Source organism: Canis lupus, chromosome 17, assembly GCF_011100685.1.
Source record: "Canis lupus familiaris isolate Mischka breed German Shepherd chromosome 17, alternate assembly UU_Cfam_GSD_1.0, whole genome shotgun sequence".
In the NCBI taxonomy this organism is placed as follows: domain Eukaryota; kingdom Metazoa; phylum Chordata; class Mammalia; order Carnivora; family Canidae; genus Canis; species Canis lupus.
In genome coordinates, this window is record NC_049238.1 from 26,163,034 (window position 1) to 26,213,969 (window position 50,936).

At 44.3% G+C, this 50,936-nt stretch overlaps 1 protein-coding gene across 1 annotated transcript; it reads left to right on the plus strand.

Annotated features, from left to right (window-relative positions):
* Positions 1 to 1,413: 1,413 nt before the first annotated feature.
* Positions 1,414 to 48,264, plus strand: LOC119877191 (latent-transforming growth factor beta-binding protein 1-like). The gene is made up of 3 exons (XM_038562401.1): positions 1,414 to 1,518; positions 2,611 to 2,681; positions 47,963 to 48,264. Exon 3 carries the CDS (start codon positions 47,995 to 47,997, stop codon positions 48,262 to 48,264), a length of 270 nt encoding a protein of 89 aa, XP_038418329.1. The 5' UTR covers positions 1,414 to 1,518; positions 2,611 to 2,681; positions 47,963 to 47,994.
* Positions 48,265 to 50,936: the final 2,672 nt, after the last annotated feature.

Genomic DNA, 50,936 nt, shown 5'->3' on the forward strand with positions numbered 1-50,936 from the left:
TTTTTTTGGTTTGTTTTTGTTTGTTCGTTTTTTTGGAATACTAAATGGCTCGGGGTTGTCACGGATCCTAAAGTCTGTATGCCTATCCCGGAGGCCTTTTCTCCAAAAGCAAGGCTGCTCTGGGGGTCAACTCTGGCCTGGGCTTTCCCGGTCCAGGCGGGCGCCCCCTGCTGCCCACCCTGCACTCCCGTCCGCGCCAAGCTAGGAGCGAGCCGGGTACCAGAGGCTGCAGCCCGAGACGCAGCCCCGCGGGGCTTTCAGCCTCAGGGGGAACCATCTAGACGCCCTGCGGTGGGCAGCTCGGCATCCGGAGCAGGCGCGGCTGGGGCCCGGTCTGGTATCTTAATCCAACACCTAGCGTCGTACCCGAACAAACACGGATAAGAAAAGGCCCTTCCAAACGGTATCGAGCGAAGCCCGTGGGGCTCCTGGGAGCGGAGGGCGGGCAGCGGCTCTCGCCGAGCCCTTTCCCTTGGTGCCTCCCGGGACGCGGGGCCGGGGGCCGGGGACCTGCGCCTCGCCGCCCCGCAGGGACCATCTATGTGGATGTGGAGGGTGGCGGCGCGTCCTCGGGCTCATCTCACGCTTTCCCCAATTAGGACTTACTGCCTGACGTCACGTCTGCCGGAGATTGGCTGTTCAGACCTGACCCTCGGCTCCACGGCGAGAGCAACTTTTTAAAGAGTTTGCAGCCGGGGCTGCCTCCGAGCGTCCCGCGCGCCCACGCCCGCCCTCGCCCGCCCTCGCCCGCCCTCGCCCGCTCTGCCCCGCGCCCCGCGCCCCCGACCTCACCTTGCACCGCCCGCTCCCCCGCCCCGCCCCGCCCCTCCCCTCCGCTCCCCACCCCCGCCCGCCCCCTCCTCCCCGCCGCTTTCGGCTGGGGTCTGGGGCCGCTCGGCCGCCCGCACCACTTCCTCTCCTGCGACCCGGGCCGCCTCGTCCCGCCTCCGCGCGCTCGGGCAGCCGCACCGGGCGAGCCGCACGGCCGGGGGCGGGCGCCGGGGGCGCCGCTCGGCCCGCGATGGCGGGGCCCTGGCTCAGGTGGGGGCTGCTGCTCTGGGCAGGGCTGCTCGCGTCGTCGGCCCACGGCCGGGTGCGGAGGATCACGTACGTGGTGCGCCCGGGCCCCGGGCTGGCGGCGGCCGCCTTGCCCCTCGGGCCCCCGCCCCCGCGCCCGCGCCCGCGCCCGCGGACCTTCAACGTCGCGCTCGACGCCAGGTACAGCCGCGCCTCCCCGGGGGCGCCCTCGGAGCGGACGCGCCGCACCAGCCCGCCCGGCGGCGCCGCCCTGCAGGGGCTCCGGCCGCCCCCGCCGCCGCCCCCGCCGCAGGAGCCGCCGCGCGAGCCGGCGCGGCCCGGGGCCCCCGGCGGGCAGCGCGCCCCCCGGCCCGGCGGTGCCCCGGCGGCCGCCCCGCGCGCCCAGCAGGGCCGGCAAGCCGTGCGCGCAGCAGCGCAGCCCGAGAGCCGGGGCGGCGGGGGCTCGCGGCCGCAGGGTCCGCAGAAGCCGCAGCTGCAGGGGTAAGCGCACCCCCGCCCCCGCGCGCAGCCCCCCGCGGGCTCGGGGCCCCTCGGAGCCGGGCGGCGGGCGCCCCCCTCCCCTCCCCCCCCCCTCCCCGCGCCGCGCCGGGCCGGGCCGGGCCGGGAGCGCCGGGTGCGGGCCGCCGGGGGCCGCAGGACGAGCCCCAGCGCATTGTCTCTCCGCTGCGGGTAAACACAAAAGGCATTTCTGCCTGGGGCGTAACCTCCTGAGCGCGACCCCAGCCGCTCCTAGCAGATGGGCGGACGCATGAAGTCACTGCAGCTCACTCCCTCAGCATCAATTAAACTCTGCAACTCGGTCATAATTTTTTTTTTTTTTCCCTAGCTAGTGGGGGAGGAAAAAAAAAAAAAAGTTTTGGGAGGGCTGGCTGTAGCGATCAGCCCGTGGTCGGTGCCCTAGAACCTCTCAGCATCCCAGAGACGCTGGGCTGGAGCTTCCGTGCACCTGCGGGGGCTGCTTCCCCGGGGCGGGGGCCCGGGCCGGGGGCCAGGGGCCGGGGGCCGGGGGCCGGGGGGCGTCTCCGCTTTGGCAGAAGTTTCGGTTGGGAAGCTCCTGTCGCTGGGCGCTCAGAAACATCCTTCCTGCCCTCCTCCCCATCCATCCCAGGTTGCGGGCAGGGGGGCGAATAACTTGTTTCGTTGCCTCTTTGGTTCTTTTCTTCATGCATGGTTCCAGGCACTGTGATCTCACCCGTTTGGACACTTCTGTCCCAAACTCTGATTCGGTTTAAACGGTGGGTGAGATAACGTGCAGAGGACACTAGGCTCCACCTGGGGCGCGTGGGTGGGGGGGGGGGTCGTTACGAAAATCACTTCTGTGGACCTGCTTCTTCCCTCCTGTGTAGCTCTAGGTTATGCAGGCGTTTTGGTTCTCCGGGCTTTCCCCCGTACCTGGTCTTTATCCTTCTACCCGGGCAGCTTCGGCTCGGGCATCCTCTGTATGGCTTGGCACTCTCTGGAAGCCAGAGGAATGTGGAAGCGGGAGCCTGGCTTTGCAGGGACCCTCAGAAATTGGGCTTTCCGGGACAGAAGGTTGCTACTGCTGGACTCAGAGGTCTTGCTTTGTTTTAGGGTTAATGTCTGTGGAGGCCAGTGCTGCCATGGCTGGAGTAAGGCCCCCGGCTCCCAGAGGTGCACCAAACGTAAGTTTCCATGTTCACTGTGGCCCTGCACGGTGGGCAATAGTGGGACTGTCCACATGGGGGAGGGGGGCTTCACGGGAGTCCCATGAAGGGGCTAATGCTGTCCTGGGGAAATTAATGTCTGCAATGCAGTGTATCCCGTTATCGACAGCCTTCATTACCAGCCGTGGAGGGTTGGGTCACAGTGATGATGGTATCAGGACAGCAATTTATTGTACAGAACCGTGCCATGCATTCAGGGGTTTCCCTGCCCCCAACCCAGTATGAGCCATTGTCACACCTGGAGAAACTTCCCATTGGAGAATGTACCCTATGCCAAACCAGTACAGTGAACTCAAACACAGATATTGACAAATGCAAAACTTTTAAGTTGATGGCGGGAGGGGAATGGGTAGTAGGTGGCCCTGTCCTGAAATAAAATATCAGCAGTTTTTAAAGCTTTCTGAACACAGCCACAAGAATCCTCCATCCTTGGGGCCTGATTATTTCCCAGGAGGTGAGCACTTCATGTTCTTCAAAACTTACAAGTGGGGTTTCCTTCAGTGCTTCTCCAATTCGTACACATCTTAGCAGCATTTTAGAAGAATGTGTTATTGGGACATAAAGGTTTGAGAACACCAGAAAACTTTTCCCCGATTATTGTAAAGTGAAGGATTTAGTTAAAACGTGTTTTGAGGCTCCTCTGGACAAGTTGACTTTGTCGCTAATTGGAAATTAAAAAAATCTTTCACTCAAAGTTCAGCATTCTTAGGTCTTCTTTGCGTGGAGCTTGAGCCATAAATATCGTGAATCAGAATCCAAAATTGAGGTGTTTATTGGTATTCAGCATACTAAGTCACACATTTAGCAATTTGTCTTGTATGTAGTTTGGGTTTTTAAATACTGATTTAATATTTTAAATATATTTAAAATATAGTTTGGATTTTAAAATAATGGCAAAAATTTCTAGTACAGTCATTCTGGTGAACTACTTGTTAAAAAAAAAAAAAACCTTCACTCCTTGAAAGAAACAGGAGGGCTTTAGCATAGTGGCCTGGGTTTTGTAGAAAGGAGTGTCTGGATGGGTTATGATTTAACTGTGGTCAAGGAGTAATGGCAGATACGAATTCACTGTCAGCCTCCTGATTATGGAACTCAAACCACTAGATCAGAAATGCTTAGGGTTGTAGGCATTTAGACTGTCATAATTTTTCACTTCTTCTTAGATTATACTTGACAATAGTGGACCAGCATTTTCCTGAATTTATGATGAAATCAGGTCAAATTACACACCCTTTCCCCTTCAGTATCTCCTGCTCAAAACCTGCCATGCTGTAGTTTCCCTAGAACATGGAGCTAACCCACCCATAAAGGCACCATTGCAGTGGGATGCCGCTGTGTGAAGGCTGGAGATACAGAGCAGGGTGTTAGAGACAGTGGGTGGGTTCTCTTCTTTGATGCCTGTTAGAATGCATCAAGACTTGGAGACATTTACTTGGCAAATGGTGCAGTTGAGTGCCTTCTCTGAAAAAGGCTGTCTGAAGATTTGAGGATCCAAAGATGTTTCAGAAGACCCAAAGATGCCTTAGAAAGGAGAGCAGCTGGATCTTGAGGCACCACTTCATGGGTTCCTGCTTCTCCAGGCGAGGAAGTCAAGGGTATAGTGGTGCCTAGGTTTGACCAGGTTTGTCCTTTGGTGATCCAGAAAGAGAGAAGCTGCAGAAGGCTCTGGGGGAACAGGCACTTGCAGGGTCTCAGAGGAAGTTGCTACACTGATTTAGTCTCACAATACCTACAAGAAATATCTCTCGCCTTTGGTTCACGTTCTCTTTCTGATTCCTAGAAGTTAGCCCTTGGACAGCACAGGGTCTAAGCCATGCAACATCACTTGCTTTTTTGATGATTTTTAGCATTCAGAAAATTGGCCTTCCTCTGCTGCCCAATCTGACAAATTAATTCAGGCCCAAGTGGTAGAAACTTACAACCCAACTCCTTTCAGGCATAATTTTAAAAGTGATGCTGGGGTAGGCCAGTGCCCAACCTAAAGTAATATAGTTACTAGGTAGTCATGTTTCAATGGGAGACTTGTTTTGTATATGTGGGAGAGCCAGAGAGATGAAGGAGCGTCTGCTTTTGGATGGGATGACGGGGTTATAACTCATGCTGTGAAACTTGTGTCCACGGCCCAGCAGTGTGCTACTAGAAGAGCCCTTGGCCCTGAGTTCAGATCCCGGAGCCTTTGCTAGCTGTGTGGCCTTGAGGAATTCACTCAACCTTTCTGACCCTGTATCTTCTCATCCAGAAATGATTGTGATAAACCTCGCTCCCTTTGTTGGATCATTCCAGGTATCAAGATGAAAAAGAAAGGGTATAAAAAAGCCTTGATGAGACCAGAAAGATTCCTAGTTTATTATTGGATCAAGCCAAGCAAATCCCGACTCATTTCTTTATTACTTGGTTTTCTTTTCTTTCCTATGCGTGTCTCCCCAGCTGGTGTCATCATCGTCTTCTTTTTAAGTAATATTGATATGGATCGCTTTTTGTATTATAGCTTTGAAGTAGTTTAGGGTTGGGGGATGGGGTAATGGGGAGATGATGGTCAAGGGGTACAAAGTTTCATCACACAAGATGAGTAAGTTCTGGGGATCAAATGTACAGCAGTGTGACTATAGTTAACAATGTGAGGTTGTCTACTTGAAATTTGCTCAGAGAATAGATCTTAAAGTGTTCTACTCCCTAAACAATGTTAACTATATAAGGTGATAGGTATGTTAATTAGCTTGATTGTGGTGATTATTTCACAGTGTATGTGTATATCAAAACATCATATATCGTAAATATATACAATTTTTATTTGTCAATTATTCCTTAATAGAGATTATTGGGGTGGGGGGGAGAGGCAGAGAATAAATGAAAAGGCCAGTCACTCCCATGCTGTCTTGGCTTCGATTTCCAAGAAAAAAGAAAGCAGTTTGTTCTGAATGATTCATTTTAGTAGAACTTTAAAATGACTAAATATTAGACTATTTGTGTGTCTCTAGTTCTTTTTGGATAAAGCTTGCTGTTCAGAGGTAGAAATACTCTCCTAAAGTATATGTAAATTAAATTGAAAAAATCCTGACACCGTTTTTGTGACGGTAACTGTGTCAGTAAGTACCAGTGAACTTTGGATTGTAAAAGAAATTGATTTTAAATTGGTGTCTCGGGATCCCTGGGTGGCGCAGCGGTTTGGCGCCTGCCTTTGGCCCAGGGCGCGATCCTGGAGACCCCGGATCGAATCCCACATCGGGCATCCCGGTGCATGGAGCCTGCTTATCCCTCTGCCTGTGTCTCTGCCTCTCTCTCTCTCTCTATCATAAATAAGTGAAAATTGAAAAAAAAAAAAAAACTAAAAAAAAAAAAAAAAGAAATTGGTGTCTCATTTCCTTATTTTGCTGAATTGAACAATTGCGCTTGGGTATGCTTTTTTATACTTAATACAAAACCTCGGAAGTTCCCTCCTTCCTAGTCATCATAAAATGTGAATGCGCATTTAAACGTACCACCCAGGGTGCCTCCTAATTGTCATTCTATTTTGAGGATAATTGAAAGGGGTTAGCTGAATAATTTCAGTTTATATAGGTCCTGTCCAATTGATGCAAAAAATGTTTCTGTGAGAGATGGGTCGTATTTATGTTGTTCCATTTGCTTACTTCAGTGAAGAAAAATAAGATGCTCTTGGAGCCAGACTCTGTTGTTTTTAGTGAAACTTAATTTAAATATTGTGCCACAGGCAAATGCTTCTGAAGACTAAAGATTAAGGGAGCCTTGCATTGCAGATCAGATGGGAAACAGGCAGGCACAGACCCACACCGTGGCGGGGAATGTGTGTGTGTCTCCACAGAGGTGGTCTTAGGCGCTCCAGTCATCTAGTCTCTGTAGGGATGCCCAGTTGCATGCTAATGCTGCTCTACTAGACATCCTTTGTGTGTGGATCTCTAGAAGCTAAGAGGTTAGTGCGAGATATGTCATTTTAGCTATTAATACTGAGGGACTGTTGATGGCAATCATCTGTTTTGGGCAAAAGTGATGGCACCGCATTTTTTTCTCTTTCCAAAGACGAGACATTTATAGGAGAGTCTTTGTAGCTTTGAGACTTTGTCTTCCACTTGGGGCATTAAATCCCTAATGTGCCCCATTTGTGCCTTTCTTCATTTTTGCCTGTTTTTCCTCTGTCCATACTGAATCTGCGCCTTATTGGTTCTTCGCTCTGTGTCCACACTGCCCACCCCCTCTGCTGCCCCCGCCCCCCCCCCGCCCCTGTGGGGTAAGTGCAGCCTAGAGAGAGACACAGCCAGTGGGCTCAGCTTGAAAGAGGAGGCTGGATTGGGAGCAGATGACATAAAAGAGTAAAGGCGAGATGAGGGTGAGGCCAGGTTGGCAGAGTGAGGAGGACGGAAGAGGAGAGATGGCAGGTAAGAGTCCTGCGCGGGTGCCTGGCACATTGCAGGCTCTCCATAAATGCATGGATGGTTCTTTCATTTATTTAACGGATATCTGTTTAGCTTTTACCATGTGCCAGGTTCTATGAATAGAGGAGAAATGCAGCCAGCTGTAGGGAGTACAGGGTCTGTTTTTACTCACTTAACTCATGGCACATCAAATGACTTGTTCTCTCCTTAGCAAGAAACAGAAAAATCGATATTCCATTGCTTTTCCATTGGCATTCAGCCCACACTGCTTTGGAAAAAAAAACAACCCCAAAACACTACCACCAAACGTAGAAATGTTCCGTAATTAGATGCAGAGGAGACAGCTACATATATACCCTTGGTGTTCACGGATGCAGTAGATGGCATCATCCAGGAGGGAGTGATGTGGCTGGAGTTCAGATGACCAAGAGGACTTTTCAGGCTGTCTCCCTTCCCTTTTGGCTAGCCAAGCTTGGGAGTCAGGCCCAGAATGATTACACATTTTTCGTATGCCTGCTATGGCCATTGACAGCTGCTTTGCCAATAGATCTGCAGTGAGGTTTACCATGGCAGCTGCTGGGAGCAGGGGTGGAAGGGTCGGCTGGAAAATCTTGTCATGTGGCACAGACAGCCTGGCAAAGGGAGAGGGACCTGGAGGTCAAGTTCACACTGGGTCAAATATGTGTTCTCAACACTAGTTAAAACAAACATTGAGAAACCATAAATTCTCTGTTGTGATAGTACTTAAACCTTCATTGTGCAGCCCTCCTCCGGCCCATGGCCTGGCCTGGACACACCGCCTGCTCCTGCCTGGCCTGGTTTATTGAAGTGCTTCTCTGCCCGGTGAACCCTTGGCCCTTAGGAAGCCTGACTTGTTGAAAGGACCTTTGGCAGCCTCGAGAGTTTGCTGTCTCTGACGCTGTTATTTGTTGTCTTGGATATTCCAAACATACTCAAACATGTTTGGGAGCTCGAACTGAATTTTCCTGAAATGCAGATTTTGTTTCCAAGTCCTTCCTAGTGATTAACAGGGGGAGTTGGAGTGCTGGGGCTGTGTCGCCACTCCAGTGCTGACCAGGATCGGAGCCTACGCGGAAGAGCTGCTGAGCGATGAGGACAACCTGCATAGTGCTTTCTTGCAGGCGGGGAGCATTTTCTTGATCTTCACACACTCTGCGGGTGGGAGAGGCAGGCATGATTTACTACGTGTTTTACAGGCCGGGGGTGAGGGGGCACTGCTTGGACACCCCCCCCCCCCCCCCCCCCCCCCCCCCCCCCCCCCCCCCCCCCCCCCCCCCCCCCCCCCCCCCCCCCAGATCTTGCGGTTCCTGATCCCTTGTTCTTTCTACGGGTCTGGGATGCCTGGACATCGGTGCTGTGACCCCTCCTGACAGCCTGCAGAGGGATTGGCTTGTACTGCCTCAAGTCACTTTGCTCGGGCTGCCATAACAAGGTACATGAACTGGTGGCTTAGAACAACAGAACTTTCTTGTCACAGAGTTCTGGAGACTGGAATTCCAAAATCAAGTTGTGGATAGGGTTGGTTCCTTCAGGGGCTATGAGGGAAGGTCTGTTCCAGACCTCTCTCCTTGACTTCTAGAAGGCCTACTTCTCCCGGTGTCCCTTTATATCATGGTCCTTCTGTCTTTGTGTCAAATTCCCCCTTTTTGTCAGGGCACCCAGCCTCCCCTAATGACCTCATTTAAACTGGATTACCTCTGTAAAGACTCAGACTCCAAGTGGGGTCCAAATAAGGTCGTGTACTCAGGTACTGGGTCAAGACTCCAACACATTTTTTGGGTGGGAGGGTTGGGAGGATATACTCAACTCATAAAGTAAGGCTGAAGATGCTGGGCACATGGGCTTGAGAGGGGGGCTTCTCAAGAGTTGGGCCACCCCTACCTAGGGACTTGGGGTATCCTTAGCAATGACCCAAAGATGCAAGGATGGGTGGGCAGAAGTGGAGTTGGGCCTCTCCCATGCATCTGTGACTGTGGATCTCTCTAGTCTTCTTAATGCAGGAGCTCTGGCTGTGCCAGGGAGTGGGAGAGGTAAGGAACTGGCCACTGTTGATTTTGTTTATGACTGGCCATTCTATGTGGTCTTTTTTAAAAGATTCTAGATCTGGGTGCCTGGATGGCACAGTGGTTAAGTGTCCTACTCTTGATTCTGGCTCAAGTCATGGTCTCAGGGTGCTTAGATCAAGCCCGTGTTGGGTTCCATGCTCAGTGTGGAGTCTGCTTGAGATTCTGTCTCTTTCTCCCTCTGCCTCTCCTGCTCTTTCAAATAAATAAATAGATTTTTGTTTTGTTTTTTAAAGATTCTATTTATTCATGAGAGACACAGAAGACAGAGACACAGACAGAGGGAGAAGCAGGCTCCATGCAGGGAGCCCGACGTGGGACTCGATCCTGGAACTCTGGGATTATGCTCTGAACTGAAGGCAGATGCTCAACTGCTGAGCCACCCAGGGATCCCAATAAATAGATCTTTAAAAAAACGTTAGTGAAAAAATTCAAGATTGATGGCTCCTAAATGTCAATGTGCAACTCATCCCAAGAGGAATTTGTTAAACTGCTTTATTGAATCAACATCTCTTGGGTTTTTAACAAGCACCGCAAATGATGCTGATGAAGGAAGTCCAGATTTTGAGAAGCAGTTGTCCAGAAGGAACCCTCTTCTGGGCATTATTTGTGATTCTTTGTGTAGGACTTTAAAGACCAAGCCCAGCACTTAACAATTTAGAAATTTCTCAAGGCAAAAGCCCTCTGAATATTGGTTTAGGTCAATTTTGAATAGTACATACAGAGTCTGCTGCATATGGGGTTATTTCATCCAGTTTTTTTCATTAGTTAGTTGGAAGTTTGATAAATATATATACATTGTTATAAGAGTTGGAAATATGCAAACTTGTAAATAGTAGGTGTACTTAAAGTGTTTCTAAAAAAGGTTTAAAACACATTGGAACTCATTGGGTGTTTTTTCCCCAATTGAAATTGAAAATATTCAATTTTTATTAATAAAATATTTTAAATACATAAAAACATAGAAAATGCATCCAGTAGCTAGTCATCAGGGTCATATTTTTAAAGACTCCATGATGTGATATTTAAACACAATGATTTATAGATAAGGAAGAGACTATGGTCTTATCTTGTTCTAAATGCATGTTTTACTAATGTTTCCTATCTTGTTAGTAGAGAGAAAAAAGTATATGAAAGTAACACAAATTAGGTGTTTCGGTACTTATGGAAAAACACATCAGAGCTGAAAGTATTTGTATATGCTCATGTGTACCAATTAATTTGCTTTACTTATTAAGGATTGAACATTTCATGTAGGCACAGTGCCTTGGTAGCCAGGAATCTGTGTGCCTAACACAGTGTGGCTGCAAGAAGGAAATGCTGCCTGTTACTGGTCTCCCCTGTGCCTTTCTTGCCTTCCTCTTCTTTCTCCCCTTAGTGGCTCTATATTTTCTTGTCCTAAGCTAGAAGGCAGTGTAGGTCAGTGGTTAGAAGTTCAGTCTTTGGGGGCACCTGGATGGCTCAGTCGGATGAGCATCTGACTCTTGATTTTGGCTCAGGTCATGATCTCAGGGTCATGGGATTGAGCCCATGTTGGGTTCCACACTGAGTGGGGAGCCTGCTAAAATTCTCGCTCTCCCTCTCCCTTTGCTTCTTTCCCCCATCCCTCTCTTAAAAAAAAAAAAAGTTCATTCTTTGGAGGATACAGGGCTCCTGTCTGGATGTTAACACCTCCTCACTGTGAGACTGGGGAGATGAGGGGGGGACGGCTAGGTTACAGATACAATAATGGTCTGACTCACCATTCAGAAGCTTGTTGGGGAACCACATGAAGTAATATATAAAAAGTGCATGCAGAACAGGACTCCTGTCCAACCGTATTCAAGTTCTCAGGGGCTTCCATTCTGCTTAGGCCTGCCCCCTCCTGAGCGCCCCAGCCTTTTACACACCCCTGTCTCTGTTTTTCAGGTCCCCTGGTGAACACCATGGCTCCCTCCTCCCCTCTCCCAGAGCACTGTGATTTCACTCTTTCTTGACTTTGGGTGTAGGTGGACCTGGCGTGGGAGAGGCATCTCTCTCCCCATCCGTGTGGAGCAGGATTTACTCTGTGTTGTGTTAAGCACCCAGGCTCCCTTCTTTGCCACAGTACAGATGCTAGCCGAATTGAATAGAGATGAACTGAACCAGCATCTCTGATGTTGTGTTGAAAATACTGTCCTCTAAATGCTATCTAGAGAATTCTCCTTCCTTTCTTTGTGTACTCTCACCTTTTTAGCAATCCTTTCCATTTGGTGTTCTTTCCCCTCGTGCTTATCCTTGCCCTACAGACACTGCTTATTATGACAGCTTTTCAAGGGCACACCACCTTATTCTGTTTCCTTCAGCTTTCTTTCTGAAGGCTGCCCTGGCATGGCCCAAACTTTAAGACAACTTTTCCTTTCTCCCTGCCAATTTTAGAATCTTTCTGTTCAACATCATCTGATAGAGATTTGGGACCAAGTAAAATGAATGTTGTATGATTTTCCCTGTAATCTTAGATCCCTGAATACTGCTCTTGGCCAGCTTCTCTATTCCCTGTGGCTCTTTCACTGCACCGCATTTGAGTAATATTGTTGGCACAGACGTAAGTAAACAGTTTGCGAAATGTCGTGTTTTGTAAATTAGGAGATGGATGGGCTGGTTTTTGAATACGCACTGTTGGTTCTGCTGGACCGGAGGAAAAGATGAGTTTGGTTGGTGGGTGGGAAGATGAATTTGACGAAGGTGTTGCTCATCTGGAATTGACGTGGTCCACTTTACTGAACTAATGGGATCCGTTCTTCATAGGGGAGAAATAGATGCTGGCTGTATTTTGGTGATGAATTAAGAGAGAACCTTTACAGAGGAGATAGTTGTGCAGAGGTGAGAACAGCTAGTACAAAGGCCCTGGTAGGGAATATATCTGGCCCAGTGTAGGGACCTAGAAGTGGGTTTGCTGGGTTGTCACAGTGAGGGCCAGAGTGATCTGGAGCTAGATCTGGATCCCTATTAGGTCTTGTAGGCTGCGTAAGGCCATAAATAACACAGGGGACTTGTAAATGCAAGTGGATTTTACTGTTAAGAAATAAAACACAAGACAGGATCTGATTTTTTTACAGCACTTCTTTGAAGGTATGGACAAAGAATGCTTTAAATTGAAAGCTCATTTTTTTTTACTGATGCTATTTTTTTTAATTGATGACAAAAACTGCATATAGAACAGTGAAGTACCCAAAGCCAGCAACACAAATTATTATCATAGCCTGACCACCTGCATTGTGCCCAGATCACCAGACTGGCCCTATGCTAATGGCAGCCTCAGGCCTCTGCTGAGCTCTGACAGACAAAAGGTGACACTTTCACCAGAGCCACTGGCCAACATTTAGGATGAAAGTTTGAGGGTTTAAAAAAAAAAATAAAGTCTCTGGTCACTGCTATGTTAAAAGGAAATTAGTGGGGATCTGCATATGGTTCTAAATAAAAAATAAGATGTTATATCCTTTAAGAACAAAAGCTAAGAATCCCAATCTAGCCACCATGGAAAATTCAGAGAGCAGTTAGGATGTGTTAGATGCAGAATATAAAATTTTTGGAATACACTTGAATGCTGTTCTGAGGTTTTCTACATTACAGGACTCCCCCACCCATCTAAATTTCACAAATTGTGAGGCAAACCTGAGGTCGGTGCAAAGGCTACCTCTGCTGGGCCTTTTGGGTGGTCACTCACTGTCCCTGGGCAATTTTATTCTGTTTCTAAATGGGGTTCATAGCACCCGTTGGCTACACACCCCCCGTTTTGTAGAAAATAGCAAGTAAAATGGGGTTTGTGAAAATGTTTCACAAAAGAGCTCTGAAAACATGTGGTGATATTAATAAGGCTTTTCTGGCTATTTGTGAAAAGTTTTCAGTTTGTGAATTTTTTTTTCTATCGTGTTGGTATATTTTCTTGTCTGGAAAAATAGAAGTCTTAACGTATTACAGTGGGTGTTTGAGGATTACAGGTCTGTGTCTCATGTTTTTATGTTGATGGTGCCATTTACTGAAGGTTTATGGTCTCTGGGGAATAGGCTGGAAGTTGGTTTGAAAATAAACAAAAATACCTAACTCCCCACTTTTATGCCCCCCTTCCCATCGTCAAGTGACTTGCTGTGTCTTCCTTAAAGTAGAGGGTAAGGAAAGACAAGAATCCTTTCAAGAGAGCTGTTTCTTTCTTTCTTTACTGTGATAGTGAATGGTTATGTTAAGTTAGTCCAAAACTTCTTAGTAATTGGAGGTGAAATAATACAGACGATAAGTAAATTAAAGGCAGGGACCCTGTTTTTGTTTTACTTTTTATCCATTAGGAAGTTGGACTACATAGCAGTTCTGTGTGCACAATAGACCCTCAGTAAGGTTTCTTGATTAATAAGCATTACAAGTCACATTTGTTTCTGAGGGCAAGACCAGCTGAAATTCATTTAAATCAGTGGCTACTGAGATTATATTATTAAGCATGAGAGAATGTATATTACAGCAAATCTTCCTGCGTAACCATTTTTTTTTTTTTTTTTTTTTTTTTTTGCGTAACCATTTTTAATGCTGAGTTTTAAGCCTTCAAGGCTCTTTCTTTGGTAAAATTGCCCCATTCTGTCCAAAAGTATAGACTGCTTGACTGGCACTTCACAAACCTAGTGGTTCTCAAAGTATGGTCCCTAAATCAGGGGCAGCAGCAGCATTTGGGGACTTGCTGGAAATGCAGATTCTCAGTCCCTGTCTTAGACCTGCTGAATCAGAAACTAGGCATGGGGCCCAGCACTCTGTGTGTGTTTTAAAGATTTTATTTATTTCAGACAGAAGAGAACAAGAGAGAACGTGATTGGGGGTAAGGGACAGAGGGAGAGGGAGAAGGAGAAGCAGACCCCCACTGGGCAGGAAGCCTGACAACTCAGGGCCGGATCCCAGGACCTCGAGATCATGACCCCAGCACTCTGTTTTAATGGGCCTTCTAGGCAGTGCTGTCGCAGCTGTGGTTTGAGGACCACTGCTCTAGCTACACCCAGCTCCTCCTCTTTTTCATCATGTGTAGACAGAGGAGGGGTTCAGGGAAATTGGTTCCCTTTGGTTCCAGGCCTTGGGGACTAGAAGCTTGTCTTTTCCTCCTTCCCGGGCATGGAGCAGTTCCCTAGTCTCAGGTGGGCCACCTGGTAATCTGAGCCACACACGTCACCACACATTCTATTTGCACGCTCACGGAGGGGCCCTGGGCAGCCATTTTGCCATTCGGGGAATGTGAGTTTTGTACCTTCAGGACTTTCTAGTTCTCTTCTGTTCTTTAATATGGAAAATGCTTAAATCATACTTCTTCGTATTCTTCCTAGCTGCGTGTAGCAAGGTATGCTGCTTGGCTCCCTTGTGCATTGTAGTCCCCCATGGGATGGATAGCAGAAGCAGGTTGTGGCCCCCCTCCCACCAGCCTTACCAAACTGGAACCCTCAGGGGTGACCCCGTGACCCTGGTTTTCATAAGCGCTGAGCAGCTGAGCCACACTGAGGCCTGAGGATGCCAGGTTTAAAGTGAGTATACCGGAATGAAAGATGTTAAGGGCCAGGAAGGGAGGAGAAAGGTATTACAAAATTAATAAAAGTAACAGGAGTGAATGTGACATTTTGTTTTGGAGGAAGGTGCCATTACTGGTTTCCAAAATACTTCAGAAGTGAAATGAAGACCAAGCTCTTGTCCAGAACATGCCCTCAGCATTGGCAGGGACAAAGCTTTCTCATATGAGGATGAGGAAGTTGAGACGGAGAAGGGATGAGGCGGTGTTGCTTGGCCATTCCTTGGGGTCCTGCTGATTCAGGCCTGCACGTTGCTGAAGGAATGCATCAGATGTTTGGAAACAGCCCAGTGAAGAATTTCAGCAATGATCTACACTTTTATTAGATGTATTTTTAGGAAAGGAATTGCCTGTTATGAGACTGGGAACCTTTGTAGAAAGAGCTGAAGAAGGAGTTGCTTTGCTTGTCCTGTGAAATAGGGAGTCCCTCCCCCCCCCCCCCCCCATTATGTATCTCCTTTCTGCAAAATAAATGAATGCAAAGATACTTTACCTGGATATTGAAGAAAAATTAGGTCTAAAAATATCTATTTTCTTTCCAAGTAGAAAGATTTGGGGGGCAGGGCAAGGCTTCTAGTTAAATTATCAGTTTTTGTGGTAATAGTTCTACTTGGTTAAAAGTAAATATTTTATTTTCTTTTCCCAGTGTGAGCAAATTTTCTACATGTTACTTTTGATAATACACCCAAATGTTTATCCTGTAGACAAGGCCACAATCTTAGAAAATAGTATTCAGATTTTTGAAAAAAACAAATTTGAGGAATTGCTGGATTTTAAAAATCTTTAGTTCTTTTTTTTTTTTTAAAAGATTTTATTTATTAACTTATTTGAGGGAGTGAGAGAGAGAGCATGAGCAAGGGGAGAAGCAGGGGGAGGAGCAGAGAGGGAGGAGCAGACTCCCCACTGAGTAGGGAGCCCAACATGGGGCTCGATCCCAGGACTCTGGGATCATGACCTGAATTGAAGGCAGCCGCTTAACTAACCGAGCCACCCAGGCACTCCTAAAAATCCTTAATTCTCACACTTTTGGTCTCTGTGTGGATAATCTCTTTTTTGTTTTAAACAACTGCTAATGTTTCTATAACTGATTTATCTCTCTCTATATGTCCTTTGAAGTCTATTTCTTACCTCTGCCTCAACCTTTCATTTCAACTCACTAATTTTGTCTGAAGTGCCTGCTTTGTAGAAGGCAGTGTGCCAGGGGCTAAGAATACAGTGAGGACACTGCTCTGTGGAGCTCACAGCCAGTGGAAGGCCAGGATGACCACAGCCCTAGGACTATGGCAGATGCACCTCTGTATAATTGCCTCCCCTCGAGTGTGGGCAGAACCTATAACTTGCTTCTAGTCAGTAGAATTTGGCAAAGGTGATGGGATGTCACCTCCTTGGTTATGTTATGTTATATAGGACTCCTTTTTGGCTGACTGGAGTGAGAGACTTCTTGCTGGCTTGGAAAAAGTAAGCTGACTTGTGCTTGTGGCTTGCCTGTAGAGAGAGCCACGTGGCAGGAAACTGCAGGCAGTGTCTCACTGGTAGGCAGGATGAAGCTGGAGCCCTCAATCCTCCAGCCACAAGGAGATGAATTCTTCCAACAACCTAGATGATCTTGGAAGTAGAGTCTTACTCAGTTGAGCCTCAGATGAGACTGCAGCCCAGCCGACACCTTGATTGTAACCCCTTGAGACCCTGAAGCAAAGGACTCACTTATTCTGTGCCCAGACTACCGTCTCCTAGAATCTGAGATAATAAATGTGTATTGTTTTAGGCCATGAAGATGGTGATTACTTCTTAGTAAGAGGAAACTAATACAAGGAAGAATGTATAGGTTCCAGAAGAGTGTCTCAGACTGGAGCCTCATCCATCCAGCCAATAAGCACCTAATGAACCGATTCTATGTGCTAGCCCCTTTCCCAGCCCTGGAAATACAAAATATGAACAAAACGTGGTTGTATCTTCAGGTAGCTCCCAGTTTGAAGTAGTTGGGTTTCAAGGGACGGACATTGCTCTCCCTTGGGGAAAAATTAGAGTAGGAATTGTTTGAAATGGGTTTTGAGGATAGAGGAAATCTCGTGGGAAGGCCATTCAGGTAATGGGTGGTGCTGATGTTATAGTGTGGTTAGAAAAGATGCTCTTCAGTTACAGTTTGAAGGGCTTGGATTTGCTTTAACCACAAGTCTTTATTGAGGATAGAAGAATACCATTGTAGTAGAATAATAAGGTACAGTCATGGGTTAAAGTGGTGAGCTCTTATGGCCAAAGTAGACAACATTAACTTTTAAGAACAATAAAATTACTAATCATAAAGGCTCTGAGGCATCCTCTGATTATTCTTCCCCTTAATTGAAGTCCTAAATTGAATCATTGGATCATAAAGCCAGATTGTAAACATAGTCCTGAATAATTTTCTTCTAAGACATTTGTTTTATGGTGTTTTCTCATATTAAGGATCTGAGGGTAATGAATGTTGTATTTTTAACCTTTAGTTGAGGGTGCTCAAGGGAGGTCCATCAGGGACCCTCAGCAAGGATGCCATTTACAGCAAGTACCTAACCATGTTACAGGGTGGTGTCAGTGACAGGGTGGCCCCACACATAGCCATGAGGTCCTAAACATGGCAGTCCAAAGGGAACTGGTGTGCATCTTGTGTCCTGTGTACCTGGACAGACATAGTACTGTCTGCTTCTGTGCTGCTGCTGCTAACGATCATCTCACTGTGCTGATATACTACAAGTGGTTTTGGTCAAGTCTCTTGTTTTGTCACTTTCTCCTTTCATCTCTCCTGACATTTCTCATCGCTCAGCTTGGTAGTAGAAAACATGGCTTTGAAGGGCCATCTGATGTTGTGATCATGTGGAATCTTCTCTTGATGGTTTTTTTGGAACAAGAGAGCAGACTCTGGCACGTGGCTCAGCTTCACCTGTCGCTGTGGGCCTGACCTGTGGAAATGTGGGGCCAGAATGGGAGGACAGAAGGGTCTTCTTCTGTGGGCATGTTGTCATGTTTTCGGAGCCTTCCATTTTGTAGGAGGGTGGTAAGGGCCAGTGACTTCCCAGGCTCTGTGGACTTGGATGGCCTCTCTTTACAGAAAGGGCTTTAAAAGAGTCTGCCTAGTATTCCATAGGGTTTGATAATAATGTGTAAGGCACATCTTAAACTTACTTGAAAGAAATGTAAATATTGACTATAATTAGTCATGTATTTTGGAGAAGGTATCTCACTTTAATGTTGCTAAACTGCATTGATATAGTATTAATATTAAAAACAAAGCTGTTGGGGATCCCTGGGTGGCTCAGCGGTTTAGTGCCTGCCTTTGGCCCAGGGTGTGATCCTGGAGACCCAGGATCAAGTCCCCCATCAAGCTCCCTGCATGGAGTCTGCTTCTCTCTCTGCCTGTGTCTTTGCCTTTCTCTCTTTCTGTGTCTCTCATGAATAAATAAATCTTTAAAAAAGTAAAAAAATAAAAACAAAGCTGTTTTCAGCTGGACCTCAGAGTAGCCCTGCTTTTCTACAAATGGTGTCCCCAAAGGATCTTTATAAATTGGTGGTTTGAGTGCGGGTCTTCCATTCCCAGGTGACACAGGGCCTTGTACTGAAGCCTGGATATGCCTCACAAGGCTGACTTCTTCATGGATTACTTCAAGTAATCCTCGCAACAAGCTAATGATGAGCTACCATTTGGCACCTCGATTCTATAGATGAGAACACAGGTTTAGAAGGGTTAAATTCTTGCAGCAGGTCTCAAAGCCAGATCCAGCTCCTCTTCATCTCTGCATTCCAGTGCTTCACCGGGAGGAATTCAGTCTAAAGACCAAGGATGGTGCTCAGCCTAGTTTAGAGGCAACCTACCTAGAGATGTTTCTATGGGAAGTACGCTTCAGGTTTTCCCTGGGATTATAGGGTTACATGTCCTTCCATCCTCATGGAGTGGAGCAAGACTTCTTTCTTTTAAGCATACATGTGTAGTTGTCCCCAGAAACATGAAGAACTTTTGTAGGAGCTGGCATTCTTGTTCGTGGTCTAATGCCCCAGGGAACCCCTCTTTCTCTCTTAGGTTCCAGGCCCCCGTGGGGTGGCAGGGGTCCTGCAGATGGGTCGGGAGATATTGTGGGGTAGACACAGGGACACTCAGGGGTGAGTGGTGCACTGTATCACCCTCCAGGGACACTTCTTGTTTCTTCTCTGGAAATCTCAGGGAAAACCTAGGTGTTCTCTTTTCCAGCCCTCCCATACCTACCTTCTGATTGGTTTCTTTTCTCCTCCTCACACCTTTAAGCTCCTCCACCTGTTTCTGAAGGAAGGCCACAGCTAATTTAAGGCTTTCTGAGGGTGTTTTCTACTATTAGTTGCAGGTGCAAAAAGGTTTTTTTTTTTTTTTTTTAATCTCCTCTGCCTAGTACATGGTAGGCACTCAAGAAATACTTTTTAAATTAATTAATGAGTGAATCTTAGCCATCTTTCTGACCCTGTTGGGCTAATCAGGTGAGTTTTGTAAACAGGGACAATGGAGTCAATTAATTCATCTGTATTTCTGAGGGAAATCCAGACTCTCAGCAGCCAGGGCAGAGGATCAGCTGAGGCTTTTAGGATGGTGTTGGAGAGGCAACAGGTTGACTGGAGGCTAGTGTAGAGGCAGCCCGAGCCGAGTGGTGTGGTGGGTGTCTGTAGGATGTGACAGGAGACATGGTAGATAGGAGATCATTGAGGCAGGACCCTATGGCTCTAAGTGAAAGATACACAGAGTGGCTAAAGGGAAAGAGGCTGTTTATTGCCAAATAGCTGGACATCCTAAGATTTATACTGGCTTCAGGCCTCCCTGGATTCAGGGTTCGAATCATCAAATCAGGACCAAAGCAGCTACATCGTTTACAGGGCCCAGTGCGAAATGGAAATGTGGGAACCTTTGTTTTTTTTTAAAAAAAAAATAGCATTAGGTTAAGTGTTACTTATTGCAGGTTTCCAAGCAATAATAATAATAATAACCAAGTTTAAGTCCTGTATTTTACCGTTTGGGAGCTTCTGTATTGATCTGATAGTTATTGTGCTCACCAATACTCTGTTCATATGCAGCCGGCAGAGGTCGGGCCAGTTAACTCACAGTCTCTTTTGTCTATTGGGTGTGATGATCTCTGAGCATTCTGTGGGACCAGACTGCTTCTAGAGCTCAAATTTTCAAATTTAATTTTCAAATTTTAACACAGGGATCAATATTTCTATCACATCATATGGGACAAAGTGTAGGGTACATAAAAATACATTTTTTTTTTAGTGTGGTTTTAGTTTTGGGAACCTTTCAATAAAGTTCTAATAGAGTTCCATTTAAAAAATGTCACTTAGAAACAGATGGAGTGAGTTTCCCAAAGCTTAATACCATTGGGCTGGAGTGATCTTCTCCTTTACTATTTACTTACATGTTTACATGTGGGTCATTAACCACATTTTCATGGATTTGGATGCTTCTCATTTTTTTTTTTTTTATTAAAGATTTTATTTGTGAGAGGGAGAGAGAGGGGGAGCAGATGAGCATGGGGAGGGAGAAGCTGACTCCCTGCTGAGCAGGGAGCCTGATGTGGGGTTGATCCCAGGACCCTGAGATCATCACTTGAACCAAAGGCAGACGCTTAACTGAATGAACCACCCAGGCACCCCGGATGCTTTGCTTTTCTTTGCTTTTCTTTTCTTTTCCTTTCTTTTCCTTTTTTTTCTTTTCTTTTCTTTTCTTTTCTTTTCTTTTCTTTTCTTTTCTTTTCTTTTTTCTTTTTTCCCTTTCCTTTCCTTTCCTTTCCTTTCCTTTCCTTTCCTTTCCTTTCCTTTCCTTTCCTTTCCTTTCCTTTCTTTTCTTTTCTTTCTTTTCTTTTCTTTTCTTTTCTTTTTAAATATTTATTCATGAGAGACACAGAGAGAGAGAGGCAGAAGCACAGGCAGAGGGAAGAAGTAGGCTCCATGCAGGGAGCCTGATGTGGGACTCAATTCTCGGACTCCAGGATTACGCCCTGAGCCAAAGGCAGATGCTCAACCTCTGAGCCACCCAGGCATCCCCCGTGGATGCTTTTCTTTTCTTTTTTTTTTTTTTTTTAAGATTTTATTTATTTATTCATGAGACAGAGAGAGAGGCAGAGACACAAGCAGAGAGAGAAGCAGGCTCCATGCAGGGAGCCCGATGTGGGACTCGATCCCTGGTCTCCAGGATCCCGCCCTGGACCGAAAGCAGGCACTAAACCGCTGAGCCACCCGGGCTGCCCCCTGGATGCTTTTCATACAGGTTTCTTGAACACCCTTTTTGAGAACTGTTTTATAAACTGTTACATAAATGGAGGTGTGTTGGGAGCGATCCACAGGTTACCTGGTCTGATTCATAGCACAGCATTGCAGAGCAGTTGTGTGGGTCAAGTTGTGTTTCCTTAGTAAAGGTTATGACTCATTTTGGTGTTAGGGTCCTACCTGTCTGTGCAGCATTTTCATGTGCAGGGGGACACAAATTAAGCTTTTGGGTCACACATCCAGATGCATGTAAGGAAGCCAGTGGCCATGGAACTGTGGAAGGCTGTTGGGTGCTGTCCTTTCTCTCAAGAAGCGGTGGCCTTTGTTCATTCTTCACAGCAGACAGTTCATCCCTCACAGAGAGACAGTTTATTTTCAGAGATTATAATAGCTACTCCCCCTGGCTCAAAGTGGGATTACTCAGTTAATAAAGATAGCCGTAGCAGATTTTTGAAAGTGTGATGACAAAATTTTGACTCGGGAAGAAGAAAATGTTTATTTTCTTTTGCTTGAAATTGTTACTCATTTCACTTCTTATCTCCTATCGTAGAACTTGTTGCTGAAAGTTACAAAAGATGACCTCATATTAGCGTCTCTTTAAACATTTGTCCCCATCAGTACCTGCAACCACAGAGAATTTGAGCCCATACATTTTCTAGATGGACCTTGGGTGTCCAGAATTGCAGGAATCATACCTTTGGGTTTGTTGCACAGCATCATTATTACTTGCAGACAAACCTTTATGATTCTAATGACCTAAATAATCTTTCGTGACTTACAGTTGTGTTACTTAACTGCATTAGTTTGCAAAGCAGTAGCCACCTGAACTGTCTACATATTAAGCTGGTTTTTGGTGGATCTGGAAAATGTTTTAAAATCGCACGTAAAAGGAAAATGAGAAAAACAAGGGTTTGGGATCAGAGGATGAACTCATTGGCTTCTTTGACTTTTCATTGTTGCACAACTCCAGGGTTAAGTGACATTGATGCTTGGCTGAGTGACATGGGGTAAGGTTTCAGTTGTTACAACATGACAGTACGTGCTCGTCATCTTCAGTGGGCGTCCTGACAATGGGAAGGGGGTGGCTTAGACTCCTATTTGGAAATGATCTAGGAAGTCAGACATCTAATTCAGCTGCCCCATCCCCGTTCTAACCCAGGAATCTTCCAGGCACTTTTAGCACTGACCACTTAACTCATACTTGAATCCTCCTAGAGACAAGAACCTTACTCCTTATGACCACCTCTTTTACTTTACAGACAACTTTTTTTTTAATATTTTATTTATTTATTTAGGATAGTCACACAGAGAGAGAGAGAGAGAGGCAGAGACACAGGCAGAGGGAGAAGCAGGCTCCATGCACCGGGAGCCCGACGTGGGATTCGATCCCGGGTCTCCAGGATCGCGCCCTGGGCCAAAGGCAGGCGCCAAACCGCTGTGCCACCCAGGGATCCCACTTTACAGACAACTTTAACTGTGAAAAATAAAATTGATTTTCTGGAGCTGAAACATGCTTCCTTATAACTTCCATTCATTTGCTAGCTTTTACTTGTAGATGATAAAAAGAGTCCCACATGGATAGGAATTCTTCAAAATATTGGAAGAGGTAAGATAATTACATATGGTTTATGACTCTTGAATATTCTCAGTTTGCTTCTCCTTGATGGCATCTTAAAACATCTCCATAAAGCAAATATTTGCTGAGTACCAGCTGTATGGGAAGCACTATCCTCAATGGGTGCTAGGGTGGCAGACCTCTGTGGGGACACAAAGACAATGGGTCCTGCCATTGAAGAGTATGCTACAGTGTGAAATGGATCAGAAAAGCCCATGGATCGATAAGAGAGAAGCCAAGTGCCACTGGGGTTCAAAGGAGAGAGATTGATCCTAAACTCAGCTCTGTTAGAAAAGTGCCAGTGCAGGATCCAGAGGGAACGGAGATAGGTGCAGGGTGTTTTTGAAGGCTGAGTCTGGGAGTAGGGCATTCCAGGCAGAGAGACCAGTGTGAACCAAAGTCCAGGGGTGCGAACCATAAGTTGTGTCCAGGAGTGGGGGAGTGTTTTTGTTTGCTCAGACAGTAGGATGCTTGGAGAGGAAGGGAAGGTGACTGGGTGAAGGTGGTAGGTTGAGCCAAGGGCTGGGAAAAGCTGGATTCCCCACCTCACTTGTTCATCCAGCAGCACCATGATTCCATCGCAAGAGCACAGGCGTGGATTCGAGTCCAGGTATTGTCCTGACTGTGGATCCCAAAATGGAGATCTGTGTCCATTGTAAGGGGGATCATACAAAATGTAAGTGAAGAATTCAGTACCCTGCCTGGTACGTAGCAGAGTCTTGGTAAACAGGAGCTGTTAGGATTTCTGAATTTGACAGGCTTTGAGAAGCTGGGGGGTGACATGGACAGAGCTGCAGTGGGGTGCAGGGTGGTTGCAGGGGAAAACCACTTCAGAGGCAGTGCCCCAGGTTAGGAAGGAAGGTGTAAATGAGCAGAGAGGAGGCACCGACATGGATTAAGGAGGAAGAGTCAGATTTCATGTGTTGGGCAGGGGAAAGAGGGGAGAGAAGTCGCTTCGGGTTTTCACGAGGGAAGGACGGTGGGCCAGAAGGCAGTGTTGGGCGTGGGGCCTGCTGCGGTGGAGAGGGAGGCTGAACGTGAGGGGTGAGCGGCGGTGGGGAGACTCCGTCCAGGCTGGCACCCGGGGAGCCAGAACCTCAAAGGGGCTCATTTAAAAAAGCAGAGGAAGGAATGAATTCAAGAGACCCAGTGAAAGCAAAATTGGCGGAGACAGTCTGACAGATGATTCCTGGTGTCTTAAGAGTTCTCAGGGAAAACCCAATACAATCATCACATTGTTTTTACTCACACACACACACTCACACACACACTCACACACAAGTTCAATCCAAACACCATCTATTATTTAGGTCTGTTAGTTTCCTCAGAAAAACCCTTCAGGAAATCCTCTGCTCTCCCAGAGAATGTGTCTATATTTAGAAGACTTTTAGAGAAAGCCTATTGTTACATTTTCGTTTATGGGCTAAGCACCAAGAGACTGTAGAAATGTAAATTACACACGGCAGTGGGTAGAAAGCTGCCTTTTTTGTGCTATTGAAGCCCATGAAGCAAAAAATGTGACTGGTCCTTTGTGACCCCAGGGAACCCAAGAAGGGTGACACTGGCAGGGACCACAGAAAACCCCTTGTATAATAGAGAGGAAACTGAGGCCCAGAGCATTGTGACTGGTCCAGGGTCACACAGCTCATTAGAGACAGAGCCTGCAGCCTGATGCTAAGCGTTCCTGCTTCTTGAAGTAACCCATTCTTCCCAGACCAGGACCTTTGGGCTGCATTCCCAGGTGGGTGGCCCAGACCCCAGGGTCTTCAACGAGGAATGTGTGTATGTGTGCATGTGTGGTGGGCGGGGTTATTCAGGGACCATGCAGCTCCAGTGCTTGATAGCTGGACTGTGGGAAAGGACAGAGGGCTGACGTGAATGATTATTGCTATGCCCTCATGATTGTTAGAAGAGCTAGCATGGCTTGCTTTCTTCCTTTCTTATTAAAAAAATATATATATATTTAAAAGATTTTATTTATTCATGAGAGACAGAGAGAGGGGCAGAGACACAGGAAGAGGGAGAAGCAGGCTCCATGCAGGGAGCCTGACTCGGGACTCGATCCTGGATCTCCAGGATCAGACCCTGGGCTGAAGGCAGGCGCTTGACCACTGAGCCACTCAGGCGCCCTTAGGGCAGTGCTTTTCAAACTCATGGGCACAGAAGTCTCTTGGAGGTTGTTTTTTTTTTTTTTTTTTTTTTTTTTTTTTTTAAGATTTTATTTATTTATTCATGAGAGACAGAGAGAGGCAGAGACACAGGCAGAGGGAGAAGCAGGCTCCATGCAGGGAGCCTGACGCGGGACTTGATCCCGGGTCTCCCAGATCAGGCCCCGGGCCGAAGGTGGTGCTAAACCGCTGAGCCACCCAGGCTGCCCCTGGAGGTCGTATTAAACTGCACATTGTGACCTAGAAGGTCTGGAGTGGGTCTGAGATACGGCATTTTTTACACAGGTGATGCGGTGTTATTGCTCTTTAAGTTTCCTTTATTGGCTGAAGACTAATCATCAAGATCCCTTCCAGCTCTAAGATTTTATGGCTCTGCCGTCAGAACTACCATGCCTTTGTGATCTTACCGACTGTCAGCCCTCTGCTACGTACATTACAGACATGATTTCTGGTCTTCTCAGCAACATCCAAAGGAGATACCATTCTCCCCATTTCCAAGATGAGGAAATTGAAGTCTCTTGAGTTTAGCCAGAATCCTAGCCTGAGTCTTCTGAGTCTAACACGTGTGTGATTAACTGCTATGCTATGTTGCTTTCCCTTATCCGTGTAGGTACTGTTCCCAAGAAGAACTTGTATGGCATTGTCTTTTCTGACCCCATGGGTTAGGTTTGCAACCCTAGAGAAAAGGCTCCCAGGGAACTCAGTAGTTATTAGGAACTTTTCTGGTTCCCAGTGACCTTGTTCTCTTTTCCTTATGGTGGACCTAGTAGTGGCTTATGAGAGTGTCTCAGGTGTGCAGTGGTGGCACTTCATTATGAAGTACATTTGTGATATTCAGACTGTTTCCAGTAAAGTTTGCTATCGGTCTCAGAAATGCTTATTGTATTTGCAAGATGCAAAGTCTAGACCCAAGTGTGGTCTCTGGCCTAGTGGACCACACTATTCCCCTGTGAAGCTTGTTGAGCTGTGATCATTGGGCTCCTTCCCAGGACTTATGTGGATTAGGCCTGGTGACCTGCATTTGAAAGTTCCCCAGACTGTTTTGATGTAACCAAATATTTAAAACCATGGTCTTCATGGTTCTCCAGATGTGGTTTCTGGACTATCACCATAAACATCACCTGAGGACGTGTTAGAAATGCAAAATTTGAGGCCCCACCCCAGACAAATTGAATAAGAAATTATAGGGCTGGGTCTAGTAGTCTGTTTTAACAAGCCCTCCAGGTGATTCTAAAGTTTGAGAACATGAGATCCTTGCTCCTCCAAATTGTGGACCAGCATTACCTGTGAGTCTGTTGGAAATGCAAGACCTCCAGCTTCACCTCTACCGAGTCAAAAATCTTCATTTTGATGAGGTCTCTGCATAGCCACATTTGAGAGCCCTGCTCTAGACAGTGATTTTCTTTCTTACCTAATTGTGCATTGTTAAAGATTTGAGGGGGGAGGGGCAGAGGGAAAGAATCTTCCAATACACTCTGCACTTGGTGGGGAGCCCAATGCAGGGCTCGATCCTACGACCCATGAGATCATGACCTGAGCTGAAACCAAGCGATAGATGCTCAACTGACTGAGCCACCCAGGTGCCCTGATTGTGCATTATAATCCAAGAGGCCTTAAAAAAAATACCAGTGCACTATCTCCCCCACCACCCAAGGCAGTTAAAGCAAAATCTGTGAGGTTGAGTGGGGCCTAGCCATCTAGTTTGTAAAATTTCTCAGGTGATTCTCATGGAGCAAACCATGGTCCACTGGTCAAAGCAGTTCACTGGTGCCTAGTTGTCTGCAGTCCTGTTCTCATACTTAAGGGATGGGGTAAGACTGAGAAGGAGTCAGGGCTCCAAGACATTCCTCCTTCCTGCTCCCAGAATGTGACTGGACACCCAGGCTCTGGAGATGAAGGCTCAGGGACTGGTCAGGAGGACTCCCTGCCCAAAGAGATCAGGAAGGATAAGTTCGCTTGATAGTTTCAGGGAAGAGTTTGAGAGATTGAAGGAGATTGGGGTGGAGGAGATGGATAGATAACACATTTTGGTACCAGGTGTGGAAATGAGAGGGATGGAGTCTCTTCCGTAGCCTCAGGCCACAGGGCTTCTCACTCCTAATGCACCCGAGAGCCACCCTAACAGTGCAGATTCCTGGGCCCTGAGAGCCAGTTTCCTTAGGGCTTGGGAAGGGCCCAGGAATTGGCAGGGTTAACATACTCCTCCAAGTGATTCTGGTATAAAATTTCAGTGCCCTCCTCTGAGACTTACACTGCTTAAAGTTTCTCTTTGGTTATGGGGATTACCTGGAGAAACTGAAAAATACAGGTCTTCAGGGCTCATCCCCAGCTCTTTTAGTTCAGCGGGACTGGCAGGGCTCTGGAATCCGTATTTTTTTTTTTTTAAGATTTTATTTATTCATTCATGAGAGACACAGAGAGGCAGAGGGAGAAGCAGACTCCCTGTGGGGAGCCTCATTCGGCACTCGATCCCAGGACCCGGGGATCAACTGAGCTGAAGGCAGAGGCTCAACCACTGAGCCACCCAGGTATCCCAGGAATCCTTATGTTTAATAAGCAGCCTCTGCCTTTCAGATTCTCTCAGAAACCCTCAGGTATCCACTGAAGTCTATCAGGGGCTACCCAGGGGGAGAGGTGAGAGGAGAAGTAAGGTGTGTGTGTGTGGGGGCCCTCAAACACCCCTGCTTTGTTTCATATATTAGGCTTCAGTGTAGAATTGCATCTAAAGAGAGGATTTAGCCTTTTATTAAGTGTTGAGAGTGAGTCCTAGCTGCCCATGGATTCAGACCACTCTGAATTTGTTAGCTCAATGACCTTTCAAGCTACAGTTGAGAACAGCATCTGCATTATGACCACCCATCCTTCCTGTCCCTTGACCTTCAGTCTCTGAGCTGCCTTGTCCTTGTCCTGTGGTGCTGACTGTGCTGAATGACCATGACCCTACTCCTATCATGGAATTGCCAGACTCTGCCTCGTGCCCCAGGTATCATGCTACTTTGCCACTAGTGCAATGCTGGTCACCCCAGAGATCCCAACTGCACAGCTCATGGTACCTTAAGACAAGTGACTCTCAAACATGACTGTGACTTAATTTTCCATACATCAATCACCTGGAGTGCTTGATAAAGCAGATTGCTGGGTTCCATATGTCTGAGGTAGGGCACGAGAACTTGCATTGCCAGTAAGATACCAGGTGATGCATGCTGCTAGTCCATGGACCATCCTTACAGCCCCTGCCTTAAGATTAAATAGTATTGATATCGGTGGAGCCTGTTTCTCCTACTACATGTGTTTCTTTCATTGGGCAGTCCTCTTTTGGTGTTAAAATATGCGAGAAGAGGAAAGGTCTTGCCTGAAGAGTAACCAGTAAGTAGAATGAAGAACTCCGTGTAGGGGAGGATTATGGCTCAGTCCCGAATGTACTCATAAGGTTGCCAAGCTGACAACAGTCTACTACATGGTTTCTGCAGGAAAGTGCATTGCACAGTGGGTTCCCTTGCCACTCATAACACAGACCCTGCCAGAAGTGGTTGTGACAGTGACAAGGATCTGGCAATTGCTTTGCATTGCCTAGGGCTTGGTCAAGTGAGAGTGTGACAAACTGTCACTGAACACAGGTTATTAGAAATGCAAATATTTTCTCCTCCCTGAAACAAGTAGTGAAAGGAAAAAGTATGATTAATGGCTCCTTTTTAAGGACTGTCCCCCTTTACAGCCTCAGACTTCTGGGCAGAGCTGGGTGTGGTGGTATGGCAGAGAGGGGTGGCCTCCCAGTGGCCAGGCAGACACAGGGTCGTGGTCCCTGCCATCAGGTCACAGGTTGTCACCAGTCACTGGTGGAAAATCCCCTGTGGCTGTTGAATGGTTTGATCAGGCAAATGGCTATAATTGTTGTTACATAAAAAAAAAAAAAAAGCCCTCAAGCTTCTTGATTGGGTAGTGGTTCAGCTCTATGGTGAAATATATTTAATTTTAGTTTTCAACAGTGCACCTGGATGACTCCACTAACTAGTCTTGAACAAACACAAAGCTTTAGTTAATAAGGTAATTACATTTGTGCAGGTGATAGGGCAGGCATCTGTGGGGTGGTGAATAGAAAATGTGTGTGTTTAACGTTCAGTGGGGTGGAGTTAGCAAAACCGCCTTCTCCTTTTGTGCTGGTGTGTATGGGTCAGTGCTGTCTGGGAATTAGGATGAGTGCTTCCAGATGAGTACGAACACAGCTGCTGGTAGGCACTTAGAGGGGGTACCCTGGGGAGGGTAGCATCAGGGTCTCTTCTCCAGGGTGCTCTCATAGGTTTTCTAGCTCTCTTTATCTTGCCTGCTGAAGGAAGTAGAAGATAATTGAAAACAGAAGAAAGTCCTGGGTATGACATTAGGAAAAAATGTCCCACTTGTAGGTCTGCCCTGTTCTGCACTGGGCTGCCCACTTTGGAAACATCAGATTAGAATTTTGTCCTTCCCTCCTAGAATCACAATGGATGGAATAATAAAACCTAAAAATTTGAGTGGGCTTCTTGGATTCCAGACACTGTGCTAGTTGTTGAACATTGAGGTAGGTTCTTTTTAGGGAAGTTGTATCATTTATGTGCTTAATAAGCTTGAAGTATGTGTATGTGTTTAGCTGAGGGAGATTGTGTTTAACTGAAGAAATGGGGACCTGTTCAAAAGCAGAAAGACCTTTTGAGAGACTGTACCTTGGCCCTCCTAAATACACACACAAGGGCCAGGGGTCATTCTATGTGTGATTTTCATCTCTACTTAGTCCCATCCTGCTTCCTCCCCAAAAGATGAGACTTTTTTCTATCCCCATTTTATAATGTTGAACTTGAAGCTTAAGAGGGTAAAGATTCTGACTCCAACCCTCATACTCTTGGACACTGAGACAGAGTACATATATTCAGAGCTGTGCAACTAGGTGATGGAGGAACTTGAAACAGTGCCCACAGGAGGAGTAGCTGCAAGAATGAGTATACATGGAGTCAGGAGGAAAGAAGCCACAGGCAGTGTGGTAGAGCTTTCTTTAAATACTGGGGAAAAAGGAGTTAATGAATGGAAGCTATGGGTAGATGGGTTTTAACTCAATATAAGTCAGTTTATTTATTTTTAAGATTTATCCGTTTTGGAGGGGGAGAGAGACAGCATGAGTGGGAGGGGCAGCGGGAGAGAGAAAACCCAAGCCAACTCTGTCCTGAGCATGGAGCCCAATGCAGGGCTTGATCTCACGACCCTGGATAACGACCCCAGCTGAAACCAAGAGTTGGATACTGAGCCAACTGCGCCACCCAGGCACCCCAAGGAAAAATCTTTTTAAGATCAACTGTTCAGAGATGACCTGAGCTATTGGTAGGTGAAGATCCTTACTGGAGGTACTTGACTTAGATTGTAGGGGAATTTTAATGCTTGGATGAGGTCCTGCTTAGTCTGAGAGTCTCTGACTTAAGCTTTGGCCACAGCTGGGCCAATTTATCTGTTGTCCTAGATTTCCTTGAGTTTTATAAGCTGTTTGGTGGAATTGCTTTATACGGGCATGGTGATTTTGTTTTATACAACTTTATTGAGATATAATACGTATACCATGTAATTCACCCATTTAAAGTGTTTTTTTTTTTTTTTTAGTTTTGTTTCTATATATTATAAAACGGTAATAAATATATATAACAAAATTTGTATTCAGTTGTGGCAATTATTATCAAAGGTGAGTATTTCTTTCTGTACCTGGTATCTTGGTCAGGCAGGCACTCTTTGGAAATCTGGCCTCGTATTTGATCAGTTCAGTGCTTGAGCATGCATAGAAACAGAAGCCTGTGTTGGGTTTTCTCCCTGCTTTACAGGATTCGTGAGGTTATTAATCACGTCTGTGCTAGTTTTCAGTTAGAGGACTTGATCACACGGCCACAGCTTTAAGTGTTCATACAGGGTAATTGAGCATGGTAGAGTTAGTAGAAGGCCTGGAATGAGATCGATGATTCTTCTTTGAGACTGTTTCTGTAATGCATTGTTGCAAGACAAATTATCCTACTACTTAGTGGCCTAAAACAAACATTGATTTACTTGTAATTTTGCAATTTGGCAGGGCTCAATAGGGACAGCTCCTTTTGGTACCATGTGACATCAGCTTGGGTAGCTTACGAGTGGCTTTACTTCCAAGAAAGAATACTCACATGGCTGGCAAGATGATGCTGGATTCTGGCTGTTGTGGTCGGGAGCTCAGCAGGGGCTGTTGGTTGGGGGTCTCAGTTCTCTTCCATATGGGTCTCTCCATATGGTTGCTTGGGGTTCCCTATAACATGGTGGCTGGGGTCCAAGATGTAAGAAGTATTGGTTCCTGGTGTCTTTAATGTTTGGGCTCTAAGGTCTCAAAATGGTGCTTCTGCATTTCCTTGGTAGAACAGTTATACACCCAGCTCAGATTTAAGGGAAGGGAACATAAGCTCATCTTTTGATGGGAGGAGTGGTGTTTGCCGCTAAGGGGTGGGGTGGTGGAATTATTTGGGGCCCTCTTTAGAAACTGGCTACCGCAAAGAACCATAATAGCCTTCTTTTCTTTTTCTTTCTCATTCCCACTCCACAGAACCCTGCTGCTAATCACAGTATGAGCTGGTGATGACCAGTGGGTAGAAATCTAAGAAAAATAAAAAAAAAAAGGGTACCAGGAATACACTATTTTTAGGGGATTATGGCTTAGGAATAAATGACTTCATGGTCTGTTAAACAGGCAGTTGTAAGAAATTCATGATGATTGTATTTTTCACAACTTTATTAAAATCTCTGCTTCCAGAATTTTGTATAAAATTTCCTTATTTTCCTTCTCTTTATTATATTTTTCCAGAATCGATTAGAAAACTTAGTTCCACTTTGTAAGAAAACAGAGGCAAACAAAACGACTAGTAATGTAAGTTGGTTATTCATGGCATATTTTGAACAATACAAAGAATTATTTGGATTAAGTCTTTAAAAATTTCTGTGACTATTTACTTCCCTGAAAAAAGCATTAAGATTTTGGGAAGAGTAACACTTAATTATCATCATCCACTTAATAAGTTTGCATACAGTTTTCGAAGGAAATAGTTAAAGTTGACAATTTCTAACAGAAAGATAATCCTAGCTTTTAATAATTATTTAAATTTCTGTTTACTGATGACACGGTTTTTACTTCTGACCTGATCAGAGGTTACAGATTGTTGAAGAGATATTAGAGATCGCTTAAATTGAAAGGTAATTGAGATACAGATGGAAGGGTAGGCCCACTGTAAAAAAGGAGCCGTTAGACCAATTTGACCTTCATAAGGATGTTGTAAATGAGAATCCTCTTTCAACAATTTTATATATTAAGGTTTTGGAAAGGGAGCTTTGCTTGTTCCTTTCAGCTGCTTGCTGATGAGCCCTCAGAGTCCATGGTTCTTTTTCAGCTTCAATTCTGAAAATACTTCTATCACATTTCACAATAAGAGTTAGCAGCCAGGGGACTAATTGTTGACAAATAACATCATCTGCTGTGCAGCTTCCTTCATTAGAGGAATGGCCTTCTATTTCACAAGGAGGATTCAACTATTCTCTTCAGGGTGTAAGAACCTAATTATTGTGGCCTCTGCAGCAGGGGCCATGTCCACAGGTTGTCAGATGTTTGTGTTCTGCAGTGACGCTCAGGCATCAGTGACATTCGCAAGTGTTTTTATTTTAGTGAGGAAAGGCTCTGGCATGGCTTGGAGTGTGTGTGTCTTCCAGGGTGGTGTGTCCTTGGTCACATAATACTCTTAATTTACCTTAAGGAATGCTGTCAAAATAAATGGTAATTTTCAAAGGCTCTGTTCACTCATATAGCTATTATTCTTTATTCACTTAAGACAATTAGTTTGTAAATATGAGAATAATTACATTTTAGCTTAATGATGCTGTCCATCTGTTGCCAGCACAGTTTTACTCTGGATGATTAAGTATGGGAAAGAAAGAAAAAAAGATAGTTGCTTATTTTTAATTCAGTGTGAAAGGCTGCTTTGTTTTAGGTAAATGTAAAAAATCTAATGGTGGAAATAAAATTATATTCCAGATATAGATATGATCTATTTCTTAAAAGCTTCGTTAAAGGCTATTTTGGGGCACACGTGGGATGAATTTGGTACATAGAGTAATAATAGCTGACACCTGTCTAGTGCTGCTCTGAACCAGGCACTGTTTTAAGTGGCTTGAATATAGTTAATCAATATAGAAATGCTTTTTTAAAAAATTCCCTTTTTACAGATGGGAAAACTGAGATGAAAAGAAGGTCATAGAAATTTACTCAAAGGCACACAGCTAGTCACCATCTGAGAGGGGACTTGGTTTGGGCTTCCTGGCTTCAGTGGGTTCTTTACCACTAGGTGACACTCCATAATCAAAGTAATGATTTCTGTCTTAGTCTTTTTTCCTTTTATTTTAATTCAAGTTTCAGATACTCAGTTCTCAAGTTGGCAGTCATTTTAGCCTTATAAAACTTATTTTTTATTGCTCTTATATTCAAAAAAGCTTCTCCTATATAACATTTTTGGTTGATGAAAATAAAAGAAGTCAGCTCTTGAAGCAGATTAAACATGTTAATAATAGTACGAGACATATTACCCAATCATAGTATGTTAAGAATAAGTTTCAAAGTAAAAATGTAAGTTCCAATATAGTACAGTTACCATAAAGTCTAGTGTATGGTACTCTGTCTCACATATTGTTTAGATTGTAGAAATTACAGCCCTTAAAAATTTAAGCATGTTTACACAAGCCCTTAAGTGAATTAATATTACTTTTCAAAAAAGTATTGTTGATTTTTTGCCATCCTATAAAATAACAGGCTATTTTAGAAAATCTGGAAAGTATAATATGGTATAAACAAAATTAATAACATGTAATTTCACCACTCATAGGTAAACAATTCATGTTCGCATTTAGGTGTATTTTTCTTCCAGCCTTCAGTCATGTGTTCATTCATTCAACAACTATTTATTATTTTCTATGAACCAGACTTTATTGTAGGCCCAAGGGAAAAAAGTAGTGACCAAAATAGTCTTTCTCACTGTGGAGCTGATGTCTTAGTGAGAGAACAGACATTGAATAGATAAATGTCATGTAGGGATAAATGCTCTGAAGAAATAGGCAGAGTAAGGGAATAGAGACCCAGAGGCTGCTGCTTTGGAGCAGCTGGTCACAGGAGGCTGAGTGATGTGACATATAACATCTAGGGAAGAACACTACAGGTGGAGTGCTCCCAGTAAAAGGGCCTTACGGTGGAAGCAGGTATGAGGGGAGTATGGCACTCTAGGAATGCTAGGAGATGATGTGGGACAAGTGGTGGAGACTTGCAGCCATAGACAGAAGGGTCTAGCATGTGTGAGAGGGAAGCCCTGGAGGATTTGGAGGAGAGGGGTGATGTGGTCTGGCTTTGGTTCTAACAGGATCCCTCTGCCTGTCCGAGTGAGCACAGACTGCAAGGGACAAGGTAGCCAGAGGAAGGGTTTGAGGGAAGGTGGAGAGAAATAGTTAAAGTCAGAATGTATTGAAAGGTAGGGCTAAAAGGTTTGAGATGGATTGGATGGGTGGTATGAGATAAAGAGTCAAATATGACAATTGGGTGTTATGCGTTGAAATATTACCCTGCTCTAATTCCTTTGTGGAAGTCTTAACCTCCAGTTTCTGGGAATGTGACTTTCTTTGAGAGAATTGTCATTGGAGATGTAATTAGTTAGAAGAGGCCCTACTGGATTGGAGGGGGTGGCTCATCCAATATAACTGGTGTCCTTGTGAAAAGGGTAGCTGGACACACAGATCCTCAAAGAGGGGAGCCATAGGGAGGGATGGCAGCTTCCACAAGCCAGGAGACACCTGAGATTACCAGGAGCCAGGGGAAAGAAGTGGTACAGGTTCTCTTACACCCCTCAGAAGAAAGCAACCCCTCCAACACCTTGATTTCCACCTTCCTGTCTCCAGAACAGTGAGATGGTGACTTGCTGTCATTCAGGCCATCCAGTGTATTTCCTGACAGCAGCCCCCGTAGACAAATGCAGTTGGTGAGCAGCTTGGTGAATGGCAGTGCCTTCTAAGGAAATGAATGCTGAGGAGGAGCCTGTGGTGGAGATTGGGCTGAGGAGGGGCTAGGCTCCATTTGAGGAAGTCTGTTAGGTCTCCATATGGAGCTATCTATGAGGCAGTGGAACGTAGAAATCTGGAGTTCGGATAGGAGGTCAAGGCCTAGATTTGACTGCGGGCACAGTCTCCATAAGCCGTGGGACTGGAGGAGGTCACCAGGAGACGGGTCCAAGGACGAAACAAGCTTTGGGAAATTTCAGCAGAGGTCAGGAAAGGAAGGAAGCGCAAGAGGGAGACAGAGAGAGGGGCTGTCAGCCTGTGACCTCTCAGCTAAGGGAAGACAGTAGTGAGGAAGGAGGGACTGATCCACTCTGGCCAGTGCTGCTCTTGGCCAAGAAGGAAGAAAGCCCACTAGATGGGCAGCATGGAGGTCATAGGCAACTCTATTAAGATCTGGCTTAGTGAGTGGGTAGAGGTGCAGAGTTGAGGGGAGAGAGTTCTAGAGCGAGTACAAACTTTTTTTTTTGAAGTATTTATTTATTTATTCATGAGAGAGAGAGAGACAGAGACAGAGACAGGCAGAGACACAGGCAGAGGGAGAAGCAGGCTCCATGCAGGGAGCCCGACATGGGACTCGATCCCGGGACTCCAGGATCACGCCCTGGGCCAAAGGCAGGCGCCAAACCGCTGAGCCACCCAGGGATCCCCGAGTACGAACTCTTTATGTATTTATTTTTTAATTTGGCTTTACATCATTACTATTAATCAGGCCATTAAAAATGTCTTGGAAACATTATTTTTAATGACTTCTCACATTCCATGGTTTTTATCCACTTGTTTTATGGGTAAGAGGTTTCTATTTTGTACTACTGTATTGATTGTAATACTGCAGTGAACATATTTGGGTATCAAATTTCCTAGGTTAGGAATAGCAGAACACACACCAAACGGGCAGAGGGTGAGGCAGAGAGAATCCTCAAGCAGACACCTGCCGAGTGCAGAGCCCAGTGTGGGTCTGGATCCGAGGACCCTGAGATCATGACCTGAGCTGAAATCAATAGTAGATGCCTAACTGACTGAGCCACCCAGGCCCCCTTGCGTTTTGCTACTTAATGGCTTTGTGGTAGATTTCTCTAACATTTGGCCTCATACTCCAGGGCCAGGCCTATGTGTTACTTCTCTCAGCTTTCAGAAGATCCAGTCCTTAGTTCATGATCTCAGGGAGGTCTTTCCTAATACCCTAAATCCCATATGGGTGAGCCCCCACTATGTACCATGCTCTTTTTGAAATGCTTATAATAGTGATAATGACTATTCCAGTCAGTCTCCTGCTAGGGCCATGAGTTTCTCGAGGTAGAGATGACATTTTCTTGCTTGTGGTTCTATATGACTGTGCCTGGTGCAAAATGGAATGCAGAATTGCCACTCAGTTTTTGGTTCAGTGAAGGACCAAGGAAGGCACAGGTCGAACTTGGCAACTGGCCCTGGGGCACAGAGCAAGGGTGTGGAGTTGGGGTGATGCAGACTCAGCGTGGTGTGACTCCAGAGCCCAGCTTCCTCTGCTTTCATCAGTAGGTGAGCCTGGGGCGGGGATTTTCTCGCTTCTCTAGGAAACAAGCCATTCTACGAATTCTTTGTATCTTTTGTGATCCCCTGGATACAATAAATCAAAATATTTGTCATTTACCCAACGAGGGCCCCTCCTTTCTCATTCCTTCTATACCTTTTGTTCCGGCACATAACTAATCAGTGATTTTTTAATACTTGTCTTTCCTAACTGGACTCTGATCTGCTTGAGAGCAGAAGATTTTTTCTCCTCTGTCTTTATCCAATGCTTGGCACAGTGCTACCATATAAGGGGGAGGGTCTTAATGTGTGAATGAGTGAAGAAAGATAATATGATGGGATTAAAACACATTACAGGTTTATTACTTGGAAATAAATGGCCTTTCTTCTAATGAACTATAAAGATGTCAATTATAATCATATGTGCATAATATTTTACAGTCTGTAAAACTCAAGATTAGTCACAAACCTGTATTTATCATACATGTGTACTAGCACTAGTGCACAAAATAAAACTGCTGTTAGAGGAGGTGGTTAATAGCTAACAAAATAACATTGGGCTTTTAGTCACATTAACAGTATCAACATTTAAAAAACTCAACAGTATGACATTAAGATTCTCATTTTGAATGGTTGTAATACCATGCTTGATTCCATATATATGCTTCTTTTGGATTTTTCATTGATATAAATAACGTGGCTGTGGGCAGCTGACTTATGTGCATTATTTCCTTTTTTGACTATTAGAATATATTTCTAGAAATAAGCCAACTGAAATATTTGAAACCTGTTGTTAAACTTTCTAAAAAAGGCTTATACTATTCTACCACCTTTGTGGCACTTTATAGTAATACTTTTACATGACTTTGAAAAAGCTAGCCAAATATTCTATCTCCTCAGTTTTGTTTGTATTTTTTGATGACTTAATTTGGACATTTTTTTTTTTCAATTTTGTCTTTAATTTGTTAAAGACACTTTTTAAAAAATATATATAAGAGCATTTTCTGAAACTTTTTTTCTGGCTTCTCTCTTCCTTTTGCTATTTTTAATCAAACGTTTACATTATCTAAATGGTATATCTTTAACTTTGCTTTCTTTTCTTTTCTCACTGACTTTAAGAAAAAAAAAAAAGCTAAGAAACGTTAATAAAATGGCAGTAATAAGACCAGAAACAGAACCCAGAAAAAACCGCTGGTGGTTTTTCATTACATGACTTACGACTTAATTACGTTATATTCCATGAGTGATTTCACAGTTATTGATGGCATTGGGAGGAGTGTGTTTGGCCTCAGCTGACCACCTATTTTAAATTAAATCACAGAGTAACAGGCTACTCCTGCTGAGTGCAGGCTTCCAGAACCTCAACCTTCCAGAACACAGCTCCTGGGGAATTAGGCAGATGGCGGCTCAGTACTTAACATCAAGGCCTTCAACTCCTGAAAAAAAAAGCCATGAAATTCTGCCCACGACCTTTGTGACTTGTATTCTATGTAATTTGTGCTGACTGTCTGCTTGGTTAAGTTGTCACTTGAGATTGAGTAGATTACAAGAGCAAGCAAAGTAGGAAAGAGTGGGAGAAAGCCCATGCTACTTGACAACCTGACTTGGAAAGAGGACATGAGACCCACACACCCCTTAGGTAGTTCACGTGGGTGTTCATAATGATCAAAACCCAAAAGGATTAGTCTATGTTTTGGTGCTTGGTTTCCCCTATGTAGAAAATCCAGTGATGTGGAATTCTTCATTATTCCTTAAGGCTGGATAGAAAGGCAGTGGGATGTTATGCTAATATTTTTTGCTCTTGAGGGATTTGGAGGAAGCTGACCCGGGGACATTTGCAAGGCAAGCCCAGCATTTATTTGGGTTTGGTACACGGAGCAGACAGTTAGACTAAAATGTGTGACCTCATGCTATGTTTCTTGTGATCTGATATCACTCAGTGTTATTGAATAACTTCAAAGGGCAGCTGGGAATTACTGTGAAGACACACACAGCAAAGCCATTTCTCACCTGCTGTCTCTGATCACAGAAGACACAGTTAGACTCACATTTCTCTGCGGGACACATGCAGTAGACATGCTACAGCTTGTTTGGAGAGAAAAGCAAGGGGCAGAGAGTCCCACTGTTGGCCCTGTGTGGGTTGGGACGAGTTTTAAATAGAACTCAGAGTTACTTTTTTAGAATTAAAAGCAGTAGAGGCTGAGCTTCAGGCATGGGTTACTTCCTAAAAATACAGTCGCTGAATTTTTAAAAAAACATTAGGATCAGCTTGTCAACTGGAGTCGGAATCAAATATGGAAGAAATGGGAGAGTATTCGTTTGGAGTAAAATTTGAGAATTTGTTTCAAATGATGAAAAGCTGTTTTCAGAAGACTGATCTGGCCTTCAGGATGGAGGAAGATTTTTTTGCATATCTTGTTCACCCACATCTTGATGTTGGCTTTCTGCAAATCCAGAATTTGCTTTGTCCAGGGGGCAATTTCTGACACTGACCTGCCTTATCTTGGTTAGCACCTTTTCACCCTCAGACTAAGGAACAATTTTTAACTGCCTTCAGTTCTTAGTTGCTTTTTGTGGCATTTTTTTAAAAAGTTATTTTGATTTTGAAAAATAGGAAAATATGCAGAGTAGTACAAAGGGGTACAGTAGTAAATCCCTATTTATATACTATGCACAGCTGTTATAGGTAGGCTCATTGCCATATTTGCTACCCATCTTTCTTATAAGAAAAAAAATTTCAGTAAAGTGATTTATTTTCTTCTCTGGTATTATTCTGCTTCTTTCTAAGAGGTGATCACTGTCATGAATTTAGTGTGAATCCAGTACATATTTTTATGCTTTTGTTGACTTCATGTCTATAAAAATAACTAGTATTTAATATGTTTAAAAAATTGCATGGACAGTTATAATCATATAAAGAACGGTATCATAAAGTAGGATCATATAATTTACTTTCTCAGTGTGTTATTTTCAAGATCCCTCCATGTGGCTAGGTATAGATGGATCATGGTTTTAACTGCTGTATTTCATTGTATGAACAGTCCTGTCTGTGTCTCTTTGAGTACATGACAGCCTAGAAGTGAAGTTGCTGGGTCTTAAGGTTTTCGTATTAGAACCTTACTAAATATTGCCAAATTGCTTTTCAGAGAGGTGAGTATAAAATATCCTGCGAGCAGCATATAAGAGTTCCCATCTCCTTATATCTCTGTTAACACTTGGTGGTAACAGCCTTACTGCCAGTCTCTTTACTGTAGAATTGCATCTCAATGTTGTTTTGATTTTCAGTTTTCAGACAATTGGAGAAGTTGAATACCTTTTCACATTCATTTCCCCTCTCGTTTCATCATCTATGAATAACCAATTCATACCTTTTTTTTTTTTTTGTATTTTGATTTTTAGGAATTCTTGATATATCTGGTTATAATCCTTTGTTAAATCTATTTCAAGTGTCTGTCATTTGTCTTCCAATTTTGTGTATGGTGTTTTTTAAATTATGATCTAGTCAAGTTTGGGGGGCACCTGGGTGGCTCAGTTGGTTAAGCATCTGACTCTTGATTTTGGCTCAGATTATGACCTCGGGGTTTTGAGACTGATCCCCACATCGGGCTCTCGACTGGGTGTGGAGACTGCTTAAGAGTCTTGATATAGTCAAGTTCATCAATGCTTTTTTGATTTTTTACTTAACTGTTACAGATTTCAGAAATTCTTCCTTGCCCCAAATCATGAAGAGATGCTGTCACATTTTAAGTTTTTAAAGATCTAGAATGGGTAGGGCTCGGATTTTTTTTTTTTAAAGATTTTATTTATTCATTCATGAGCAACACAGAGAGAGAGAGAGAGAGAGAGAGAGAGAGAGAGATAGAGGCAGAGACACAGGCAGAGGGAGAAGCAGGCTCCATGCAGGGAGCCCGATGTGGGACTCATCCCGGGTCTCCAGGATCATGCCCTGGGTTGAAGGCAGCGCTAAACCGCTGAGCCACCCGGGCAGCCCTCAGATTTTAATTCTTTTAGATTAATGTCTGTTCCAACACCTTTAAATAGTCCATTGTTTCTGTACAGGTTTGTTGTATCTTCTTCATGTAGCAAGACTCCATGCTTTAGTCTAAGCTTTATATTACATTGTATTGATCTTTTTGTCTGAACCAATTCTGCATTATCACATAAAATAGTTTGTAGAGTCTTTTCGATTATTTACATAGACATTTACTTAAATTGAAGATGATGATAAATTTGTTTCTTCCTTCCAGTTTTTAGACCTTTTCATTTTCTTGTTTTGTCCTGTTGGCTGGAAACTGCAATATAGCATTGATTATTAGAGGTTATTGTAGGTATTTATACTAGTTTCCAACTTTGATAGGAATGCTTCTGCCTTTGTCTCAGAGCATTTGCTGTAGGTTTTGGTATGCCGTTTATTGTGGGATTTGGTGTAGATACTGTTTACCAGACCAAGGAAATCCCCTTGTATTCCTGATTGGTTAACAGTTTCTGTTTGTTATCAGGAGTAAGTGATGACTTTTATTGGAAGATTTTCTGCACTGATTGAGATAAGTTCTCATTTAATTTTTTTACATGGGGAATTCCATAGATAGGTTTGCTGACATTAAAGCCATCCTGTATTTCTGGAATTCTGCTTGCTTTTCTGTGTTTGAAATACTGAGATTTTATTTAGGTATTTGTATCTGTGTTTTTAATTGGTTTGTGTTAGTTTTCTTTCAAGTATTACTGTTCTTGCCTGATTTTGACATTGAGGTCTTGCTACTCTCTTATTTTTTTTAACGTAAATCTTAGTTAAACCACAGTGCAGTGTTGGTTTCTGGAGTAGAATTCCGTGATCCATCACTTGCACACAACACCCAGAGCTCATGGGGTTAAGTGTCCTCTGTAGTATCCATCCTCTATCTAGCCCATCCCCCACCCACCTCCCTCTCCTTAAAGGAGTTTAATACTGGGGATCTGCTGACTCTCCTGACTCTGGTAGGGGCAGGTCCTAGGTAGTTTGGCCTCATGGTGTTCTACCCCATGCTTGTGGAGCTTAGGATCAGGTGAAGAAGGCTCGGGAGAGTCTGCAGATCTCTGAACTACTCTGTGCATGTAGTACCTCACAGGAGCACTTTTTGCTTCTACTGCATCTGAACTTCTTAGGTAATTCCCTTTTCCACTGGAACGTGCTTTTCCACTGGAAGCTTAGTAACTTACCACCTCTCCTATGAGTGTATTGTGATGTTCTTTTCTGATAGTCCTTGACCAGCTTGTTTGAGTGTCACATCCCTTCAGAGTTCTTCTGGAACACATTGGGTCTGGGCTTCTGAAATGGTTTCTTTAACAGCATATTGTTTGTTTATTTTTAAGATTTTATTTATTTGAGAGAGAGCGAGTGTGAACATGTGTATAAGCAGAGGGGAGGGGCAGAGAGAGCGGGAGAAGCAGACTCCCTGCTGAGCAGGGAGCCTGATGTGGGGCTCAATCCCAGGACCTTGAGATCACGACCTGAGCCTAAGGCAGATGCTTAACTGACTGAGCCACCCAGGTGTCCCTAACAGCGTATTGTTTATTTTATTTTATTTTATTTTATTTTTTATTTTATTTTTTCAGCGTATTGTTTAAATAAAATCTTTAAAAATAAACAAATATTTATTCATGAGAGACAGAGAGGCAGAGACATAGGCAGAGGGAGATGCAGGCTCCATGCAGGAGCCTGATGTGGGACTCGATCCCGGGACTCCAGGATCACACCCTCAGCCAAAGGCAGACACCTAACCACTGAGCCACCCAGGCATCCCAACAGCATATTGTTTAAGTGCCACTACAGAGCTTACACATTAGCAGAGTATATTTTAATACTGATTTTTGTTGGATTGGAGATTTGATTGAAGAGGCAGGATGCAAATGAAGTCTGGAGGTGTACACGTTATGACGTAACAGATTAGGAGCCTTCTGATTATATTCCCTTTACAGATCCTTTGGAAAGGAGTGGCTCTGCTTTCATACTAGTTAGTTGACCAAGATGAAATTAAAGCTCCTGTCCTAGGCTACAGAAAGTTCTACATAAGCCAATTAACTGACCTCACGGTTGATGATAATGTAGTTTGGGAAATAAAAGAACTTGATGAAAGGGGATGGGCATTTGGGTGATGAACAGATTGTGGTGCAGCGGGCAGGCATTTGGGAAGGACTTCATAGAGAAGATTTCACATGAGCAAGAGCTTGGTGGGGGGGCTGTGTTTCACAACAGGGCACCATGTACAGAGATGAGGAGTGGCAGGCTTCTGCAGGATGAGCCATGGGCAGTGAGGGTGGAAAGGGGGTTGGGGTAGGTATAAAGGGTCTTTTTTTTTAATAAATTGATTTTTTATTGGTGTTCAATTTACTAACATACAGAATAACACCCAGTGCTCATCCCGTCAAGTGCCCCCCTCAGTGCCTGTCACCAATTCACCCCCCACCCTCCCCCTCCCCTTCCACCACCCCTAGTTCGTTTCCCCGAGTTAGGTATAAAGGGTCTTGAGTGTATCTCATGGGCAGCTAACATGGGTTGAAAGTTTTTGAATGAAGGAGAAAAAATCCACAGAGCTGCATTTTACCAAACCGAGTCTGTCAGCAAGTCTGGATTAGGATTTTGTTCGAGTTTGGCTGCACATTGCAATCATCTGGAGGCTTTAAAAAAACAAAAAGCAAAACCCAAAACTGGTGTCTGAGCCCCTTCCCCAGAGATTCTGATTCAGAACCTGGAGTTAGCCGGGGGTTTTGAGAGTTTTAAAAGCTCCCCAGGTGATTCTAATGTGTGGCAAAGCCTGAGAACCGGGGCCCAACCCGCTGATAAGATCTTGATGTAGTGTTTACTCATTGTGTTGAACCACTTCTGGCTGGGAAAATGCAGAATCAACTGGTGGAAAAAGTATTTTTAAAGTGCTTCTGTAACATTTATTTATAATATTCCACATAGTTTGGTGCCTCGGTTAGAATAACCGTTTTCTCATAAGTGCCCACCAATTTTTACATTGGAAGTAGATGGTGACAAACTTTTGGAAAGCACTCATAATAATCTTGGGAATTTGGCCACATGGAAAGTTTTAAAATCTTTTTGCATTAAAAATAAAAGGGCAACAACATAAAACACATTTATCACAGCAAGAATTCAATAAAATAAATGCAATTGTAGTGTGAAAACACCAAATTCACAAGTATAAAAATATAAATCCTAATGTATGGAAGTGCTGATTCACTATATCGTACACCTGAAACTAATACAACACGGTATGTTAATTATAGTGGAATTAGAAAAAAAAAAATCAAAAACTTGCTGGTGGAAGAGTGCTGGTTTCCAAACACTATATGTCAGTGGTTTTCAAAGTTGAGTATGTATCTGACTCATCTAGAGAGCAGTCAGATTGCTGGACTCTAGTTTCAGATTTAGCAGGCCTGGGACCGCCCAGAATGTGCACTTCTGAGGTGCTTCCTGGTCCAGGCACCACACTTTGGGGACTGCTACATGAGAACCACGACTACGTGACGGTCCCAGTTTCCTAGGAAGAATGGCTTGATAAAATGTGGTTGCAGGACTAGAATTTTGCTTTTCTTTTCATGTTGGGTGAGGGGCTGATCTTGGCAGTTAGGGACTCTGTCCCTGTCACCTCCAGCCCCAGGTCAAGCTGCTCCAGGGAGCTGCTGCCTGAGCCTTACTACTTTAGGTAGAAGAGCAAATTATCTAGTCATTCTCCTTATATTCTTTCAACAGTTACTGCAAAAGGGTGATACTGTATGCAGTCATACTGTTATATAACATGTTCTTTCTCATAGTAGAAAATTTTTGTGAGTTTTTAAAAAATTCTTTCCCTGCCTCCCACAGCCTACCAAATTTGAAGAGTTAAAAAAAAAAAAAAAAAAAAACCCAACCCCAATACTTATACCCTTTTTCATTTCTAATCCATCCATGTTCTCCTAAACCCACATTCTTATATGGTCTCAGTGGCATTTTGGAAGATTTCATGATTGGCCCCTATCTAGGTACCAACTTTTGTAAGCTGCTCTGAGCAGTCTTCCTGGTAGATTAGGGGACGTTTTGCAGTACACCTTGGGAGGGAGGAGAAGCGGAAATCAGTCTCAGATGTTAAAATGAAACATGCTTCTAATTGAAAGCATGAAGAGAATGTATACATGAAAGTGCCTGGGGGGGTGATCTCTGGCAGAGGCTCAGCTTTGAAAGCCCAGTCCTGTCCTCCCTCGTGGCCACTTCTGTTCTCTCTGGGTGGTGAGCCCATTTCCATTCCTGTGACATTCCATAAATAACCACGGCTGAGTAGGGACTCAGTGGTCATCAGTTGGCCAAGAAAATGCTGATAAATTAGAATCCTGAACCCTGGAAGTGCCTAGCTTTGGGCTTTTGAATTCTAGAAGCCTTAATTGGTAAGAGCTCTGGGGACCATTTTAGAAAAAGCAGTCACTGCCCTCTTTCTGCCCCCAAACATGTACAGGTGCAGAGGCCAAGATTAAATAATTTACCCCAAAGTCACCAAGGAGCTGGCTGCATTTTTCTTTGCTTTTTAAGAATCCTTTACTTTTGCAAGATTTGTTAAGCCTAGTATTCTGACACTTGACAGTCATTTCTTACCATTATTTTTCTAACTAATAGGAATGAGATTGTAGGAAGATGGGAAAGTATCTTCTCTCTTTTATAGAAATCAGGAGGTGAAGAGCTTTTAGGTCTTGGTTATTTGGGGATGCATGGTGGCTCAGTGGTTTGAGCGTCTGCCTTGGCTCAGAGGGTGATCCCGGGGTTCTGGGATCAAGTCCCATGTCAAGCTCCCTGTAGGGAGCCTGCTTCTCCCCTCTGCCTATGTCTCTGCCTCTCTCTCTCTGTCTTTCATGAATAAATAATAAATCTTAAAAAAAAAAAAAAGATCTTGGTCATTTGGGCTCATCCATAAACTGAGGCTTCTCTGGTCATATCGTACCTATCTATTTGTAAATATTTATGGACTATCTGGCATTGAATTTTATGGGAGATTTAATAGTAAGATCTGCCTAAGGACCACGAGTTTAAGTCAAAAGTGAAACTGATAACAAAATCAATTGGCATAAATCAATGCATTTGGACAATAAAGAAAGAAACTTAAGGAATCCCATCCATCGGCCTATAACATAACCCAATAAAATTTAAGTCTGAAATCTAAACTCCTTATTGTACCTTCCATGTGATGAAGTCTACTTACCTTACCCCACGGCCCCATAGCTCCTACTGACATTAAAACTCTGGCCACAATCTGGTGATTAAGGAGTACATGTCTCCTAGTTGGATAGGAAATAAAGAGCTCATTTTTTTTGGTTTGCCTTTCATTGTAACATTAGGAATGGTGTACAGGGCACTGGTATTTATTTATATTATTATAATAAATTTATTTTTTATTGGTGTTCAATTTGCCAACATATAGAATAACACCCAGTGCTCATCCCATCAAGTGCTCCCCTCAGTGCCCATCACCCAGTCACCCGTACCCCCCTCCCACCTCCCTTTCTACCACCCCTACCTAGTTCGTTTCCCAGAGTTAGGAGTCTCTCATGTTCTGTCTCCCTTTCTGATATTTCCCACTCATTTTTTCTCCTTTCCCCTTTATTCCCTTTCACTATTTTTTATATTCCCCAAATGAATGAGACCATATAATATTTGTCCTTCTCCGATTGACTTCTTTCACTCAGCATAATACCCTCCAGGTCCCTCTACGTCGAAGCAAATGGTGGGTATGTTGTCATTTCTAATGGCTGAGTAATATTCCATTGTAACATAAACCACATCTTCTTTATCCATTCATTCTTTTGATGGACACAGAGGGCCTCCTCCACAGTTTGGCTAATTGTGGACATTGCTGCTATAAAACACTCGGGGGGAGGGGGGGCACTGGCTTTTAAAAACAAAGTAGAGGGCAGCCTGGGTGGCTCAGCGGTTTAGTGCCGCCTTCAGCCCAGGGTGTGATCCTGGAGACCGGGGGATCGCAGTCCCACATCGGTCTCCCTGCAGGGAGCTTGCTTCTCCCTCTGCCTGTGTCTCTGCCTCTCTCTCTCCCTGTGCTCTCATGAATGAATAAATAAAATCTTAAGGGATCCCTGGGTGGCGCAGTGGTTTGGCGCCTGCCTTTGGCCCAGGGCGCGATCCTGGAGACCCGGGATCGAATCCCACGTCGGGCTCCCGGTGCATGGAGCCGCTTCTCCCTCTGCCTATGTCTCTGCCTCTCTCTCTCTCTCTCTGTGACTATCATAAATAAATAAAAATTTAAAAATAAAATAAAATAAAATCTTAAAAAAAAACAAAAGTAAAAAAGTGTATATTGGTTGATTCTAATCCGTGCAGCCTTCTGTCCTGTAAAAACAAAATAGTGGGTTGAACTACATTTCTGAAAAAACTCTGATAGCTTGTGCCAGGTGAAGTCTGTCACGCTTTTTGGGGTTAGGGATGGGACTTGGGCTTTTTTTTTTTCTCCCAAGTCTTATTTGGATACCTAAAATGTAAACTTGAGCCACAGAGCACAGTTTAAAAAGAAGGGCAAAGCATTTTCTTAAGTTTTTCCTTTGTTTCTGATGTATTTCTGAGAGGTACCCTAATAAAGTGGTTAAGAATGATGGTGTTGCGGCCAGTTCACTTGGATTCAATTCCTAGCTCTTCTATTTACTCATAATTGTGTGACCTTTGGCAAATTACGTAACCCTGGTCTGTTTCTTCATCAGTAAAATAGGTAAAATAAAATGTCTACTTACAGTGATTGCTGGGGGATTAAATTTGTTGATACCTTATTAGAATAGTGCCTGGAACATAAGAACCTGTTAATAAATATTAGCTGTCATTGTCCTCATTGTTGTCATTGCCATGATGTTATATTTTTATTTATTTATTATTTTTAAATATTTTATTTATTCATTCATGAGAGGAGACAGAGAGAGGCAGAGACACAGGCAGAGGGAGAAGCAGGCTCCATGCAGGGAGCCCGACGTGGGACTCAATCCCGGGTCCCCAGGATTACACCCTGGGCCGAAGGCAGGGCCAAACCACTGAGCCACCTGGGCTGCCCTTTTTTATTTTTTTTAAAGATTATTTATTTATTTGACAGAGAAAGCACAAGAGGGTGTGGCAGAGGGAGAGGGAGAAGCGGACTCCGCACTGAGTAGGGGGTCCCATGTGGGGCTCGATCCCAGAACCCCGGGATCATGACCTGAGATAAAGGCAGATGCTTAACCGACTAAGCCACCAGGTGCTCTGCCATCATGTTTTTTAAAAAATTATTTTAAATTTATTTTCTAGAGAGTGTGGGTGGGTGGGGGGGAGGGGCAGAGGGAGAGCCTGAGAACCTTGAGTAGGTTCCACCCAGTGTGGAGATCATGACCTGAGCTAAAATCAAGAGTCATCAGATGCTTAAGTGACTGAGCCCCCCAGGCGCCCCTCCATCATGTTTTTAGATAGTTTTAGTTTTTGGTGGAGGGAATCCTGGTGCTACTGTGAAGGCTTTGGAAGAATTTGTGAAGTCTACAATGTTTTTCTTCAAAGTCGTGTCTTCTGTTGCCTTTCTGCAGCAAGCTGTGTTCCACCGTGCCAGAATGGAGGGATGTGTCTCCGGCCTCAGCTCTGTGTGTGTAAACCGGGGACCAAGGGCAAAGCCTGTGAGAGCACAGCTGCCCAGGACACCTCATCACCAGGCTTTGGAGGGCAGAGTCCTGGGGCTGCTTCCTCCTGGGTCCCCCCTGAGCAAGCAGCAAAGCACACTTCATTGAAGAAGGCAGACAGTCTCCCAAGAATCAGCCCTGTGGCCCAGATGACCTTGACCCTGAAGCCGAAGCCTTCAGTAGGACTCTCCCAGCAGATTCATTCTCAGTGAGTAGTTTTAACTTGCTTCTACTCAGGCGCACCTTAATTATTGTCCGGGATGCATTGCTTTCAATCCACTTTTCCTGCACAATTTGCTGAAATCACTTGGATAATGATGTCTTGTTTTTCCTTAAAGTTTTACATTCTAAGTTCCTACATCAGGTCTCTTAAAAGTATTTGGTATGCATGCTTAGCCTCTGCAGGGAAGATTGACCATAAACATAAACTGGAGCATTAGAGAGGACTAGGGGAATCAAGGCAGGATGGACATTAGAAAGATAGTTGTTTGTGGTCCACTTGTGAGTTAAAAAATTCTTCTTTTGGCGGAGGGGGAGGGGGGGAATGTCTAGAGTTTTGAAATAATTTAAGAAGAGATGGCAGGAACTCTGCTCTGCACAGAGAAGGTATTCAAGTGAGCGCGAGTGCTGGGAAAACCTTTCTCAACCTCTGTAGCAGGTTGTCTCTTCCATTAGCACCGTGTGTACCTCCCAGTTGCCAGCCAGGTCCATTTTTGGTGAATGAGCTTGTGTTCTATTTATGGGAATGTGGTTTGTTTTTTTTGTTTGTTTTCCCTTAGCATTTGGAGGTAAGTGCCATTCGGAACACAATGAGGACTCCTGGATAAGATTGCTTATCCTGCCCTCTTCAGCGGCCTCCGCCTCCTCATCACTGCCTGAGGAACAGCTCCTCGCTGCACAGGGCTTTAATGCCCATTGTTTCCTCTTAATTAGCTACTCGACATGGATAACAAGATGCAGAAGGTACTGCAGCTCTCACTTGTCATTTGTCTAGGAATGTAAATACAGGAAGTTCTCCCCTTGAAAATGGGCTTGACCCAGCAGTTCATTTGTAAGTCCTTGCTGGGAATTTGGAATACTTTTCCCCCCTAGACAGCTTCCACATGGTGATTAGTATCCAGGCGCCCACAGAAGCTATTTAATCTGCTAGTATAGATGAAATTATCCTAATTTATACTTCCCCTTTGAGTAGGCCACCTACTGTCCCTGCTGAGTGGGGTCCTCAACTTTTTCCTCTCTTCTTCTTCGCTCTTCACCCTCTTCTTTCTGTTTTTCTTTCATTTCTTCATGTCCTGTCATTCTGCCATGGTAAAGAGATTTGGGGGGCTAGTTTGAAATCTAACTCCTTTGCTAACATTTCAGTTGGAAAACACATCCTGCCGTCCTCAACGAGAAGGGTTGGTAGTTCCAGCTATCCTTAGTTATGGCTTACTGTATGCCAAGGACTGTTTCAAGTGCTTTGCCTGTATTCTTAGCTTACAACTGACAGGGACCCCATAAGGTGGCGCCTATTTAACCCCATTTTACAAATCTGGAAACTGAGGCAGGTGGTTATGTGATTTAGTCACACAGTAAATAAGTGAATAATATCAACAAATGTCAGGCTTTAAATAGAAGCAGCATCCATTCCCTGAAGTAGAGGGTAGCAACTTTTTCTGTAAAGGGCTGGGTAATAAATATTTTCAGCTTTGTGGGATATGGTTTCTGTTGCAACTTCTCAACTCTGCCATTGTAGAACAAAAGCAGCCATAGATGACGCATAAATGAATTGTGTGTGACTGAGCCAATAAAACTTTATTGATGGACACAGAAATTTGAATTTTGTGTAAACTTAACGGTCACCCAATATTCTTCTTTTTTTCCCTCAACCATTAAAAAATGTAAGAATATGAGAATTATTAGCTTGTGGGTCATACCAAAACAGGCTGTGGGACAGCTTTGGCCTATGAGCTGTGATTTTCTGACCCTTTCTCTAAAATATAGTGGTGCCTTTGGGGCCAGAAACATGAATGAAACTGTGTGTCCTTGAAATGATACAAAGCTTTGATTTATATCCTACTAGACTCTCTCCTCCAGCATTATTCTGGATCTTAAAAACAAAGAACAATCTGTGTTGAACTGGCCTTGGCAATCAAGAGTCAGGTTACTGTGCATTGCAATTATTTTTTTCTGCATTACTACTTACATAAACTGTGAAGTTATTTACAAGCAATATCATTTATCTTGAATATCACCATCTACTGTTACAATTTGACCCTCTGTGATGTGTGTATATATATAGATTGTTAGTAAGAACCATATGTCAGAAGTCAGATAAAGGAGCAATTTTCTTTTTTTGGTAGCAGGAGTATAATTTAGACAAGAATGTTGTGACTCAAAAAGGTGGTGGCTAAGGTTTCAGCTTTAACTGCTTTAGAAAAATAAATCAGTAGATAAATTTGCTTCAGGGCTTCATCTGCTGAATGAAGACACTTTTACCCTGGCATTGTTACAGGACAGGTGTATGTGTGTGGCTGTGCCTGTGGCATGCTTTTGGGTAAGGAGAGGAGATAACAATTCTGACAATTTCTTTTTTTTTAATTAATTAATTAATTTTATTTATTTTTTTAATTCTGACAATTCTTAATAAAGTTTTATAGGTTGTCCTATTATGTGGGCATTGCAGGGAACACTAAGATGTACAAGATCTAGTTCAGCGTACCTGGGTGGCTCAGTGTTTGAGCATCTGCCTTTGGCTTGGGTCATGGTCCTTGAGTCCTGGGATCAGTTCCACATTGGGTTCCCCATGGGGAGCCTACTTCTCCCTCTGCCTATGTCTCTGCCTTTCTCTCTGTGTCTCTTATGAATGAATAGGTAAAATCTTTTTTTTTTTAAAGGTCCAGTT

What these genes read in the sequence shown, in the direction of transcription:
- LOC119877191 (XM_038562401.1), top strand. Translation starts at nt 47,995, where the DNA reads ATGTGTCTCCGGCCTCAGCTCTGTGTGTGTAAACCGGGGACCAAGGGC.